This window comes from Pleurodeles waltl, chromosome 7 (assembly GCF_031143425.1).
Source record: "Pleurodeles waltl isolate 20211129_DDA chromosome 7, aPleWal1.hap1.20221129, whole genome shotgun sequence".
Taxonomy (NCBI): Eukaryota; Metazoa; Chordata; class Amphibia; order Caudata; family Salamandridae; genus Pleurodeles; species Pleurodeles waltl.
In genome coordinates this window covers 485,768,613-485,840,701 of record NC_090446.1, presented here as the reverse complement: position 1 = coordinate 485,840,701, position 72,089 = coordinate 485,768,613, and positions in this window count along the sequence as shown.

Below are 72,089 nucleotides of genomic sequence, written 5' to 3'. Positions count from 1 at the left end.
GAATGCGTCTCTGTAGTCGTTCAGTGGGATCCCGTGAGATTTGCTGATAGTAAGAAGAATGACTGAGAAGGTGAAGGCATTCTTATCTGCATATTTGTGAATCAAGGATCACTATAGTGCCCCCTTTGTCAGCCGGTTTGATGACAATACTGGGATCGGTAGACAGCGTCCCCAACGACATCATCTCATCTGATGGAATATTCACAAAAGATTGTTTAGGGCATAATTTTTTAACCCTTTAGGTAGCGATATAATGGCCTTTTCAGCCAAGCTCCTGCACATAATTCATGGAGACAAAGAGGCACCCCTTTCCTTCCAGCTCTGGATAGGGCCCATCGAGTAGCATCCACGCCTGGGTTAATGGACTCAGTCTTTGATATCCTGACACAAGTCCACTTCTTTACGGACAAGGAGGCTATCACGCGGGCCACCAGAAACAAGGCTAAGCTGGTATTTTGTGGTCACGCAATCCAACTGTTCCAGGATCTCACCCCAGTCACACTGCACCGATGGCATGATTTTAATCCAGTCACAAACAAACTTCAGGAGATGAACATTGATTGTAAATGGGGTCACCCATTTGCTTTCTTGTTTTCCTGGGAGGGTAAGTGCCGAGCCATGCACCTACTTGGTGGAGGCAAAACACCTAATGGGGCTCACAACTTATTCCCAGAACAAAGACTCCTCCCCGTCTCGCTCACCAATGCAAGAAAGATTGCACCCCATCTGGACCATGGTGTGACCCCACCCCCGCATAAGGGACACAAGGAAGCACCATTCTAGGAGACCAAGCGTGACATCATTCAACATCTGCTGAACAGGGGGAGGGGATTCTCCATGGCACGGTCCACCTCAAGCTCTGTATAAAGCCTCAACACCTGGGAAGCTGCACCCTCTGAGATCTTGATCCATGGATGTTTGGTGCCGCTGGGGCCCGGATGGTATCCTGTGCATTCTCTGATGCTGAGACTCAGACTACATCAGCTGTCCTGTCACTCACGATTCGCACATGAGGAGGGTGACTCCTCATGTGGGATTTGTGCATACCCATGCCGATCTCTACTGGACTCTGAAGACTCTGTTGGGCACCATTGGCTCACTGTTTTTGGTTTTCTTTGTTTTCTTCCTTTAGGTCCATCACTCTTGGAATGTGTTGATTCGGCTCACTTTATTTCACACATTGCATGCTGCCCCATCTGATTAAATGATGCTTGTTAGACCTGGCCCTTTTTGTGGTTTATCCTCAAACATTTTGCCTTCCTTCTCCTAATCTTTCTGACCTGTTTTTGTTGGTGTTAGGACTCTTGGCACTTTACCATTGTTAACCAGTGCTAAAGTGCATATGCTTTCTTTCTAAATTGTGATTTATCCATGATTGGCATATTTGATTTACTAGTAAGTCCCTACTATAGTGCACCATGGGTGCCAAGGGCAGTTAAATCAAATGCTACTAATGGGCCTAGAGCACTGATTGTGCCACCCACATTAGTAGCCCTGTAAACATGTCTCAGGCCTGCCATAGCAGTGTCTGTGTGTGCAGTTTTAAACTGCTATATCGACCTGGCAAGTGCATCGACTTGCCAGGCCCAAACAGCTCCTTTTATTACCTGAAAATCACCCATAAGGCCCAAGGCAGATCCCTGGGCCGGGTGCAGTGTATTTAAAAGGTAAGACATGTAATTGTGTGGTGTACATGTCCTGATAGTGAAATACTGCTAATTTCATTTGTCCCTATTGCAAGACCTACAGTATTTCTCACATAAGGTAACCTGGGGATTGCCTTGAAATATCTCTTAAGTGTAATTTCCCTTTGGGAGCAGATAGAGATTTGGAGTTTGGGGGCTCTGAACTCACAAATTAAAAATACATCTTTTAGTGGCGTTGGTTTTTGATTTGTAAGTTTGAAAATGCCACTTTTACAAAGTGGGCATTTACTTGCTTAGCCTTTCTGTGCCTCTGCTTGTCTGCTGAATACATGTCTGGCTCAGGATAACAGTTGGGCTGTTTGTGCATTTACTGTAGACAGTCACACAAAGGGAGCTGAAGTGTGCCCGGCATATCCTGATGGCCCATCGCCAAGCTGATGGGTCTTCCTGAGCTAGAGTGATAGGAGGAGCTGACACTTGCACCTGAATAGGGCTGTGCCTGTCCTCACACAAAGTAGTCTCCAACCCCATGGAGTGTGTCTAGGACCAGGGCAGGAAAGCCAGGGTCTTGTGCACTACAAAGACTTCTCTATGAAATTTGCCCACTTCAAATACAGAAATGGGTATAAGTACTGGTACTCTAACGCCACATAATTAGAATCCTTCTGGACTGAGGACATTGTCAGGGCACTGCATGTATGCCCAACTTAAGTGCACCATAACCGACTTGGGACTGGTGGACGCTTGGCATTATAAACACCCAGACATACATGACTATTCCTTTTATTTCCATATTCATACATCATACTCACCCATTCACCATATCTTCCTAACTCATTCCCTCCTTGGTGCCCTCAATATGGCGGAGATCTGAGACATCTCCATATCAGCCCACTCCATATAGAATTAGTCTGGGCCCACACTGCTCCCTCTCATACGGGCGCACCTCGCTGGTTATTGTCCCCAGGGCTCCTTCGATACCTGATAGATGTAGCAGAGATTCGTAAGGGAACCACTGAATATTTTGGGCTGAATGCATTTCTGGACACTCCACTGCATATGTTGTTGGATGGCTTAATAACGACCATAAAGGGGGTGATTTCCACCATAACCAGGGGAGGGAAGCTCGTCTCGTGGAAACCAATTTGGCGACTGAGATTAAAGACTTAGAGCAGCGGGATCAGACGAATCTCACCAGATGCAACAAATGGCAACTAGCTCTTCTCCGTGGCCATATGAAAGCACATAGAAGTGATAGGGCTGAGCTCTTCTTCCTAGTGCCAAAAGCAAAAGTACTGCAAAGTTGGGAGCATAGTGGGAACTTTGTTGGCATGTAAGCGCCACCAAGTCCAGGCCAGGTCACACATTGCCAAGCTGCGCAGTGGGAATGGGTTTGGCCAGTTTCTGAGCAAGACAACCATCAGATGTCCCATGATTATTACCAATCTCTCTACATACACAATGATGTGCCACCAGCATTGATTGAGAAATACTTAAAACATTCAACCCCATCCATCCCCAACACGCGAGCTCCTTGATGGTGAAATCACGCTTGAGGAGTTGCGTCTGGTTGTTCAGGTTCTCCCGCTAGGTAAAACCCCAGGTCCTGATTGGTTTCCTGTCCTTTTCTATAGATTGTTTCTCCACAATATGAAAGGCCACCTACTAAGGCTGTTTAACACCTTCACTCAGGACACCTGCCTCACACCCTCTGTGGCGGTGGTGGAGATCTCCCTTACACCCAAACCAGGCAAAGACCCAATGCAATCTTAATCCTATCACCCCCTTGCTTTTGTCAACACAGATGCAAAAATTTTTACAAAGCCACTAGACTCGAGTGCTACCATCTGGGACTTATTGACCCTGGCCAGGTGGGCTAGTTTCATAACAGATTGGGGTAGAAAATGTGCAGCAAGTGGCACACTTAGTGGAAAAGGCTCATCGGTGCAACTTCCCAGCCAGCCTTCTCTCGCTAGAAGCGGAGGAGACCTTTGACCCGGTGGGCTGGTCCTTCCTCCAGGCGGTCTTGGGTAATATTTAGAGCTGGGAATGATTGCTAAGATTAAGGTTGTCTATGTTGACCCCACGGCCACTATCTGGGTCAATGGGCAACATATGGCTCACAGTAACATTCTTAGTGGCAACTGTCAGTGGTCTCTACTCTTGCATCCTTCTTTTCACCCTCGCTGTTGAGCCATTGGCCATTCTCATTTACATTAACACCCACATTTCAGGAATTCACTTTGGGGGCCAAGGACACAAGATCACCTGACTGCATTTTACACACTAAGAGGGTCATTCTGACCTCGGCGGTAAAAGGCGCTTACCGCCGGTCAGAAGACCGCTATAACACCGCCGCGGTAAACCGCCACGGTCATTCTGACCCGCAACTGGCAAACCGCCAAAAACCCGACATCCACAAAAGTCCGCCACACCAAAGGTCAGCGAAAAAATGGCGATGAACAAACCTCCACCGTCACGCCAACAGAAATACTCCCATACCATTCCGACCCACAAATCCACACGGCGGTCTTTCAAACGCGGTATTCCATTGGCGGTACACACCGCCGCGGTCAAAATACACACATACATAGAAATCTCAGCCACATTGGTCAGTTTGAAACACGCACACCTGATACACATACTAACACCACTCCCACACACCCAACACAATATAAAACACACACCCTCATCACCCACAAACCCCTACGACCCGAATTTATTGACGAAGGCTAGAGACAGAGCACAGAATAGACAATCCCACAACACAGAGGCACACAACACCATCACCCACACAGAATCCACGCACCAAACACCACACACCACCACACGCACCACACTCATCACCACAAACGCCACCCCACACCTCATCCACACCACCCCATGGCACCCCAAAGACACCCCAGGTTCAGTGACGCCGAACTCAGGGTCATGGTGGAGGAAATAGTCCGTGTAGAGCCCCAGCTCTTCGGGGCACAGGTGCAGCACACCACAATTGCCAGGAAGATGGAGCTATGGCAAAGGATAGTGGACAGGGTCAACACGGTGGGACAGCATCCATGCAATCGGGATGACATAAGGAAGAGATGGAACGACCTACGGGGGAAGGTGCGTTCCATGGTATCAAGGCACAACATTGCGGTGCAGAAGACTGGCGGCGGACCCCCACCTACTCCCCCAGAATTTACCGCATGGGAGGAGGAAGTCTTGCACATCCTGCATCCTGAGGACCTCGCAGGAGTAGGCGGAGGAATGGACTCTGGTAAGTCAAATCTTCACTACTGCTTCCCACCCCCACCCCACCTGCATGCCAAATCATACCCCCACCCCCATCACACCAACTCCTAGCAAAAGGCTCACCATCACAACCCACCCATCCCAACACCAATCCCTGCATGCGACCACAAAGCATGGACACCCATCACCAAAGCATGCCCACTGCACACACACATCACCCCCACAAGCCACCCTCACAAAAGCCCCCACAAGGGAATGCCTGCACTTGGGTACACGGACACCCACCCATCACACGAAATGCCACACACAGAAGCAATAACCATACCTTTATACCCCTGCAGGACCCGAACGCCACCACACTGCCACGGAGGGTCCAGAGATGTCCATCCCACCCCCAGAAGAGGCCCCCAGCGATGACACCAGATCTGTCTCCTTGGAGCCAGATGACCAGCCCGGCCCATCGGGGACCTCTGGACAGTCGGTTCCCCACAGACAGCCACAGGCTACACCAGACCCAACCCCCTCTGGGAACACCAGCACAGCTCCCACCCAGCGGGCCCATGCCTCTGTCTCCAGGACACGTCAATCAGCGGTGTGTCCACCACTACAGGGCACCCAGGTTGACCCACCACCCCAACAACAACAGGGACCTGGGGGAAGTGGTAGTGGGCACACCGTCCAGGGGACAGAGGCCCAGGAACACAGGGGAACTGTGAGGGCTGCTGTGCGACAGGGGGGGACAAGCCCAGGCAACCGACTCTCCAAGAGGCCCTCTCCTCCATCATGGGAGCATACCACCGCTCCCAGGAGACGATGGCGACGGTACTGGCCCGGTTCCAGGAGATCCAGGCACTGCAGGAGGAACGGTACATGGGGTTCAGGGAGGAACTGAGGAACATCGGTTCCGCAATGGGGACCATCGTCGTGGCCCTTACCCAGATCGTCACCACATTGCGGGACCATGTGGCACACCAAAGGTCCCCTGTCACTAGCCCAGGCCAGGAACAGCCTACCACCTCCGACGGCGCTAGTGGACAGGAGGCCCCCACACAATGACAGGCCACCAGAACCCCACCTCCTGCAGAAGAAGAACCACCCCGCAAGCGGAACCTGAGATCTCACAAGAAGACAGTAGGATTGCAAGACCCCCGCCAGCCTAAGATACCCCCTGATGTCATCCCACTGTCCCACATTGTCACCCTGTCCAACCTTGAACTGCCCCTGCTCCATCCTTCCCCAGGCATATGGACAATGCACCTGTGCGACTGAGAACTGGACTCTGCCATGGACATTATTCCACCCCCACCCATCACCGTTTGACAATCATGTACCTATATGTAGCACTTAAAATAAATCACTTATTGCACTTAAAATAACAGGAGTCTGCTTGTATTCTTAACAAATGTATTACACATAATGGTGCAATAATGTCCAGTTACTTTGTGATGACAACATACCAATTTCAATAAGCTTTAGTCCATGGGCAAACAAAGCTGAAGTCAGGCAGTGGGTCATACAGCTCTGAAAAGGGAAGGGAAAGTCACAAATCAGTTAACAGGAACTGGGGGGAAACACAGACAGTGGAGACGCATGAGGCCTTAAGTAAATGTAAAATGGCGTTGGTGATTCTTACCTGTGTGCTACTGAAAATATTGTTGTATGACTGTATCCCTGTTGTCCGTGTCGTCCCCGTTGTCTTCCTCCTCTTCACTCTCCACAGGCTCCACAGCTGCTACAACACCACCATCTGGACCATCCTCCTGCAGAAAAGGCACCTGGTGTCGCAAAGCAAGATTGTGAAGCATACAGCAGGCCACGATGATATGGCCCACCTTCTTTGGTGAGTACATTAGGGATCCCCCTGTCATATGCAGGCACCTAAACCTGGCCTTCAGGACCCCGAAGGTCCTTTCTATGATCCTCCTAGTTCGCCCATGGGCCTCATTGTACCGTTCCTCTGCCCTGGTCCGGGGATTCCTCACTGGGGTCAGTAGCCACGACAGGTTGGGGTAACCAGAGTCACCAATTAGCCACACACGGTGTCTCTGTAGCTGTTCCATCACATAAGGGATGCTGCTATTTCGCATGACATACGCGTCATGCACTGACCTAGGGAACTTGGCATTTACATGGGAGATGTACTGGTCAGCCAAACAGACCACCTGGACATTCATTGAATGATAACTTTTTCTGTTTCTGTACACCTGCTCACTTTCTTTGGGGCGAACCAAAGCCACATGGGTCCCATCAATGGCACCAATGATGTTGGGGATATGTCCAAGGGCATAGAAATCACCCTTCACTGTAGCCAATTCGCCCACCTCAGGGAAAATAATGTAGCTCCGCATGTATTTCATCAGGGCAGACAACACTCTGGACAAAACCTTAGAAAACATAGGCTGAGACATCCCAGATGATATGGCCACTGTTGTCTGAAAAGACCCACTTGCCAAAAAATGGAGTACTGACAGAACCTGCACCAGAGGGGGAATCCCTGTGGGTTGGCGGATGGGGGACATCAGGTCTGGCTCCAGCTGGGCACATAGTTCATGTATAGTTGCTCTGTCAAGCCTGTATGTAAGTATGATATGTCGTTCTTCCATTGTCGACAGGTCCACCAGCTGTCGGTACACGGGAGGATTCATCCTTCTCCTCGCAAGTCCCAGCCGACGGTGCCTAGGATGGACAACATGGAGCACAGAGTCAAGCAACCCACAGGTTCGTTCACACAGCTTGCACAGTACACAAATCGCTATGCATTGAAAGGCTTGTATGAGTGGCAATGCAAGGCCTAGGCCTGTGTGACGCAGTAGAAATTATGCCATGTGGGCCCTTGAAATGGCGGCTGCCTGACCTGTGAAGTGTGACAGTGGGATGTGAGGTCACTGCGCTGGCGTGGCACACCGTGGCGGTAGGCGGTCGAAGACCGCGGCGCAAAGCAGCATTGGTTAACATTGAACCCTATGGGTCTCAGGAGCCAATGACGATGTGCGCCGGCGGTCGCGGTACGCACTGCCGCGGTACGCACTGCCGCGGGCGTGACCGCCATTTTCTATCTGATTAATCACTCGAGACCTGATCATCCACAGGAGAGGACCTATACTGCAAGTGCTGCTGTGACCTCGGTCTGGGAGATACAATGGCTGCTGTGACTGGGGAAAGGGCCCCTGCCTTTAACTTCCGAAGAATTGGAGAAACTTGTTGATGGGGTCCTCTCCCAGTATGCGCTACTCTACGGTCCTCCAGACCAACAGGTTAGTACACAGGGTGCACGTTGAATGGGCTATGCCTGTGTTGAGTGAGGTGTATGTAAGATGGTGGGGAGGGGAGCGAATGAGGAGTGCAACGCACAAAAGATGAGAGCATGTGCCACATGGCAAGGTTGGGGAGGGGGGGCCACTCACATTGACCAGGCAGAAAACTGATGCGATTTCCTTTACCACCCTGTACATGTCACATAGGTCAGCGCCCATCAGAAGATCGACATTTGGCGTGCCATCGCCAAGGACGTCCGGGCCCTGGGGGTCCACAACAGACGGGGCACCCACTGCCAAAAGAGGTGGGAGGACATCCGCCGCGGGACCAGAAAGACCGCCGAGTCTCTGCTGGGGATGGCCTCCCAACGTAGGAGGGGTGCCAGCCGTCAATTGACCCCCCTGATGTCCCGGATCCTGGCGGTGGCCTACCCCGATTTGGATGGGCGCGTGAGGACATCACAGCAGACACAAGGGGGTGAGTATCAGCACATTCTGCTATCTTTGCGCGCAGTGAAGGTGTCTGGGTGGGGGAGGAGGGCTGTGGCTATCTCCAGGCCAGGGCGCATTCTGTAGGCTAGGCCCCTCCGTTAGACACGGCCCTGTGCCCCCACCCCCCACCTCTGTAGGGAGCCAAGTACAGCTATCCATGGTCCGGCCTCACCCATGTGTGCATTTGTCGTCCATAGACCTGTAGGCCTAGTCACAATAACTGAGTAGTGTACCCCGATTGCGCGGCCTAGTGCAGGGGGCTTCTGTGTCTGTCCTCTCCGCCAATGCATGCACTCAACCTGTCTTCATTTCTCCCCCCCCCACATTTTCTTTGTCTTCCTGTTCATGTGTGCATTAGCATCATCAGGCGGAGGAGAAGTGGCATCGGCGCACGAGGGAGCTGCATCTCACATGGCCCCGGAGGGCCATACAACAGACTCCGAGTACACCAGTGAGACGGAGGGCGAGTGGAGCTCCACAACGGGGACCCGTGGAGACGTCAGCGACACCGACACGTCCTAGGAAGGGAGCTCCCTAGCGGTGGCGGCAACATCCGTGCCCACCGCCACAACAGGTACAGCCGCCACCCATCGCACCACCCCCGCACTCCCAGCAGCCCCTCAGCTCCGTCCCCGCTCGCCCAGGAAGGCGGGCATCTCCTTCGCCCCAGGCACCTCAGGCCCTGCCCCAGTTACCCCTGCTGCCCTCAGTGAGGAGGTCATTGACCTCCTCAGGACACTCATTGTTGGGCAGTCTACCCTTTTGAATGCCATCCAGGGTGTAGAAAGGGAGGTGCATCGGAGCAATGCATACCTGGAGGGCATTCATTCGGGTCAGGCTGCCCATCAGCGATCGTTCAACGCTCTGGCCTCAGCACTGACGGCAGCCATTGTCCCTGTCTCCAGCCTCCCTCTTCTGACTTCCTCCACCCAGTCCCAGTCTCCTGTTCCTCTGCCTATCCCATCCACACCATCAGACCAGCCTGCACACACCCCTACACCCAAGGGCAGCTCATCCAGACATAGCACCACAGAGCCCACAAGCATTCACCCAAGCAACATCCAGATGCAGACATGCCAACAGTCACTACCACCTCTGTGTCCCCCACCTCCTCATCTCCCTCCTCCCTCCCTGTGACGTCTCCACTCACACCTGCATGCACACCACCATCAGCCAGTACTTCCATCACCAGCACACCCTCCATTACAGTCCGCACACGTGCAGTCACCACCCCCACTGCCATTTACACGTCCCCTGTGTCCTCTCCCAGTGTGTCTGTCACCCCCTCTTCCAAAGCACACAAACGCAGAGAGCCACCCACCCAACAGCCATCCACCTCACGACAGCCTCTGTCACAAGCACCTGCAGCCAAAGACAGCACACTTGACTCTCCTACAACCACATCCTCTTCCTCCACTCCCATACCCACTACACCTACCCGTCCCTGTCCTTCCCAAGTCGTTTTCCTTTCCAACCTTGAGCTCGTTCCAATCACTGACCCACCCCCTCCATCTGGTAAGAGTAAAAAAAGCACCTCAGCCACCACCAGCCCTGCATATACTGTGACCATAGTGCAGGGCTATTGGAGTCCACCAGCTCCTAGGGCAGGAACATCGGCCAGCAGCAAGGGGACAGCCAGCCCACCCCCTGGGAAGAGGACAAAAAAAAAAAGGCCCGGCGCGACAAGACTGAGACGGCTGCCACCAAGGACAGTAGCCTTGCCCCGTCACCTGCCACATCATCCAAGGGAGGCAAGGGCCACAGAGCTTCAGCGAAGGAGGGCAAGGGCAGCAGGGCGGAGAAGTCAGGCAGCAGGCGAGCTGCCCAGGAGGGCCCCACCAGCCCCATTCCGGTTGTGACGGACGACACCCAGGACTCCATCACAGGAGGGCCCCGCGACCGCAAGGTCGGATGGCGACTGAGCGGGAAGTCTTGGCCAGGTCTGGCTCCCTAGAAACACAGGACAAGCACCGCTGAACAGGGCCCCGCCGGGAGGAGCACCGCTGAACAGGGCCCCGCCGGGAGGAGCACCGCTGAACAGGGGCCCGCCGGGAGGAGCACCGCTGAACAGGGCCCCGCCGGGAGGAGCACCGCTGAACAGGGGCCCGCCGGGACAAGAACCGCTGAACAGGGGCCCGATGTGACAAGAACCGCTGAACAGGGGCCCGCCGGGACAAGAACCGCTGAACAGGGGCCCGATGTGACAAGAACCGCTGAACAGGGGCCCGCCGTGACAAGAACCGCTGAACAGGGGCCCGCCGGGAGGAGCACCGCTGAACAGGGGCCCGCCGGGACAAGAACCGCTGAACAGGGGCCCGCCGTGACAAGAACCGCTGAACAGGGGCCCGCCGGGAGGAGCACCGCTGAACAGGGGCCCGCCGGGACAAGAACCGCTGAACAGGGGCCCGCCGTGACAAGAACCGCTGAACAGGGGCCCGCCGGGAGGAGCACCGCTGAACAGGGGCCTGCCGGGACAAGAACCGCTGAACAGGGGCCCGCCGGGACAAGAACCGCTCCGCTGGGCCCTTCATCTCAAGCACCGCTCCGCTGGGCCCTTCATCTCAAGCACCGCTCCGCTGGGCCCTTCATCTCAAGCACCGCTCCGCTGGGCCCTTCCTGTCAAGCACCGCTCCGCTGGGCCCCGCCGTCTCTGCACCGCTCCGCTGGGCCCTTCATCTCAAGCACCGCTCCGCTGGGCCCTTCATCTCAAGCACCGCTCCGCTGGGCCCTTCATCTCGTGCACCGCTCCGCTGGGCCCTTCATCTCAAGCACCGCTCCGCTGGGCCCTTCCTGTCAAGCACCGCTCCGCTGGGCCCCGCCGTCTCTGCACCGCTCCGCTGGGCCCTTCCTGTCATACACCGCTCCGCTGGGCCCTTCATCTCAAGCACCGCTCCGCTGGGCCCTTCATCTCAAGCACCGCTCCGCTGGGCCCTTCATCTCATGCACCGCTCCGCTGGGCCCTTCATCTCAAGCACCGCTCCGCTGGGCCCTTCCTGTCAAGCACCGCTCCGCTGGGCCCCGCCGTCTCTGCACCGCTCCGCTGGGCCCTTCCTGTCAAGCACCGCTCCGCTGGGCCCTTCCTGTCAAGCACCGCTCCGCTGTGCCCATCATCTCAAGCACCGCTGGCCCATTGACAGTGCCGGTTCTGTGTCGACCAGGGCTTCACGAAGCACTCTGGGCACCATGCCTCCTCCATTAACAGTAGAGTCGGTAATCCATCTGATGGACTGTGGCTTGGCACTTCCCAGGATGGAACAGTGGGCAACCCACCCACTGTAAAGACTTGAGAGACTGTGGCTTTGCACTCCCCAGGATGGCACAGTGGGCAAGCCACCCACTGTAGAGACTTGTGAGACTGTGGCTTTGCACTCCCCAGGATGGGACAGTGGGCATGGAGGCCCCTCGTGGATCTGGCGTCGTGGACTCATGTGGCTGAGGTGCCCCCCCTTCCCTTCCCCCTGAGGTGCCTGTAGTTTTATCATCTGATGCCCCAGCAGTGTTCTCTCCAATGGTATCTGGTCTCCTGTGTGGGCTTTGCCCATGTGTTTGTGCACATTGGCCCACGGACTATGGAACTTTGACGGAATGTGCAGGACTTATTGCCTATGTATATATATTTTTGACTATGTTCATTCCTTATTTTGTATCTTTCATATAGCATATTTCCCATACCTTCAATGGAGCTATTTATACATATATTTTATAGATCATTTTAATTGTGTCTTTGCATTATTCCGGTGGGTTTGGGGGGGTGTCACTCTGACTTGTTGCTCTGCATTGGGGTGTAGGTATTTGTGGTGGGGGGGTGGGTGTATGGCGCATGTGTGTGCCCGTAAGCTTTCCTCCTCCCCCCTCCCCTGTGTCGTAGGTGCAGTACTCACCGTTGTCGTCTGCGCCGGCGTTCGTACCCCCGGTAGATGAGCAGGTAGACAATAGCTGGTAGGATGTTTAATTCGGGTTCCATGCTGTCCTCCTTCCTCGTGGAGTGTGTATAGGTGAGCGTTTTCCCGTTCGTAGTCTGTTTCCGCCGTGTTTTTATCGGCGGGGCTCCCGCCCCGGAAAAGGTGGCGGATTGGTGAGTTGTGATAGGATGGGCGGTAAATTGTCTGCCGCCTGTCTGTTGGCGGTGACCGCCGCGGTCAGAGTGTTAAAGTGGCGGGCTGTGTTGGCAGTTCCCGCCAGGGTCAGAATTCCTTTTTATGGACCTCCTGCCTGTTGGCGGGTTGGCTGCCGCTTTATCACCGACCACCAGGGTCGGAATGACCCCCTAAATCTTACTGTACCCAAATGGAATCTCCCTGCACTGCATGCCCTAGCACAGTTCCAGTGGACCACTAACACAATCTGATATCTAGGCCTCAATCTCACTCCCACCTTGTCCTCCTGGATGCAGGCCAACTGGCCACAACTTCAGAAATCTAGTTTGGCAGATCTTCAACAAGGGAGGCCCTTTTTCTCTCCTGGTTTGGGTGCATCAATGGAATAAAAATGGATGTGCTGTCTCTGGCACTGTATCTTTTCAATTCCTTGCCAACTCCGACCCCCTGGATGATATCTCTCATCTATATTGAGTCATTTCGATCCTTCATCTGGAATGGTAAGAAGCTGAGTATCTACAACGTTTTACTGATGCAGCATGAAACAGGGATGGACTAGCCTGCTATAGCCTCCTTGAATATTATTGGGCTACCCACTTCCAGGACATCTGAGAACGGGTGGCCGTGAAAGTGAGACACACTGGTCCACATGGATTGGGCAGTCTCTTGCTGGCTCCTTTGCAGCGCTTATTTAGCTACTCCTGCTAGGACAGTTCTTCACATTTTGGACAAACTGGCACTGAAGAGGGGACTCACTATCTTACCTTCCCCCAACGCACCGATTGCACTCAACCCTGATTTTACATTCAAACCCCACTCATTCTCTAGCTGGGAGAATGGGGAATGCAGAAAACTATGATACCTCTTTGTAGGACCGGTCATGAAATCCTTTGACCAATGTAAGGCTGAATAACAGCTTCTGGAAACAACACGGTTACAGTATTGCCAACTGCGTCACTGGGCACTACACTTATCCTTAGGCTATCAGGCCACATACCCCTTTTGAAAAGCCGCAGAGAGGGTGTGATGGGTTCAAGGCACTCATTTCCAACACATATCAGAACCTGCAACATTCCTTACCCCCTCGAATCCACCCTTATCAGCACTGCTGGCAGGATCCCACTACAGATGGCATCTTGCCAAAACAATGGGAGACCCTCTGACATGATATTCCCAAAACCTGTAGCTGTGTAGCACACAGAGAGATGGCTTATAAGCTCATGCTCCAATGGCATTATACACTGGCTCATCTTGCTATCATATACTCCACAAATTCTCCCTCTGTAGGCGATGCAGATTTGCTATATGAGACTTTTGCCACATATAGTGGTCCTGCAGCCTCATTGCTGCATACTGGAAAGAGATCTTGGGGCACATTAAAGTCACGGTAGGCTATCCCCTCCTAGCCTCCTCCCTCACAGTGGTCCTTAGTATTCACCCTCTAGCCTTGGAAGCAATTACCTACCTGGAATGAAAACTTATTAGTCACATGATGAATGCTGCACAACAGCTTATAGCGTTGATGTTGAAAAAAACAGATGCTATCTCAATTGCCCAATGGTTCACCCATTTCTGGCATGTAATAGTGATGGAACAAATATCCCACTCCTAAGTGTGGACAAAAACTAAATTCCGCCACATTGACACCCTTTAATCCACTACTTGGCCCACTTTGAGTTCACCTGCTTCAATCCATCAAGACTAATGGTATTGCAACTTTTTGACTGACCCTCCCACAACACCTGGTCCCACAGGCATGCCTTTTTCTTCTCAAATGCCCTCTGTGACTCCCATGCATGCAATAGCGTCGACCACTAGTCTCTTGCTCTGTGGACATCCTCAACCTAAAATTGTTATCTTTCTACACGTTTGTTTCTATCTCTCTTGTTAAGCAACATGAAGTGTTATAGCAGACTTTTATGAGTAAATCCTTGATGCATGTATTGCTTATAATTGTGTGTTGTCTTTGGACCCTTGTAGGAAGTTGGCTCTGTATGCACTATTTCAAAGTAAGGAATAGTATGCACAGAGTCCAAGGGTTCCCCTTAGAGGTAAGATAGTGGCAAAAAGAGATAATACTAATGCTCTATTTTGTGGTATTGTGGTCGAGCAGTAGGCTTATCCAAAGAGTAGTGTTAAGCATTTGTTGTATATACACACAGGCAATAAATGAGGAACACACACTCAAAGACAATTCAAGGCCAATAGGTTTTTGTATAGAAAAATATATTTTCTTAGTTTATTTTAAGAACCACAGGTCAAAATTCTACATGTAATACTTTGCATGAAAGGTATTGCAGGTAAGTACTTTAGGAACTTTGAATAATCACAATAGCATATATACTTTTCAAATAAAACACATATAGCTATTTTAAAACTAGACACAGTGCAATTTTCAACAGTTCCTGGGGGAGGTAAGTATTTGTTAGTTTTTGTAGGTAAGTAAACCACCTACGGGGTTCAAGTTTGGGTCCAAGGTAGCCCACCGTTGGGGGTTCAGAGCAACCCCAAAGTTACCACACCAGCAGCTCAGGGCCGGTCAGGTGCAGAGTTCAAAGTGGTGCCCAAAACGCATAGGCTTCAATGGAGAAGGGGGTGCCCCGGTTCCAGTCTGCCAGCAGGTAAGTACCCGCGTTTTCGGAGGGCAGACCACAGGGGTTTTGTAGGGCACCGGGGGGGACACAAGTTAGCACAGGAAGTACACCCTCAGCAGTACAGGGGCGACCGGGTGCAGTGTGCAAACACACGTCGGGTTTGTATTAGGAATCAATGGGAGCCCAAGGGGTCTCTTCAGCGATGCAGGCAGCCAAGTGGGGGGCTCCTCGGGGTAGCCACCACCTGGGCAAGGGAGAGGGCCTCCTGGGGTCACTCCTGCACTGGAGTTCCGATCCTTCAGGTCCTGGGGGCTGCGGGAGCAGGGTCTTTTCCAGGCGTCGGGATCTTAGAGTCAGGCAGTCGAGGTCAGGGGGAGCCTCGGGATTCCCTCTGCAGGCGTCGCTGTGGGGGCTCAGGGGGGACAACTTTGGTTACTCACAGTCTCAGAGTCGCCGGAGGGTCCTCCCTGAAGTGTTGTTTCTCCACCAGTCGAGTCGGGGTCGCCGGGTTGCAAGTCTCACGCTTCTGGCGGGAAACGCTGTTGCCTTTAAGTTGCTCCTTTAGAAACAAAGTTGCAGTCTTGGGTGAACAGGGCTGCTGTTCTCTGGAGTTTCTTGGTCCTTTTAGAGCAGGGCAGTACTCTGAGGATTCAGAGGTCGCTGGTCCTGGGGAAAGCGTCGCTGGAGCAGCATCTTTAGAAGTGGAGAGACAGGCCGGTAGAGCTGGGGCCAAAGCAGTTGGTGTCTCTGTCTTCTCTGCAGGGTTTTTCAGCTTGGCAGTCCTCTTCTTCTTAGGTTGCAGGAATCTGAGTTCCTAGGTTCTGGGGAGCCCCTAAATACTGAATTTAGGGGTGTGTTTAGGTCTGGGAGGGCAGTAGCCAATGGCTACTGTCCTTGAGGGTGGGTATACCCTCTTTGTGCCTCCTCCCTGAGGGGAGGGGGGCACATCCCTATTCCTATTGGGGGAATCCTCCTTCTACAAGATGGAGGATTTCTAAAAGTCAGAGTCACCTCAGCTCAGGAGACCTTAGGGGCTGTCCTGACTGGCCAGTGACTCCTCCTTGTTTTTCTCATTATCTCTCCTGGACTTGCTGCCAAAAGTGGGGGCTGGGTCCAGGGGGCGGGCATCTCCACTAGCTGGAGTGCCCTGGGGCATTGTAACACGAAGCTTGAGCCTTTGAGGCTCACTGCTAGGTGTTACAGTTCCTGCAGGGGGGAGGTGTGAAGCACCTGCTCCCAGAGCAGGCTTTGTTTCTGTCCTCAGAGAGCACAAAGGCTCTCACCGCATGGGGTCAGAAACTCATCTCTCAGCAGCAGGCTGGCAGAGACCAGTCAGTCCTGCACTGAACAATTGGGTAAAATACAGGGGGCATCTCTAAGGTGCCCTCTGTGTGTATTTTAATAAATCCAACACTGGCATCAGTGTGGGTTTATTATTCTGAGAAGTTTGATACCAAACTTCCCAGTATTCAGTGTAGCCATTATGGAGCTGTGGAGTTCGTTTTTGACGACTCCCAGACCACATACTCTTATGGCTACCCTGCACTTACAATGTCTAAGGTTTTGCTTAGACACTGTAGGGGCATAGTGCTCATTCACATATGCCCTCACCTGCGGTATAGTGCACCCTGCCTTAGGGCTGTAACTCCTGCTAGAGGGGTGACTTACCCATGCCACAGGCAGTGTGAGGTTGGCATGGCACCCTGAGGGGAGTGCCATGTCGACTTAGTCATTTTCTCCCCACCAGCACACACAAGCTGGCAAGCAGTGTGTCTGTGCTGAGTGAGGGGTCCCTAGGGTGGCATAAGTCATGCTGCAGCCCTTAGAGACCTTCCCTGGCATCAGGGCCCTTGGTACCAGGGGTACCAGTTACAAGGGACTTACCTGGGTGCCAGGGTTGTGCCAATTGTGGAGACAATGGTACATTTTAGGTGAAAGAACACTGGTGCTGGGGCCTGGTTAGCAGGGTCCCAGCACACTTCTCAGTCAAGTCAGCATCAGTATCAGGCAAAAAGTGGGGGGTAACTGCAACAGGGAGCCATTTCTTTACACAAGCCCCCCCAGCCCACAGGCCAGGAGACTCGGCCAAAGCTGGGAGAGTCTTCCTAGTCTGTCAGGCGAGGAAGAGTAGAGGAAATAGGCTGGTTTGTTGCAGGGCCTACTCTGCCTTACATCCTCCTGTTCAGGTCATTCCCTCTGGGGAACTGACCCACTTCCACAGTAATAGGACCTAGTCTGAATTGCCTCTTGTCTGTGCTTTTAATGTCTTCACCCATTCTCCCTATTTTGGGGTTAGAGGTATCCACCTCTGCTAATCTTATTTTAGCCAGGGTCACCCCTAGCTTACCCAAAGAGGTTACCCAGAGCTGAAGTAACCCCACCATGACCAACAGGGTCAGGGGGCCTAACTTGCTATTTGGCATGTGGTCAGACCACCATGCCAAGGATAGTGCAGCCATAAAGGCTAACACCCAGCAGAGGCCACTGACAGCTGTCAGTGCCCAGAACCACACCTTTAGCTCTTCACCTACAAGGAAAGGAGCTAAGTTACAGGCTTCTTTGGGTTCAGGGTGCCTGTCTGCTGTATTAGAGTGGGGGGTTACCACATCTTGTAGTAAACACCCTTCTTCCACTCTTTCTTCTGTTAGCTGAGGAGCCACCCACTCAGGCTTAACAGTTGCCTGACTAGCCAGGACTTCTTGTGGGTCAGGTTGGACGTTACCAGTGCCACTTTTGGAGTTCTCCCCTACTGGAGCAGAATCTCCTTGGCTTGCTGGAACCTTGGCTAAAGGTTGTCCACCCTTCCTACACTGTTTCCTTTCCTTTTTCTTCTGGGGCCTACTTGCAGTTACTGCAGAGGCAGCACCTCCAGAATCCTTGGGAGAGGACTGGCACTGGACCAGTTCCTCTTTTGGGCTCTGACTAACCTCTGGGTAGTCATTTCCAAGGAGACAATCAAGGGGGAGGTTTGTACTGACTACCACCCTTCTCCAGCTAAAAGTCCCACCCACTTCTATGGGCACAAAAGCCACAGGCCTATCAGTGACCCTGTCTGGGCTAACTCTTACTCTGGCCATCTCACCTGGGATGTACTGGTTTGAGAACACCAGCCTGTCATGCACAATAGTGTGACTGGCACAAGTATCTCTCAGGGCAGTGGCTGGGATTCCATTTACCAGTAGGTGGTGGAAGTGTCTACTTCCCTCTGGAATCTCCAACTCACCTGTTGGGCCCTTTTTCCAGTTGAAGGCTATGAAGACCTCCTCATCTGAGGAGTCATCCCCAATGGCTACACTGGTCACCCCTGGGATTTTGCTAGGGGGTTTGTTTTTGGGACAAGAAGTGTCCTTGGTGTGGTGCCCTGTCTGTCTACAGTTATGGCACCATGCCTTAGTGGCATCCCAGTTCTTACCCGGGTAACCACCTTTGTTTTGGGTTGTGTCTCGGGGCCCACCCACCTGGTCTGGTTTTTGGGGGCCTACAGAGGACTCTTTTTCTTTATTTCTAGTGTCACCCACTTTCTCCTGGGGAGGCTTTGTAACCCTTTTCTTTTGGTCACCCCCAGTGGAAGTTTTGGTTACCCTAGTCTTGACCCAGTGGTCTGCCTTCTTTCCCAGTTCTTGGGGAGAAATTCGACCTAGGTCTACCAGATACTGATGCAACTTTTCATTGAAGCAGTTACTTAAAATGTGTTCTTTCATAAACAAATTATAAAGCCCAACATAGTCATGCACTTCATTTCCAGTTACCCAACCATCCAGTGTTTTCACTGAGTAGTCAACAAAATCAACCCAGGTCTGGCTCGAGGTTTTTTGAGCCCCCCTGAATCTAATTCTATACTCCTCAGTGGAGAATCCAAAGCCCTCAATCAGGGTAGCCTTCATGAGGTCATAGGATTCTGCATCTTTTCCAGAGAGTGTGAGGAGTCTATCCCTACACTTTCCAGTGAACATTTCCCAAAGGAGAGCACCCCAGTGAGATCTGTTTACTTTTCTGGTTGCACAAGCCCTCTCAAAAGCTGTGAACCATTTGGTGATGTCATCACCATCTTCATATTTAGTCACAATCCCTTTAGGGATTTTCAACATGTCAGGAGAATCTCTGACCCTATTTAAGTTGCTGCCACCATTGATGGGACCTAGGCCCATCTCTTGTCTTTCCCTTTCTATGGCTAGGATCTGTCTTTTCAAAGCCAATCTTTTGGCCATCCTGGCTAACTGGATGTCCTCTTCACTGAGGCTATCCTCAGTGATTTCAGAGGTGCTGGCCCCTCCTGTGAGGGAAGCAGCATCTCTGACTATCACAATTGGAATCAGGAATTGAGGGTCCCTGGGTTCCCTAGTTAGGACTGGAAGGTGGGAATTCTCCTCCATGTCACTAACATCATCCTCTGGGTTGTCATCCTCAGAGGGGTTGGCTTTTTCAAACTCTGCCCAAAGCTCCTGGAGCTGTTGTTTGGAGGGTCTTAAGCCAATTGTGATTTTCTTTATTTTGCAGAGTGACCTTAGCTCCCTCATCTTAAGATGGAGGTAAGGTGTGAGGTCGAGTTCCTCCACATTCACATCTGCACCAAGCATTATGTGTCTAAAAGTTGGAATACTTTTTAAGAATCTAAAACTAGTTCTAGAATCTAATTCAAACTTTCACAAACCTTTTAAACTCTAAAAGAAATGCTAACAGGGACTAACACAAGGCCCTAGCAGGACTTTTAAAAATTTAGAAAAATAGTTCAAATTGCAAAAATCAATTTCTAATGCCAATTTTTTGAATTTGTCGTGTGATGAGGTATTGGCTGGGTAGTCCAGCAAATGCAAAGTCTTGTACCCCACCGCTGATCCACCAATGTAGGAAGTTGGCTCTGTATGCACTATCTCAAAGTAAGGAATAGTATGCACAGAGTCCAAGGGATCCCCTAAGAGGTAAGATAGTGGCAAAAAGAGATAATACTAATGCTCTATTTTGTGGTAGTGTGGTCGAGCAGTAGGCTTATCCAAGGAGTAGTGTTAAGCATTTGTTGTACATACACACAGGCAATAAATGAGGAACACACACTCAAAGACAATTCCAGGCCAATAGGTTTTTGTATAGAAAAATATATTTTCTTAGTTTATTTTAAGAACCACAGGTCAAAATTCTACATGTAATACTTTGCATGAAAGGTATTGCAGGTAAGTACTTTAGGGACTTTGAATAATCACAATAGCATATATACTTTTCAAATAAAACACATATAGCTATTTTAAAACTAGACACTGCAATTTTCAACAGTTCCTGGGGGAGGTAAGTATTTGTTAGTTTTTGTAGGTAAGTAAACCACCTACGGGGTTCAAGTTTGGGTCCAAGGTAGCCCACCATTGGTGGTTCAGAGCAACCCCAAAGTTACCACACCAGCAGCTCAGGGCCGGTCAGGTGCAGAGTTCAAAGTGGTGCCCAAAACGCATAGGCTTCAATGGAGAAGGGGGTGCCCCGGTTCCAGTCTGCCAGCAGGTAAGTACCCGCGTCTTCGGAGGGCAGACCAGGGGGGTTTCGTAGGGCACCGGGGGGGACACAAGTTAGCACAGGAAGTACACCCTCAGCAGCACGGGGTGGCCGGGTGCAGTGTGCAAACACACGTCGGGTTTGTAATAGGAATCAAAGGGAGACCAAGGGGTCTCTTCAGCAATGCAGGCAGGCAAGGGGGGGGCTCCTCGGGGTAGCCACCACCTGGGCAAGGGAAAGGGCCTCCTGGGGGTCACTCCTGCACTGGAGTTCCGATCCTTCAGGTCCTGGGGGCTGCGGGTGCAGGGTCTTTTCCAGGCGTCGGGATCTTAGAGTCAGGCAGTCGCGGTCAGGGGGAGCCTCGGGATTCCCTCTGCAGGCGTCGCTGTGGGGGCTCAGGGGGGACAACTTTGGTTACTCACAGTCTCTGAGTCGCCCGAGGGTCCTCCCTGAAGTGTTGTTTCTCCACCAGTCGAGTCGGGGTCGCCGGGTGCAGGGTTGCAAGTCTCACGCTTCTGGCGGGAAACGCTGTTGCCTTTAAGTTGCTCCTTTACAAACAAAGTTGCAGTCTTGGGTGAACAGGGCCGCTGTTCTCAGGAGTTTCTTGGTCCTTTTAGAGCAGGGCAGTCCTCTGAGGATTCAGAGGTCGCTGGTCCTGGGGAAAGCGTCGCTGGAGCAGTGTCTTTAGAAGTGGGGAGACAGGCCGGTAGAGCTGGGGCCAAAGCAGTTGGTGTCTCCGTCTTCTCTGCAGGGTTTTTCAGCTTGGCAGTCCTCTTCTTCTTAGGTTGCAGGAATCTGAGTTCCTAGGTTCTGGGGAGCCCCTAAATACTGAATTTAGGGGGGTGTTTAGGTCTGGGAGGGCAGTAGCCAATGGCTACTGTCCTTGAGGGTGGGTACACCCTCTTTGTGCCTCCTCCCTGAGGGGAGGGGGGCACATCCCTATTCCTATTGGGGGAATCCTCCTTCTACAAGATGGAGGATTTCTAAAAGTCAGAGTCACCTCAGCTCAGGAGACCTTAGGGGCTGTCCTGACTGGCCAGTGACTCCTCCTTGTTTTTCTCATTATCTCTCCTGGACTTGCCGCCAAAAGTGGGGGCTGGGTCCAGGGGGCAGGCATCTCCACTAGCTGGAGTGCCCTGGGGCATTGAAACACGAAGCTTGAGCCTTTGAAGCTCACTGCTAGGTGTTACAGTTCCTGCAGGGGGGAGGTGTGAAGCACCTCCACCCAGAGCAGGCTTTGTTTCTGTCCTCAGAGAGCACAAAGTCTCTCACCGCATGGGGTCATAAACTCGTCTCTCAGCAGCAGGCTGGCAGAGACCAGTCAGTCCTGCACTGAACAATTGGGTAAAATACAGGGGGCATCTCTAAGATGCCCTCTGTGTGCATTTTTTAATAAATCCAACAGTGGCATCAGTGTGGGTTTATTATTCTGAGAAGTTTGATACTAAACTTCCCAGTATTCAGTGTAGCCATTATGGAGCTGTGGAGTTCGTTTTTGACAGACTCCCAGACCATATACTCTTATGGCTACCCTGCACTTACAATGTCTAAGGTTTTGCTTAGTCACTGTAGGGGCATAGTGCTCATGCACATATGCCCTCACCTGTGGTATAGTGCACCCTGCCTTAGGACTGTAAGGCCTGCTAGAGGGGTGACTTACCCATGCCACAGGCAGTGTGAGGTTGGCATGGCACCCTGAGGGGAGTGCCATGTCGACTTAGTCATTTTCTCCCCACCAGCACACACAAGCTGGCAAGCAGTGTGTCTGTGCTGAGTGAGGGGTCCCTAGGGTGGCATAAGTCATGCTGCAGCCCTTAGAGACCTTCCCTGGCATCAGGGGCCTTGGTACCAGGGGTACCAGTTACAAGGGACTTACCTGGGTGCCAGGATTGTGCCAATTGTGGAGACAATGGTACATTTTAGGTGAAAGAACACTGGTGCTGGGGCCTGGTTAGCAGGGTCCCAGCACACTTCTCAGTCAAGTCAACATCAGTATCAGGCAAAAAGTGGGGGGTAACTGCAACAGGGAGCCATTTCTTTAAATCCCTTCTATACTATGCAATGATTTATCTCCTCTTCTATTACAATGGCCTCTGATGACTATGTTGCATTTTATTGCAATGTGTCTTAAACTTTCAATAAAAAGATCACAAGCAAAAAAGAAACTGGAAGAGTGTACAAGGCCTTAGTTCATTGAGAAGACCACACCACCTGATTCCAGAAGGTAATCTGCAGCAAGTAGTCAGTCCTCTCTCTCGATCCACACATAGCTTTAAGTGAGGTCAGTCTAGCCATTACTAGGACATCTATAAAGCTCAGGCCTTTCCTACAATGTCATTCCATCCTGGGAACTGTCCTGCACAGGAGTGTGCTCTGATCTCTGTGGATCTGGAAAGTACGTTGATAGCGTGAATGGTTCTGTAGCACAATGTAAAGAGTGCTCCATCCCAGTTGCGGCTGGCGGTGGGTCAAAGTGGCAGTGGGGGAGGATGGGGTTGAGCAAAACAAAAACAAAAAATATTAAAAAAACAAACTTACCTCGATCCCCGCTGCACCGCCGCTCTTCAGGTCTCTACTGCAGGTCGGCACAGGCTCCCAGCCTGCCTTGCGGCCAACCCTAATGCTGCACTCATGAAGATCGAACTCCATAACTTTCTGGGCTCCATGCGAGCTACAGAGTGGTGTGCCATCCTGAGACAGCACACTCAACAATGTTTCCAGAAGACACTCTTGAAGACAAGTGATGAGGGATTGATTCCTGGCTGCCCTGGCAGTGCTCCTAGAGCAGCTCAACGTGGTGCTCAGCAGTTTAAGCAGGCAGCAGAGAAATTGTTAGCGGTGCTGCAGCTGAAGCTGGCATTGCAGTTGGGGTGGTTGAAACAAGGAGATGAAAGGTCAGTGCATCATCGCGGAATCGGCTCGCTCCCCCGCTCCTCTTCTAACCCCCAGTGACATTGTGGCATCGTGCCTGGAGCTGTCTGGAGCCACACCTGAAGAGGAGCGGAGCTGCACGTGACGCAGCAGCAGCTGTAGCAGCCACCTGAAAAGTTGGGAAGACCATGAAGACTTGGAAGCCAGGAGCAGCAGTGGCATACTTTGAGTAAGGGGGGTCACGAATCGGGGCGGCTGGGGATGATCTGCATATTAGTGGCTCCACGGGCAGCACCTCGAGTGGCCCACTAAGCATAAGCTGCACAAACAATAATAACCTACATCGGACCTGCCCGCAATTGAAGGAAATGCAGCGGTGGGTGGCCATGACAGCTGAGTAGCTCTTCCTCTGGCTCTCAATGCAGCGCACCTCCAGTGTGCCTCCAGTGTGGTAGGCGGCTCTGCGGGGGAGGGGTGGCAGCCCCAATATCGGACAGCGGAGCTGGAGTGGAGCTGAGCAGAGCCAAACGGAGCTGGGTTTTACCCCGGCCCAGGATCTGTGGAGGAGAAACATCGGGAGACCCAACTAAGGCCTATATTGATATCTGTGTTAGAAACCAGCCTTGCCCTTCACATCAATTTGATTGGGATCTCCTTGAGTGGTACAAGTCTTGACTTGTCGCTGTTATAGGGAGTTAAACAGTGCCTCAAATATCTGGAATTGAAAAAGGGAAAGACACTTTGGCAAGGTTGCTAGTAGGGGCCCTGTTGCCGGAGGGCAGGTAGTGGTGTGCAGTGGAAGCAGTCACTCCAGGTTGTTGTGCGACTTGCATTCCCAGTACCCCTTGCTCTACTATTTGCCATAAATAGCCTCAATTGTTACTAATTGCCATCTTAAAGTGACTGGCCTAAACAATTGGTCATTATACTGAAACAATGACTGAAAAAATTGAGATCCAGCCGTTTGCTCCAAGGAAGAGCTAGTGCAAAAACAAAATCTAACACACTTCGGAATAAGGACTCCTCATCCTCACTGTTGAAAGGAAAAGTCTGGTCTTTATTCTTTGGGAAAAGAAGAAACCCCAGCAGGAGATTCTTATCTCTAATATGAGCTCTAATGGGGAATCTACTGAATCTGTCCAAAGAGAAGGTATTGTGGGGAATTCAAAGTTTGGGGAGACCGCCTTACAGAATGATGCCTCAGAGACCTGTGAGGCTTCTTTCAGCCCCCCTGCTCCTGGACTGTCCTCCCAGCCCCCATCTCTTAATATACCCTCCTTCTGTGTTCCCCTCCCAATCAACTTACAAAGAGGGGTTGTCGCAGCAAATAGTGGCACAGGTTTGAGATGATGACGTTACCCTGCCAGACCTTGATTTAGAGTTATCGAAGGGTTATGGTTATCAAGATAATGGGGAGTCCTTGCAGTCTCTGAGGATACTTTCTCCCCCTTCAGGGCTGCAACTTTTCAGTGGTACCCCATCAAATCATCCTTTATTGATATCTAACTTTTATGTCACCCCAGATCTGGAAGTAAGCGGAATACAATTTTGTCAAACCACTGACCAGGAAGTAAAAGTGTCAAGTTCTTTACAGTGTTTGGAAAGACTTTTATATCCAGTTCTACAGTTATTAGAAACATTTGTTGGAGGGTCAGACTGTATCTTTGATATGGTTACAGCAATACTAGAAGGATTGATCATCAACAAGAAGGTTAAATCTTCAGGTCCTGAGGAACCTATTGGATTTGGAAGGACCCTTGCTGTTGTGTAGAAAGACTCACAATAAAGAAGTCTGCTATCAAAAAGATGTTGGCTCCCAGGCAGGAAAACCACAACGTAAGAAGCAAATCAAAGAAACCTTCTGTCCAGATAGTCCAGTTGACTCTATTCGATTTATCTTCAATAACTCCTCAAATGTAAAGAATTCAAGTGAAAATCCACAGCAGATGAGCAGGCTGTTGAGTAGGTCCTGTTTCTGTTTTTTAAATCCTGTCCCAAACATGTGCCAAGTACTGATGATTCAAAGCAAGTAAAACCTGGGAAGAGGGAGATCCTGCGCAGAGGAAAGAAAAAACCTTGTAGTAGATTTTTGAAGAAAGGTCGATGGAAGTTACGCTTTGGAGAAGTTACTGATAATTTACAAAGCACTGAGGGTCCAGAGCAAATTCCCTCTATACTCCAGGCTGTAGGTGACTCTGTAAAAATCCCTGCAAAGGCATCAGTCAAGAGAACCACAGCAATAATGGAAGATCACCATATGCCACAAGCATCTTAGGTTCCATCTTCTCTAAATCCAATGGCTGCGTCATTTTTAGGTCCTGATATAAATAGAATAGAAGTGAATTGGTGTTAAAAGAGACAAAGGTTTTAGAGGGCAATGTGGACTCCTGTATATTAGACTTTATCCCTCGTTTTGATGGAGATTTAATTTTAAATAGGACCTCATTACTTCAATGTTTCTCTGAAATTGAGAACCTGAGATTAATTGAAGGTAATGATATTAAGTTAGTCTCCTTATTGTCTATAGGGCCTGGCTTCACCTCTAGGGTCACCTTTCACTCTAAATTCACGGGAAATATGATAATTAAAAAGTCTGAATGTTTGCAATGCTGGGGGATTGATGTTATTCCTACCAAGAAAGACGAGGGGAGGCAAATCATTGGTATGGCCCCTCATCAGATTAATGTAATAGGCAAAAAGTAGTTACCCCCACATGCTCCTTCCATTAGTAAAGGGTCCCTAATGGATCCTCTCAGTTCTTCTACCCAAGTAGTATCTGAAGATGAATTTGTCTAGATGGTAATGGTTACCGGGTGCTCTATCCAGCGCTGCCTAGAATGGCCACTGCAATGTCCTTACAAATAGCAATGAGCTAACAGTCATTTCCTGGAATATAGCGGGAGTAAATAGCTGGCAGGAGAAGCTGCAATTTTTGGCATCATCGAAAGCAGATGTAATATGCCTCCTGGAGACATGGAGTGTAGAGGGTCTGGTCTTTGAAGATTTTTTTACCCTGGAGTGCGAAGCAAAGCCCTCAAGATGGGGACATGCAAGGGGAGGGGTTGCTTGTCTGTTGTCTATCAGGCTCAAGTGGAGGTATGAGTGTTATAAAGACCCAAGTAATTTGTTTTTGGCAGGAACTTTGTTTAATTCAGGAAATAAACAAGGGACTTTTCCCCTATTGCTGATAAACGCTTATATTCCCCCAGAGACACTTTAAGATGACCTCTTACGTAAGGTTTTCTCTTATATTGGAAAAGTTGCTGAAAAGGATCAGCCTCCACATATAATTCTGGTAGGGGGCTTAAATTGTAAAATCTCTAACTAAGCCTTAAATTGTGGAATGATGAGAAAGAGGAAACCTTGCTGATCCCGCCAGCTATCTTCCCCCCAAATATAAGAGCAAATGAGAGAGGGAAGGTACTGTTGACCCAGTTGGAAAGGACTGATTGTATTATAGTTAATGGGAGGTTACCCTCTGATCCCCTGCAGTATCCACTCATAGAACTCCTGGGGGGTTGTCCATTTTGGACAATGTTGTGGTAAGCTGTACTTCGTTCTTCCTTTTGGGTGGTCTAAAGGTTGTTGATCCTCTGCTTAGTGATCACAGCCTGCTAGCTTTCTCCTTGCACTTTAATATATCCCTTACTAGTTCCTGCAAATTGGATAGAGATGCTTTAAGCCTTAATAAGAACACAAGGTGGACACACTGGGATTATAGGTCAGGCATGGTTGAAAGTTAAATTAGAATCCACCCTTGGAAATGTAGGTAATTGGGTAGGAAATTAAATTGAATGTTTTAATAATATCATGCAGCAGATAGTAAATAATGTTAACTAAAAACACTCAATAAACCACTGTAATGTGACCCCTCTCTTCTGTTATTAAATAGGGAAATAAATGCACTCGTTAGGGACCAATACTTGTTTTTTGATCCTGATAGGAAAGTGAAGGTGCAGTAATTAAAGAGGAGAAGGGCTTGAGTAAAAGCTTTTTTGAAGAGCGAAGAATGGGATAGGCTCTGGATTAAATTAAGGGAGGCAGAAGTCAAAGACAAGTTCAGGACTTCTTGGATGCTAGCTGGGGATGGCTGTGGTGTTAGAGCCAGCGCTCTCCCGTTATCTATAGAGGAATTGAAATGGGTTATCTCTATTAAGGGCCTTTGTGCAGTAAATGAGGGGGGAGTAATCAACCTTTAGTAAAGAAGGATTTGGTCTTCTACAGGCCCCGTCAGAAGAAAAGATTACATCTGCAATCCAAGGAATGCACCCCCTGCAGCAATGGGTCCTGATGAGATTCCTATTTCTGCATTAAAACAAAATACACTACGTTGGAGTAAAAGTCTCCACCCATTTAAAAAAAATATATATTATGAAACCATAAAGATTTCCGCATGTTTGACGGGTAGTATTATAGCCCCTCGTTTCAAGAAGGGCGACAGTAACTTGCCAGAAACCTATCGCCAGATCGCACTTCTTGATGCAGTGGGTGAAGTCTTTGCTAAATGTGTATTGGTTGAAATCAATGAATGGCTGGAAGAAAATAGAATCCTCCCCATGGAGCAAACAGGGCTTAGGACTAGACATGGAACCCTTGATAATATAACCGCACTTCAGGTATCAACTGAAAATATGTGGTCGTAAGTAGTGGGGTCTTATACACAGCCTTTATAGACGTTTCCACTGCCTTTGATAAAGTAGATCATTCTTTGCTGTGGAATAAGCTGTTAAAATTGGGTATGCCGGGCCCTTTCCTAAATTTAGTTATTCCTCTTCATTCGGACACCTGGTATAGGGTGCTCATAGGTGGGGATAGGGGCTTGCCACAAGTTATTCCTACCTTAATTGGGTTAAAACAAGGCTGTCTACTTTCCCCGCTCCTCTTCTCTCTTTATATCCATGCTCACCTAGACTACTTGTCCCAAAGCAAGGGTATTGCCCCATTGCTTGGAGGAAAAGCTATTGTTTGTCTGCTTTATGTGGACGACATAGTATTTTTTTATCTTATTCAAAAAGGGTTACATTGTTGGCTGCAGGCTTTACCACAATTTGCAGACACACATTTTATGAAGATTAATGCAACTAAAATAACATAATGTGCTTCCATGAGATGAAGAAGCCGAATTATGGATATTAGGTATGGACCTTGCGTGCTCAAAAGCTAGAAATTGTTAAATCATATGTTTTCTTGGGGAACACAGCATGTGGGAATCTAAGTGAAAAACGTCATATAGGAAATAATATGTCCAAAGCCGTCTCTCAGTTCAAAGGCTTAGGTACATTCTTTAAAGCCACAGGGCGAAAGCACTTTTCACACCTGTTAGAGGTCTACTGAGCTAAAATTCCTACCTCTTTTCTGTTTGGTATGGAACTGACTGATATCTTTAATTGGAGCTTTCTAAACATGATAGAAGGTTGTGTTCTTAGAAGCTTAATTGCAGTGAATACAGCATCCGCCGTAGCAGCTTTATCACTAGAATTTGGTTTGAGAAGTGCCTTTGATCAGGGCCTTGCAGGGGTAGGGCGCTGGGTGGGGCACCTTGCAAAATGTGACAATGGCTCATTAAGATCCTGCATAAAGAAAGAAATCCTGGGCATTTTAAAAGAGAAGTCATCAACTCGAAGGAACTTTGTGGTTGAGACTGAGATGCTGCAACTTGATCCTATGTTAGTTTTCTCTCTATAAATACAGCACTTAAAGGCGAGTTAAAAAAAAGCCACATGGTCCTTAAGAATCCACTTGAATAGAGAGGCATGTATTAAGAAAAAGTTCAGCCGAGCTGTAATAGAGTCATTTATGGCAAACAAAGTGCAATGTATTAGTCATTGGAATCTACCTCATGGTCTGAGATGCTTTTGGTTTCTTTTAAGACAGGGATTGTTCCATTAAGCCCTTTGTTGGCTAAATGGTATGGCATCTCTCCGATTTGTAATTGGTGTCAAAGGGGCATCCAAGATCTCAATCATCTTGTTTATATGTCCTGCTTTATAACCATGCTGGTGGAAGTGGCTGAGGCCTATCTGTTTGCAATTATCGATTCTCTCTGCTCCGATGCTCTTAAATGCACTTTATGCCCCCCCAAATTAAATGTTTTATTTTAAAAGTTTTTACTTTTTTAAATGTTTCTTAAAGTTATACTAATAATGTTTGATATCATTTTTAACTAGTGGGCATTAGCGATGTGCTTCCGGTTTTATTTTATTTGTTTGATAATCAGATAAGCCTTATGATGTTTTTATTTTATATTGAGGTACGAGAGTCACTCTTTTATCTCTTATGTGCAATATATCTTATATCACTGTGAAACTGATATGTTGTTTTTTGTGATGGTTAAGATGAATTGGACTATTTTGTAATTATATGTTTTGACATTTTTATGTGGACCTCTAGGAAGTTCAGCAACATAAAGAAAATAAATTGATTGAATTAATTGCCCTCATGTTGCTGACACCATGAGAGCAGCATCAGAATAGGCCTGAGCACCCTAACTTTGCACTCCCAAGCAGACTGGGAATCTGTGCCTGCTGTCTCCAATTCGGCAACGAAGCTCAGGTTGGAGACAGCTCAGTGCGCATGTGTATTTGGCCGTCCTGAGATGGCTGGTCAAACACACATGCACACTGTGGGGATTGCACACCACACTCCTTCGATGCCTGTCATCCCCTATGTCCCCATCCTGATAAAAATAAAACGATAATAAACATTGTTTATCATTTTAATTTTAAAGTTTTGCAGCTGATGGTGCTGACAAAGGGGCAAGGCTCCTCCACCCTAGCAGAGGAGCCATCACTAACATCCTTTTCTTCTTTTAATCTCCAATTTTCTGCTTGGAACACTAGACAAGTTGTATCTTTTCACAGGTGAAGAATGAATGTGGAGAATGAACATTTGTACATGCAAACTGCTCATGACTCCTTCTTGGGTAGTTATTGTTGTGTCCGTAATAGTTGTTGTGTCCGGTCATATCCATGTGTACTTCAGGATTCGATTGTTGTTTGATGTGACAGGAAATAAAAACACATGTGAAGTTCAGATGATTCAGAATTCAAGCTAACTACGAAAGACTAGGCTCACTGAGGCTGATCACCAGGAATTAGCTGAACAGATTTTGGACCATATTTACAAGGTCACTTTTTATGATGCTCCGGTGGCGTTGTGCAGTGCGCCACATTTACAAGGCATCGCTAAGCCACTTTCTGTGGCTTAATGCCACATTATAAATATGGACCCTCCAACACAGTTTTCTGCGTCAGAGGGGCGTGCAATGGTTGTTGCTGCTGGCGTCCCATTGTTTTTGATGCTGCCCTAGATTTACTAGAAGGTGTAAATCTGTGGAAGCACAAAAAACTAACGCCATCCCAAGGGTGGCGTTAGCATGGCACAATGAGGAGGAATACTTTTATTCTTCATCGTTTTTGCTTTTTTCCATGTGTGCTGCATTCTGCAGCACTCATAAAAAGAGCAAAAGCCATGAGTGATTGTTAACGTGCAGGAAGGTATCCCTTTCTACACATAAACAATAATTCAAAAATGATGATTTGGTTCTACGTGTGCTGCATTATGCAGCACACATAGAAGTGACAAATCACCATTGTAGATTGTTTATGTGCAGGAAGGGATACCTTCCTGCACATAAAAAATCAATCCCCTCAACACAGGCACCTTCGCGCTATGGTGCAAGGATGCCTGCATTGGCGCTGGTAGCTAAATTTAGCACGGCAGCAGGGGGAAACACAGGGGTGTGCCGTATATTTGTAGATACAGTGCATCCCTGCATTTCTAAAGTGAGATGAGAGCGGTGCTGCAAACTTTGTCGCAGCACTATGCTGCGCCACTTTTAGTTAAATCTGGCCATAAATATAAAAAAAAAGAAGTAAATTATGGATTACTAGTTTTTAAAATGTTAAGATATTTAAAGTTTAACCTAACTTTTTGACATTAAAAACAATTTTGTGTTTATTTGATTTGAAGTGGAACAACAAATTGGCATTAGGTCAAGTAAAACATTGCCATCAACGTGTATAATAATGAAACAGCAGTATTTATCATAAAGAAAACAAACAAAAAGTACAGAATACACACTCGTAGTTTATCACATATTCAGCAGGATCTTTCTTTGCAAACTAATTTTTAGGTTCTTACAGCACACGTAGCTTGTTATTCATTTCTAAAACAATAATAACATTAAGTAGCCAGTCAGGGATCCCTTGTTGAACTAATTAAGGGCCTAATTTGTCAGTCAGTCAGTCAATTCATCTTTATTTCGGCTCCACGGCTAAAAAAGAGCATGATAAAATTGCAATACAAAAAATATGAAACAATAAATGCACAATTTTTATTTCATAAAAATTTCAAAAATTAAGACTAAAAAGAATCGAAGATAAACATATTGAAACAATATGACTTGTAAAAGCAGAACAAGCCAAAAGAGAAGGGAGATGAATTAGGAATCCCAGTCCTTCAGCTGGACAACACTTTCTGTCTAAGCTTCCACATATAAGGGCTTGATTTAGATGCTGGCGTTAACGGTTCTGCCATCGACTTTTTGACTGAAAAGCCATCCGCTGCCATAACGGTCCTCCCGACCTAGCTGGAACATAGGTGAAAGACTGCAGACGGTCAACCATCACCACCAAGAATCACCACCCACATTGATGGCACCATAGGCTAAAGTGACTGGCAGCAGAACTCCATCCGAGCCAATCACGATGTGCCTTCCTGCTGACGCAACCGTGGCGGCTAAACCTCCACACATGAGTTGGCGGATTGGGAGGTAAATAAACACAAAACTCACCTTTTTTCACTTTCCATGTTTCCTGCAGCCATAAACCCACTCATAACAGTCCTACCATTGCTCCTGACCCAGGTTCAAGAGGAAAATCAACCCCATTGTTGCCGGAACAGAAGATAAGTCATGTTCATTCCTGTTATCCTTGTTAAGTTGTTGCTTCACAGTAGTATTGGACTTGTGCAGGTGTGAATATTATTTTGCAAACAACACCATAAACACGTGCAATGCTTAAGTGTTTAAATGTTGTAGTCAGAAAATGTATCAGAACAGACATCAAGATATAAGTAGCACCCACCAATCTGGTATGAACTGCCTTCATGACAATGCATACCTACACAAAAAGTCACAGCAATCTCAATCTCATGTGTCCGCACAGGTGTGAGCAATAATTCCCCCCAAATATCGAAAGCATTAGCTGAAACGTATACCCAATCTGAACCAAACAATCCCATGATAATGGAGCAATTACACTACAACATGCTACAGGTAGGTGTACACAGAATGTTCTATCAATCAACTCTAAGCTGCAAACATGGGAGAGGTGTATGAAGGTCACATATCACCTTGGTGTGTGCAATATATCACAAACATTAGATGTCACTAAACTGTAATGTGCTAGGTTCTCAGTGTAATGCATATGTGCATATCATAGCATTATATCAGAATAAACATCCATGCGTTCTCCAGCAAAAAAAAAAAAAGAAAAACATATAATTTTGGTGTAAGTGTTCAGTAACAGTATGAATGCTTGCACCAAAATTAATATGCCCATCACAAATGTACAACACTAATGTATGCAATTTTAAGAAATTATACAATCCACAAACTGTGCTGGTCACTGTCACAAATGACAGTTAGTGCATGGCACACACATTAGCAGACATTCCAGTATAAGCAAACAATTAGTAACAGTTATTAAATAAGGTCAGGACAAAGGTATTCCCAAAATAAAAAAAGCTTTATTAACATGAGATAATTCTCTCAAAATAATTAGCAGAACTGAACATAAGAAAAACAAGGCACTACTCATGTAGTCCAGAGTGTGGGTATATGCCCACAACTTGTCACCTAATGTCACTGCCAAAATAAACCTCCTCTGGAAGGGGCATCTACGGGGCAGAGAGCAGACACCTCAATTATCTCACTGGGAGAGGGGTCCTTGGGTTTGGGAGGTGTGGTTTTTGGTTTGGGAGCAGAGGTTTTGGGTTTGGGAGCTGTGGTTTTGGGTTTGGTAGAGATGGGTTTGGTAGGGGTGGGTTGGGATTTAGAAGGGGTAGATTGGGATTGGTAAAGGGTGTAAAGACATTTGGGAGGGGTGGATTAATGTTTAGAAGGGGTGGTTTGAGATGTGGAAGGGGTGGTGTGGGACATGGAAGGGGTGGTTTGGGAGGCAGAAGGACTGGAAAGGAGTTTGGGAGGGGTGGTTTTGGGTTTGGAAAGGGCCAGGGCCAGGGACAAAAAGTATGTCCTCCTTAGGAAAATTGGTAGGGTGTGCTTCAGGGTGCTCGGGTTGAGGGTAGAGGGAGTCTGTTATGCATGTGTATGTTGTGTAGATGTGGGTGCCTGCAGGTCTGGTGTATATGCTGTATGTTTACATTTGTATTTGTTACTGATTGTCTGTAGAGTAGGTGAATGTGGGTGTTGGGGATGTGGTGTGTGTTGGTGTGGTATCTGTGTGTGTGCTGGAGCATGCGTGTGTGGTGGTGGGTGGCTAGCTAATGGTATGCTACTGCTGTGTGATGGTGTCAGTGTAGTGGTAGGTGTTGTGTCTGTGGGTGTGCTGTGGTGGGTGGGTGTGTTTGTTGTGGTGGGTGTGATGCCTGTGGGTATGCTTGTGGTGGTGGTGGAATATGTGGTGTCTGCATGTGTGTGTCAGTTTTGTTTGCAGTGTCAGTGTGAGGATGCGCTGCTTGTGGTTCTAGTGGGTGTATGCAAATATTTGTGTGTTCTTGGGATAGGGCTCAGTTGAGGGGTTTTGGATGTGTAGGGGGTGGGAGTCTGTGCACGAGATTGGGGTAGGTGAGAGGCTGCACCCAAAGAAGAGACCAGGCCCTGGAATGACCACTGTAGGCCACACAAGGCACCGTGAATGTAATCCAGACAAGCCAGCATCTGGGTGTTGTGGCCAGCCATTCCCTGGATGGCATTGAGAAGTGCAGTCGGGCCTAGAGCGATAGTCTGTAATAGGTCTACAGCCTCCTGATTGAGCACCGCATAGGGACACCGGGGCAGAGGTGCCTGCAGCAAAGGTGCTGCTGCCTCTTTTAGGGGCGACTACGGCCAAATGGGGAATAGCAAGAGGGAGAGTGGAGCTTAGAATGTGGGTGGCAGATGATAACGCCGGTGTCACACTTGGTCCTAGGTCTGCCACCACTAGGGACTGGTGTTTAGTGGAGGCCTCAAAAGATGTAGAGTCAGTCATAGCATCCATGCTAGTCCCCTCACCCTCCATGCCACTGGGTTCCTAGGTGTCAATGGTGTCGGCATCCAGTTCCCAGTAGTCTGCTTCCTCCCCGCCGGTGTGGCCGCTGTCACCTTCGCTTTGCCAAGATGATACTGAAAACACAGATACAACAGTTTGAGGGTACCCATGTAAATGCAATTTGACATTAATGTTCAACACAAAACATTTGCGCAAAGTTCAGTAACCCCCCATGCCAGGTCCCATATAATGTATGCCTTTGTCACTTGTAAACTTGTAGTTTCCTCGATGAAAAAGGGTTGTGACAGCATGAGTAAACCCATAGGCCTTGAGACATCTCTGAAACACTGTAGTACAGAGCTAAGATTGAGTCACATTTCCCAAAGGGCCTGGTGTTTGACTGGAAATTGACTTCTTGGGATGGAACAGTACTATATCTACGTGATGTAACCTTTCATCTGAAAATGTCCCTTCAAATATCATATTGCTCTCCATCATTTATTTCTCCTCTGGAAGGAACTAAGCACAGTGTGACTCTTTCACCAATTAGACACATTAATTTCTGTTGCAATAAATACAGTTTGGTATACAAATTTATGTTGTTGACACAGACTGGCTTACATGCACATTTGTAAAAAAGGACTAAGGGTTCGGGTCAAGCTGCTACTGTCCACATAAACTGACTAGAAGTTTGCAGGACAAAGTGGTTTCAAACATGTTTCAGATTAAGAATGATGCCAGTGTACACAGAATTCCAGTCCATTTGATGCAGATGCACATTCTCATACTGCACAAACCTACCAATGTAAGGAATGACATATCAACTGCATCATATTTGTGCAGTTTGCAATGGTCACCAGTAATGGGGCATACACTACCTACTCACACTTTTGATGGAGCATCTCACCTGACCCAATCATGACATTGGACATGTTTGGTGCAATTTTCCCTCATGACATTGTGAAAATGCATGTACCCTGTTTTTTGCATGCAGCCACGTGTCTGCTCACAACAGTACTTGCCTTGTAATAAGAAATAGGCTTGAGCATAGTGCGGCGAGTCGCGCTACGTGGAACTCCATGAAGCGGCAAAAAAACTCCATCCCGCTATGCGGAGTTCCCAGTTGCACCCTTTGTGTTGCATTTTACATCAAACGCAATGTGAAGTACGTTCTGGCATTCAGAATTGAACGCGAACCTCACTACGCTTCTTGTATAGGTGAAGCCATCTTGTTTTTCACTCTGGTTATGGTGCTGGGCCTGTTTCTCATCCCTTAATAATCTTTTCAATCCTCCATCCTCCTAAATAATTCCGGGCAGACCCATCTACCTTGTGGGTGGTGGTGCTGCCAAAGGGTGCAGCCCGGGCCATCTTTTGTAAGGAGGAGGTAGCAGAATTGGTTTTCTACATGTAGCACTACCTCCCCTCCATGCTGGCAGCAGATGCCAGGCCTGTCAGCCTTTAACCCCTCTGAGAACGTCAGCTGCGTTGGGCTAGTTTGCACAGGTGTGTTCGGGGCACAACCCAGGTCCAGTGCTCCACCCAGCAGCTTACGCACCACTGGGTGGATATCATTGATGATGAGCAGTACCTGCTTGACCTGTTAGGCATGGAGATTCCAGGACTCGATGAGTATTAACTATATTATTGTGTTTGTGTTCCACAAAACAAACTTTTTTTTTCTGAATAGCATGCTGCTCACATTCAGAGGTAAGTTATGTTTGGTTTACCATATGAATATTATTTATTATGTGATCCAGTGAACTAGACAGGTGCTCAGTGCTACATCATCATACTTGTAGGTGCTCGCTTTGGCTGATTATTTAAGAAGCTATTGCAATGAAGACTCCTCTGTCCTGCTGTCACCATAGTGAAATAGTGATATCAGTGAGTTAGCATTCTCTGTGATCTTCTTTATGTGGCTCATACGGTCCCAAGCAATTTCACAGTGATGGTCAGAACTAGTATGCATCTATGCATTGCAAAAAAGGGAGACTGAGTTGGTCCATCAAGGGGTTTGAGAAATAAGAATAGAATCAAAGATCATTCATTGCAATACATTAGTTCCAGATGTATTTTTTGTTGAAAAAAATTGAAATAGGGATTTTAGTACTATAGCCAACTCAAGATAGTCGATCATACTAGTACCATAGGCGATCTGATTTAAGTACAATGTTACGTTACTGTGTTTGCCTGTTACATAATCATTTTGTGGAGAGCAACTATACAATAATCTATTTATTTGATCTTCTTTATTTTTTACATCACCACCCAAGGACAAGAAGAGGGGCAACACAGAGGCAGGTCTGACTGGAGCTGGGGAGGTGCCGACCACCAGCGCCAATGCTGAGGGCTCTGCTCATCCCAGTAAGTCCTATTATTTAATATTATTATTTCCCTAACTTTTACCTATGCCCACTATTATACTACCTTTAGGTTTGCATTGTTTACTTTTTTAAACTATCTTCATTTTTCCAACTCAACTCCCCTATCCATTTTTTGTTTAATTCCTGTCATCCCGGCATTTTCTTTTTCTTCTGTCTTCCATTGACCATTTTTATCCCATCCCTTCATTGCGCTTCAATGATTCCGAGTCACTCATCATCATAGTCTATAACTCTGTCCCTCTATTACGCAAAGTGTTGGCTGGCTTAACTACCAGGTTTTTCTAACATTATGAATCAACAAAATGCCCAGAGTGATATTTTTGATAGAAGGTACTGCAGTGCTAACCAAACTGTAATGATCTATTGCGGTTGCATTGTTTTTATTAACAAAATTAAGGGGAGGTGTACTTGAGATCTAAAATCTGTATATTAGTTTTTTCTAGCCACACCGACCACCAGTGGAGCTGGCTTAACTTCCGCTGCAGGAGCAGATGCAGCACGGGGACAAGCAGCAGCAGGGAGAGGCAGTGGTAAGTCACATTACTTGCTTATTGACAATTACTATTACTCGCTAGTTAAATGGGCGTCGTGGTGATCGTTAACCCCTGAATTACAGCTACAACGGTGGTTGGGTAATGTATGGCCTCTTCTATCTGCAACTCAGCAAAAGCACACATAATGTATGCTAAAATTATGGCTTGATGGAAAGAAGAAAGAATGATAGTTAAAAGAAAGGTTGGGTGAAATGAGTTAAAGGAAAGGATGCGTGGGTAGGTGAAAGAATGCATGGGTGAGCACTTGGTAAATGAATGGATGGGTGAAAGGATGATTGAAAAGAAGGGTAGACAGTGGATACTGAATGGATTGATAATAGATTGTGAATTTTGTTGAAAGACTGGATGAGAGAAAGTAAAGCTTAAATAATGGTGGCTATGGGTGAATACAGTAGGAAGAATGAAAGGATGATTGAGTAATTGGTTGGATGAATAAACAAGGGGGCTCTTCTGTAGATGGGCATGCTGCTCACCTACTTTGCTTTCTCTGTATTTTATGGAAATCAAGCTTATGGTTTAAAGTGGGGGGTATTTTAATTTGTGTTCTAATCCCTTGACTCACTGTACTTGTTAAATGAGACAGACATGTATCCCACCAATCATCATCATTCATTAACCCCCTTTCTGCCCATTGCATTTTGCTATCCATGACCAAAGAAGTGCAGTATGGTTTAATTTGTGCCTGCAGTTTTGGCTGTGCAATGTGCATCTGCTTCAGTTCATGTGACATTTACAACGTTTTCAATGCATTGTAAACCGAACACACAAGGGGTGCTTGTGGGAAAACAAGGCTGATTGCAGAGGCCCCCTAACTTTTTGCCCCCATTTTCCACTTTTTGCTGGTGTTTTCCTGACTCTGATGGTGCCCTGGGTACTGCTAACCAGTCCCAGGGCCTGTGCTCTGTGTAAAATTGATATGCAAATTAGGCTAATTATAATTGGCTAAGTTAACCTAAGTCCCTAGTATATGGTAGGGCATGTAGGTTTAGGGACCACAGCATAGGTAGTGCACCCATAGGTGCACTGCTGAGGTGCCCAGTGTCATTTTAAAGGCAGGCCTGCCTTGCTGGCTGCTTTTAAATTAAAGTTAGATGCAAATTCGACTTTGGAATTAAAAGTAGTTCCAAAGTCTTAAACTACCTTATTTTTACATATAAGTCACCCCTAAGGTGTGCCCTATGTGCCCCTAGGGCTGGGTGCCATGTAACTATAAGCAGGGACTTTATAAAAATAGTTTTATAAGCCCTGGTGAGGTAAAAACAGCCAAATTTGTTTTTCCCTTATTGTATTAAATGGCCTTCATAGGCTAGAATGGGGAGACTTTATTTTAATTTTTAAAGTCTCCTTAAATGATGCATACCAAGACTTTGGTATCAAATTAATTGTTGTAATAGATCCCACAACTTCCAGTTGTTGGATTTAATATAACTTGTTCAGGTAAAGAGTTTTAAACTTTACCTGAAAAGTTGCCAATTTCAGCCCTGCATTGTTTTTGCTGCTGTGCTCTGATTGGCCAGCCTCTAGCAGCTTGGCCAAGCTGCCTTGATGAGGTGTGAAGTGGCCTGGCTTCACACAAGGAATGTGCCTGTGGGAAGGAATCTCCCCTCAGCAGATGGTGAGGCAGGAAGAGGGAGGGCTGTCAAACTGGTCTTCAAAGGCAGAGAAGGACATTTGGAGCAACCAGCAGCACCCCCACATCCTGCAACCCCAGACAACTAGGTGCCCCCTTGATTAGATTAGGAGAGGGGTGTGTTTATGATTTTTAGCCACACCAGTGGGTGGGCTCAGCCAGATGTAACCTCCAAAAATCAGATTCAGCCATGATGGATTTTTAGAGAATGTGCCTCCTGGGATTGATTTTTGCCACACTTCCCAGGAAGTGGTCACCACAGGGGGAAGGACCCTGCACCTGATTGGAGAACCAGGACCCCCCTGCTTTTCACCCAGGAGCAAGGATAAAACTGGCAGACCTGCACCCACACCTCAGTTCCCTACCACATCCAACAAGGAAGAACAACAGAAGAAGAAGGACTGCCCTGCTGGACCCCTGGCCTGCACCTGGAACCTGCACTCAGAAGGACTGCACCAGCTGCACACTTGGGCTTCACCACAAGAAGGACTTTGCCTGGCTTCAACTGGTTCAAGGAGGGACTCCCTGTTTGCTACAGGTGAAAAATTGCTAACCAGAGTCCCCTGCACCAACTCCTGAAGAAAGCGACCAGCTGACCACTGTCCAGTGGCCAAAAAGGAGTTTGTGCCAGGTGTATTCTGTGAGTTGTAGTCCACACCCCCCAAGGACCAACTCAGAACTTCTGGACCCTTGGGGTGAGCTGTGGACCTCAAAAGAACCTTAAAAGGACATCTGGGAGAAGCCCCAGAAGTTTGGAGAACTTTTGAAAAAAAGCTCCATAGAGGGACCGACCCGCCGAGGCATCTCTAGCCGGCTTGCCTCAACCGCGACCCGGCCTGATTTGGTGGTTCGTCCCGGTAAAGAAAATCTCCGAAAAAGAGACTAAGGGGGTCATTCTGACCCCGGCCGGCGGCGGATTGAGGATTCCCATGGGCAGCGGAAAGTCGGCAGTACACCGCCGACTTTCCGTTTCTGGCCGCGGCTCTACCGCTGCGGTCAGAATGCCCTGCGGAGCACCGCCAGCCTGTTGGCGGTGCTCTCGCCGACCCCGGCCCCGGCGGTCGCCGGGGTCAGAATGACCCCCTAAGTCCGCAGGTAAAAAGTTGACCGGGACCTCCCTCCCAGCCAGCGTATCCGAGGAGGGCTCCATGGACGTCGGATCAAGATCCAGGTTTACCCCGGTCGAAGGATTTTCACCTTGAAAAAACGACTAAGTCCGAAGGTAAAAATCTCCACTGAGGATTCCCGCATCGCGTATCCGGAGAAGGGCTCCAGGAGGTGGGATTGGACTGGCAGGTTTGTCCCGCTGAAGAAAATCTTCTAAAAAGAGACTAAGGGGGTGATTCTAACCCTGGCGGTCGGTGTTAAAGCGGCGGCCAACCCGCCAACAGGCTGGCGGTAAAAAATATGGAATTCTGACCCTGGCGGGAACCGCCAACACAGACAGCCACTTTAACACTCCGCCCGCCACGGCGGAACAAACAAACAGCGCGGCGGTCACCGCCAACAGCCAGGCGGCAGACAATGTACCGCCCACCCTATCACAACTCACCAATCCGCCACCTTTTCCGGGGCGGGAGCACCGCCGATAAAAACACGGCGGAAACAGACTACGAACGGGAAAACGCTCACCACTACGCACTCCAGGAGGAAGGAGGACAGCATGGAACCCGAATTAAACATCCTACCTGCTCTCGTCTACCGTCTCATCTACCACGAGTACGAAGTCCGGCGCAGACGACAACGGTGAGTACTGCACCTAAGACACACGGGAGGGGGGAGGACGAAAGGTTACGGGCACACACATATGCGACCCCCCCCCCCAACTATGTACACACCAATGCAGAGCAACAAGTCACAGTGACACCACCCAAACACCCCAGAAAAATGCTAGGACATAATCAAATTTGGAATAAATATTTATGTACCAAAAAGGTCCTGAAAAATATCGTACAACCATGAAAGATATTCACAAGAAAACAAATGACATACACATCAGTGTATAACTGAAGTAACAAGTCCTGCACATCCTACGAATTCATCATGTCCGTGGGCCAAAGTTTTGAGAAACAAGGGCAAAGCCCACACAGCAGACCTGAGTCCTTTGGAGAGAACACTGCAGGGGCATCAGATGTAAAAACTACAGGCACCTCAGGGGGAAGGGAAGGGGGGGGCACCACAGCCACATGAGTCCACGACGCCAGATCCACGAGGAGCCACCATGCCCACTGTACCATCCTGGGGAGTGCAAAGCCACAGTCTCTCAATGTCTCTACAGTGGGTGGGCTGCCCACTGGACCATCCTGGGGAGTGCAAAGCCACAGTCTCTCAATGTCTCTACAGTGGGTGGGCTGCCCACTGTACCATCCTGGAGAGTGCAAAGCCACAGTCTCTCAATGTCTCTACAGTGGGTGGGCTGCCCACTGTACCATCCTGGGGAGTGCAAAGCCACAGTCTCTCAATGTCTCTACAGTGGGTGGGCTGCCCACTGGACCATCATGGGGAGTGCAAAGCCACAGTCTCTCAATGTCTCTACAGTGGGTGGGCTGCCCACTGGACCATCCTGGGGAGTGCAAAGCCACAGTCCATCAGGTGGATGACAGTCTCCACTGGTCAAGGAGGAGGCATGGTGGGCACAGTGAACCATAAACAGTGATTGAGACGGCGGTGCCCAGCGGAGCGGTGCTTGAGATGAAGGGCCCAGCGGAGCGGTGCTTGAGAAGAAGGGCCCAGCGGAGCGGTGCTTGAGAGGAAGGGCCCAGCGGAGCGGTGCTTGAGAAGAAGGGCCCAGCGGAGCGGTGCTTGAGACGGCGGTGCCCAGCGGAGCGGTGCTTGAGATGAAGGGCCCAGCGGAGCGGTGCTTGAGAAGAAGGGCCCAGCGGAGCGGTGCTTGAGAGGAAGGGCCCAGAGGAGCGGTCCTTGAGACGGCGGTGCCCAGCGGAGCGGTGCTTGAGAAGAAGGGCCCAGCGGAGCGGTGCTTGAGAGGAAGGGCCCAGCGGAGCGGTGCTTGAGAAGAAGGGCCCAGCGGAGCGGTGCTTGAGAAGAAGGGCCCAGCGGAGCGGTGCTTGAGACGGCGGTGCCCAGCGGAGCGGTGCTTGAGAGGAAGGGCCCAGCGGAGCGGTCCTTGAGATGGCGGTGCCCAGCGGAGCGGTGCTTGAGAAGAAGGGCCCAGCGGAGCGGTGCTTGAGACGGCGGTGCCCAGCGGAGCGGTGCTTGAGAAGAAGGGCCCAGCGGAGCGGTGCTTGAGACGGCGGTGCCCAGCGGAGCGGTGCTTGAGAGGAAGGGCCCAGCGGAGCGGTCCTTGAGACGGCGGTGCCCAGCGGAGCGGTGCTTGAGAAGAAGGGCCCAGCGGAGCGGTGCTTGAGAGGAAGGGCCCAGCGGAGCGGTCCTTGAGACGGCGGTGCCCAGCGGAGCGGTGCTTGAGAAGAAGGGCCCAGCGGAGCGGTGCTTGAGAAGAAGGGCCCAGCGGAGCGGTGCTTGAGAAAAAGGGCCCAGCGGAGCGGTGCTTGAGACGGCGGTGCCCAGCGGAGCGGTGCTTGAGAAGAAGGGCCCAGCGGAGCGGTGCTTGAGACGGCGGTGCCCAGCGGAGCGGTGCTTGAGAGGAAGGGCCCAGCGGAGCGGTCCTTGAGACGGCGGTGCCCAGCGGAGCGGTGCTTGAGAAGAAGGGCCCAGCGGAGCGGTGCTTGAGAGGAAGGGCCCAGCTGAGCGGTGCTTGAGAAGAAGGGCCCTGTTCAGCGGTGCTCTTCTCCACGGCGGGCCCTGTTCAGCGGTGCTCTTCTCCACGGCGGGCCCTGTTCAGCGGTGCTCTTCTTCACCGCGGGCCCTGTTCAGCGGTGCTCTTCTCCACGGCGGGCCCTGTTCAGCGGTGCTCTTCTCCACGGCGGGCCCTGTTCAGCGGTGCTCTTCTCCACGGGGGGCCTGTTCAGCGGTGCTCTTCTCCACGGCGGGCCCTGTTCAGCGGTGCTCTTCTTCACCGCGGGCCCTGTTCAGCGGTGCTCTTCTCCACGGCGGGCCCTGTTCAGCGGTGCTCTTCTCCACGGCGGGCCCTGTTCAGCGGTGCTCTTCTCCACGGCAGGCCCTGTTCAGCGGTGCTCTTCTTCACCGCGGGCCCTGTTCAGCGGTGCTCTTCTCCACGGCGGGCCCTGTTCAGCGGTGCTCTTCTCCACGGCGGGCCCTGTTCAGCGGTGCTCTTCTCCACGGCGGGCCCTGTTCAGCGGTGCTCTTCTCCACGGCGGGCCCTGTTCAGCGGTGCTCTTCTCCACGGCGGGCCCTGTTCAGCGTTGCTCTTCTTCACGCGGGCCCTGTTCAGCGGTGCTCTTCTCCACGGCGGGCCCTGTTCAGCGGTGCTCTTCTCCACGGCGGGCCCTGTTCAGCGGTGCTCTTCTCCACGGCGGGCCCTGTTCAGCGTTGCTCTTCTTCACGCGGGCCCTGTTCAGCGGTGCTCTTCTCCACGGCGGGCCCTGTTCAGCGGTGCTCTTCTCCACGGCGGGCCCTGTTCAGCGGTGCTCTTCTCCACGGCGGGCCCTGTTCAGCGGTGCTCTTCTCCACGGTGGGCCCTGTTCAGCGGTGCTCTTCTTCACCGCGGGCCCTGTTCAGCGGTGCTCTTCTCCACGGCGGGCCCTGTTCAGCGGTGCTCTTCTCCACGGCGGGCCCTGTTCAGCGGTGCTCTTCTCCACGGCGGGCCCTGTTCAGCGGTGCTCTTCTCCACCGCGGGCCCTGTTCAGCGGTGCTCTTCTCCACGGCGGGCCCTGATCAGCGGTGCTCTTCTTCACCGCGGGCCCTGTTCAGCGGTGCTCTTCTCCACGGCGGGCCCTGTTCAGCGGTGCTCTTCTTCACCGCGGGCCCTGTTCAGCGGTGCTCTTCTCCACGGCGGGCCCTGTTCAGCGGTGCTCATCCAGCAGGTCAAGGGAGCCAGACCTGGCCTGGACTCCCTGCTCAGTCGCCCTCGGACCGTGACGTTTCTGGACCCTTCGGGGACGGACTCCTGGCCTCCTTAGTGTCCTCCTTCCCAGCTGGGATGTGGCATGTGGGGTCCACCTTCTCCGTGCTCCTGCTGCCCTTCCGCTCCTTTGATGGGGCTCTCAGGCCCTTGCCTCCCCTAGATGGTGTGGGTGGTGAAGTGGCCGCACATTGCTCCTTGGGGGCAGCCCTGTCGGTCCTCGCACGGCGGCCCTTGTTTTTGCGGGTCCTCTTGCCGGGGGGGGGGCTGGACGTGTCCTTGCTGCTGATCGATGTGTCACTGCTGGCAAAGGGTGGGCTCCAGAACCCATGCACAACAGTGACACCCGAAGCTGGGCTGGTGGTGGCTGCGGTGCTCTTGGGACTCTTTGAAGATGGATGGGGGAGCTCATCGGGGGGAAAGAGGTCAAGGTTAGCCATGAAAAGTTTCTTAGGGCCAAGGTAAAGGGTAGGAGAAGTGGAGATGGAAGTGGAGGTAGAGGAGGTGGTTGTAGGAGAGTCAGGTGTGCTGTCATTGGGTGAAGGTGCTGGTGCTGTAGGCTGTCGTGAGGTTGATGTCTGATGGGTGGGTGGCTGCCTGCGTTTGTGTGTCTTGGAAGAGTGGGTGACAGACACAGTGGGAGAGGACACAGGGGACGTGTAAATGGCAGTGGGGGTGGTGACTGCACGAGTGTGGACTGTACTGGAGGGTGAGGTGGTGATGGAAGCACTGGCTGATGTTGGGGTGCATGCAGGTGTGAGTGTAGACGTCACAGGGAGGGAGGAGGGAGACGAGGAGGAGGGGGACACAGGGGTGGCAGTGGCTGTTGGCATGTCTGCATCTGGGTGTTGCTTGGGTGAGTGTTTGTGGGATCTGTGGTGCTTGTGTTTGGATGAGCTGCTCATGGGTGTTGAGGTGTGTGCAGGCTGGTCTGATGGTGTGGATGGGATAGGCTGAGGGACAGGAGACAGAGAAAGGCTGGAGGCAGTAAGAAGAGGGAGGCTGGAAACAGGGACAATGGCTGCCGTCAGTGCTGAGGCCAGAGCAGTGAACGCTCGTTGATGGGCAGCCTGACCCGAATGAATGCCCTCCAGGTACGCATTGCTCTGTTGCACCTCCCTTTGCACACCCTGGATGGCATTCAAAAGGGTCGTCTGCCCAACAATGAGCGTCCTTACCAGGTCAATGAGCTCCGCACTGAGGGCAGCAGGGGCAACAGGGGCAGGGGCTGAGGTGCCTGGGGCGAAGGAGACGCGCGCCTTCCTGGGCGAACGGGCACGGAGCGAAGACTGAGGGGCTGCTGGGAGGGCGGGGCTGGTGCGCTGGGTGGCGGCTGTACCTGTAGAGGCGGGGGGCACGGATGTTGCCGCCACCCCTAGGGAGCTCCCATCCGAGGACGTGTCGCTTTCGCTGCTCTCACCAGCGGTCCCCGTCGTGGTGCTCCCCTCGCCCTCCGGATCACTGGTGCCCTCGGTGTCTGTTCCTGGGCCCACCGGGGCCTTGTGTCCTGCAGCTCCCTCGTGCTCCGATGCCAAATCTCCTCTGCCTGATGATGCTAATGCACACATGCACAAGAAGATGAAGAGAAAGGGTGGGGGGAGAAAAAAGAAGACCAGGTTGAGTGCATGCAATGTCAACACCGTTGGCGGAGACGACAGACACAGGTGCCTAATGCACTAAGCCACGCATTCGGGGTACACTACTCAGTACTACTGACTAAGACAACAGGCCAAGAGACTTCAAACGCGCACATGGGAGATGCTGGACCTTCAATGGCTGTACTTGTCACCCTACCGAGGTGGGGGCCGGGGGCACAGGGCCATGCCTAAGGGAGAGGACTACACTACAGAATGCGCCCTGGCCTAATGTCACCCACAGCCCTCCTCCCCCACCCATACGCCTCCACTGCGCAGAAAGATAGGAGAATGTGCTGATACTCACCCCCTTGTGTCTGCTGTGATGTCTTAAAGCGCCCATCCAATTCAGGGTAGGCCACCGCCAGGATTCGGGACATCAGGGGGGTCATGGTGCGACTGGCACCCCTCCTAGGTTGGGAGGCCATCCCCAGCAGTGTTTCTGCGGTCTTCCTTGTTCCGCGGCGGATGTCCTCCCACCTCTTGCGGCAGTGGGTGCCCCGTCTGTTGTGGACCCCCAAGTTCTGGACTTCCTTGGTGATGGCACGCCAAATCTCGATCTTCTGATGGGCGCTGACCTATTTGACATGTACAGGGTGGAAAGGAGGAAATCATAAATGACCTGCATGTTAGATGTGATTGCCCCCCCCCTCCAACTTTGCCATATGGCACATGCTCTCATCTGTCGGGCGTTGCACTCCTCATTCGCCCCCCACCCCACCAACTTACATCCACCCCAATCCACACAGGCATAGCCCATTTCATGTGCACCCGGTGTACTCACTTGTTGGTCTGGAGGACCGTAGAGTAGCGCATACTGGGGGAGGACCCCATCCACGAGCTTCTCCAACTCTTCAGACGTGAAGGCAGGGGCCCTTTCCCCAGTCGCAGCAGCCATTGTATCTTCCAGACCGAGGTCACAGCAGCACTTGCAGTATAGGTCCTCTCCTGTGGATGATCAGGTCTCGAGTGATTAAGCAGATAGAAAATGGCGGTCACGCCCGCGGCGGTGCGTACCGCGGCGGTGCGTACCGCGACCGCCGGCGCACTTCGTCATTGGCTCCTGAAACCCATAGGCTTCAATGTTAACCAATGCGGCTTTGCGCCGCGGTCTTCGACCGCCTACCGCCATGGTGTGCCCCACCAGCGCATTGACCTCACATCCCATTGTCCCACTTCACAGGTCAGGCAGCCGCCATTTCAAGGGCCTACATGGCTTAATTTTGACTGCGACACACAGGCCTAGGCCTTGCATTGCCACACATACACGCCTTTCAACCCATTGCCATTCTTTAACTGTGCAAGCTGTCTGTACGTACCTGTGGTTTGGCTGACTCTGTGCTCCATGTTGTCCTTCCTAGGCACCGTCCGCTGGGACTTGGGATGAGAAGGAGGAATCCTCGCGTGTACCGACCGCTGGTGGACCTGTCGACAATGGAAGAACGCCATATAATACTTCGATACAGACTTGACCGTGCCACTATCCATGAACTGTGTGCCCAGCTGGAGCCAGACCTGATGTCCCCCATCCGCCAACCCACAGGGATCCCCCCTCTGGTGCAGGTTTTGTCAGTCCTCCATTTTTTGGCAAGTGGGTCATTCCAGACCACAGTGGCCATGTCATCTGGAATGTCTCAGCCTATGTTTTCTAAGATTTTGAGCAGAGTGTTGTCTGCCCTGATGAAACTCATGCGGAGCTACATCATTTTCCCAGAGGAGGGTGACTTGCCTACAGTGAAGGGTGATTTCTATGCCCTTGGACATATCCCCAACATCATTGGTGCCATTGATGGGACCCATGTGGCTTTGGTACCCCCAAAAGACGATGAGCAGGTGTACCGAAACAGAAAAAGTTATCATTCGATTAATGTCCAGGTGGTCTGTTTGGCTGACCAGTACATCTCCCATGTAAATGCCAAGTTCCCAGGGTCAGTGCATGACGCGTATGTGATGCGAAATAGCAGCATCCCCTATGTGATGGAGCAGCTACAGAGACAACGTGTGTGGCTAATAGGTGACTCTGGTTACCCCAACCTGCCGTGGCTACTGACCCCAGTGAGGAATCCCCGGACAAGGGCAGAGGAACGCTACAATGAGGCCCATGGGCGTACTAGGAGGGTGATTGAGCGAACCTTTGGCCTCCTGAAGGCCAGGTTTAGGTGCCTGCATATGACCGGTGGATCCCTAATGTACTCACCAAAGAAGGTGTGCCATATCATCGTGGCGTGCTGTATGCTTCACAACCTGGCTTTGCGACGCCAGGTGCCTTTCCTGCAGGAGGATGGTCCAGATGGTGGTGTTGTAGAAGCCGTGGAGCCTGTGGAGAGTGAAGAGGAGGAAGACTCAGAGGACGACACAGACAATAGGGACAGAGTGATACAACAGTATTTCCAGTAACACCCAGGTAAGAATCACCCACGCCATTTCACAATTGCTTATAGCCTCCTGCATCTGTACTTTCTGTAGTTCCCACCAGATCTTTTTGGGTAATTTTTGTTTTTCCCTTCCCTTCTCAGTGCTGTATGACTCAGTGCCTGACTTCTGCTTGGTTTGCCCATGAACTACAGCGTATTGACATTGGTATGTTGTCATCACTAATTGACAGAACAGATATTGAACAGTAATATGTAATACATTTGCTAATAATATAGCATGACTCCAAACTGATTTGTGTGCAATATGTGATTTATTTACAGTGCTAGATATTGGTACATGTGATTATAAGGGTGATGGGTGGGGGTGGAGTAATGTCCTTGGCAGAGTCCAGTTCTCAGTCTCACAGGTGCATTGTCCTTTTGCCTGTGGAAGGATGGAGCAGAGGCAGTTCATGGTTGGACAGGGTGGCAATGTGGGACAGTGGGAAGAGTTCAGGGGGTATGTCCTGCTGGCGGGGGTCTTGACATCCTAGTCTGTCTTTTTTTTGGATCTCAGGCTCCTCTTACGGGGTGGTTGTTCTTCAGCAGGAGGTGGGGTTCTGGTGGCCTGTCGTGGTGGTGGGGCCTCCTGTCCACTTGCGCCGGCGGAGGTGGTAGGCTGTTCCTGGTCCGGGCTAGTGACAGGGGCCCTGTGTGGTGCCACATGGTCCCGCAACGCGTCTTCTATCCTGTTGAGGGCCAGGACGATGGTCCCCATTGCGGTCCCGATGATTCTCAGCTCCTCCCTGAACCCCATGTTGCGTTCCTCCTGCTGTGCCTGGATCTCCGTGAACCTGGCCAGTACCGTCGCCATCGTCTCTTGGGAGTGGTGGTAGGCCCCCATGATGGTGGTGAGGGCCTCTTGGAGAGTGGGTTCCCTGGGCCTCTCCTCCCCCCCCTGTCGCACAGCAGCCCTCCGAGCTGCCCGGTTTCCCCCGGCCTCTGTCTCCTGGACGGTGTGCCCACTCCCACTGCCCCCAGGTCCCTGTTGTTGTTGGGGTGTTGGGTTAGCCTGGGTGCGCTGTAGTGGCAGACACACCGCTGATTGACGTGTCATAGAGACAGAGGCATGGGCCCGCTGGGTGGGAGCTGTGCTGGTGTTGGCAGAGGGGGTCGGGTCTAGTGTGGCCTGTGGCTGCCTGAGGGGAACCGACTTCCCAGAGGTCCCCGATGGTCCGGGCTGGTCATCAGGTTCAGTGTCGACAGAGCTGCTGTCCTCACTGTGGGCCTGTTCTGGGGGTGGGATGGACATTTCTGGACCCTCCTGGCTGGTGTGTTGGCGTTCGGGTCCTGCATGGGGTAAGAGAGTTTGGTTATTGTTTCTGTGTGTGCAATGGCGTGCGTGTTATGGGTGCCCTCGTCCCCCAGTGCAGGCATTCCCTTGAGGGAGGTGTTGTGAGGGTAGTTAGTGGGGGGGGTAAGTGCAGTGGTCATGCTTGGGTGATGGGTGTCCATGGATTGTGTTGGCATGCAGGAGTTGGTGTTTGGATGGGTGGGTTGTGCTGGTGAGACATTGTCAGGGAGGATGTGTGCTGGGGGTTTAGGGGTGAGGGTGGGGGTGTGGGTTGGCATGCTGGTGGGGTGGGGGGGATATAGTAGTTGAGATTGGACTTACCAGAGTCCATTCCTCCGGCTACTCCTGCGAGGCCCTGAGGATGCAGGATGTTGAAGACCTCTTGCTCCCATGATGTAAATTCGGGAGGGGTGGGTGGGGGTCCGCTGCCAGTCTTCTGGACCGCGATGTTGTGCCTGGAGACCATCGATCGGACCTTCCCCCGTAGGTCGTTCCATCGTTTGCGGATGTCCTCCCTATTCCTGGGATGCTGTCCCACTGCGTTGACCCTGTCCACGATCCGCTGCCATAGCTCCGCCTTCCTAGCTATACTGGTGTGCTGCACCTGTGAGCCGAAGAGCTGGGGTTCCACTCTTAGGATTTCCTCCACCATCACCCGGAGTTCTTGGTCCGAAAAGCGTGGGTGCCTTTGGGGTGCCATGGGGTGGTGTGGGTGAGGTGTGGGGTGGTGTATGTGATGATGAGTATGTTGGTGTGTGGTGCTTTGTGCTACTATGTGGTGTGTGTGATGGTGTAGTGTGCCTCAGTGTGTATTGCTATGGATTGTCTGCTGTGTCTCTCTCTCCTTCTCTAAGTAATTGTGGTCGTAGGGGTTTGTGGGTGATGTGGGGGTGTGTTTTATAGTTGATTGATTGTGTGGGAGTGGGTTGTGTATGTGTATCAGGTGTGTGTATTTGTAATTGTCCAATGTGCCTGTGTTTTGGTGCTGTGTGTGTATTTTGACCGCGGCGGTGTGTACCGCCAATGGAATACCGCGTTGGAAAGCCCGCCGCGTTGATTCGTGGGTCGAAATGGCATGGGCGTATTTCTGTTGGCGTGACGGTGGAGGTTTGGTCATCTCCAGTTTATCGCTGCCCGCTGATGTGGCGGCCTGCAGTGGAGGTCGGATTTTTGGAGGTTTGGACGTTGTGGGTCAGAATGACCGTGGCGGCTTTCCGCGCCCAGTGGTGTTGACTGCCAGTCTGCAAATTGAGGAGGCCATCCTGTCCAGCCTCTGGAGCAGCTGGCGGTCCCTGCGCTGCCCACCCTCGCTCTGTGACAGCAGTCCAGCCACCAGTTCCCGCATGGACAGGGCTAGGTCCCCAGTGTTGTTGCCTATGACGTAGTGCATTGAGCTGCTGCATGCTGTTCTCATTGCTCCTCACAAAGCGGTGCAGAACCCCACTAATCCTCCCTAACATTTGGTTCTGCAGGCGCTGACCACGTAGCAGTTGTGCCTCTGTCATGGTGGTGGATGGACGCCCGGACTCTGCCTGCAGCCCTGCTCTCCTCAACCTGCGTCGCCTGCGCAGCGGTGGATGTCCTGTGAGATGTACCGTGGCACTCCTGGCTGTTGCTGGTGCAGCCTCCGGAACCACTGTTGCAGCAGGTGTTGTCATCAAGGGGATGGTGTTGGTGGTGCAGGTGCGAGTGGTGGCAGCTCCTGTGCTTTCCTCATGGGGCTGGCTGACTGTTGGCACCTGGCTGCTGTGGCTGGTGGTGGGGTCTTGTGGGAGACCTGTGGGACATGGGGAACAGACTGTCAGTGTCTACTAGCTGTTGCACACTTCCTAATAAACATTTGCCTATTGACTGCCTACTTGACTACATTGCCCATAATGCATCATGCTGGTATATGCTACCCTGAAATGGAGCTATCTTGGTTGTGCATGCCCCTGTGTACATGGTGGGTGGGGGTATGGCATTGATGGGGGTACAGGCATATCACATGGTACTCACCGGTTGATGTTCTGGGCTCAGAGGTGTTCACATCTCCGAATCCTGTTACAGCCTCCTGCTCCAAGGTCTCCTCCACCCTTTCCTCCAGGGGTGTGGGTGGTGGTATGGATGATGGTCCCCCTCCTGTGCCTCTCATCTCCCAGAGGCTTTCTGCCACCCTCTCCTTGGTCCGGGAGCAGAGGTCATACCACCTCTTCTTTATCTCATCCACACTCCTGTGGCTGACCCCCAGGGAGTTCACCTTTTCCTGAATATCCAGCCAAATTCTTTTTTTAGTAGAGTCTGGCACATTGAGGGCTGCCTTCCCAAAAAGATTATCATGGTGCTGACAGCATTCCTCTGTCAGCACCTCCAGCTCCTTCTCAGAAAATTTCAATTTCCTCTTTCTGGGAGTGTCTGCCATTGTTGCTGTTGCTCTGTTTGCAGTTCTGCTGTTAAAAAGGGTGTGGTCCTCCCTCCTCCCAGGTGTATTAGTAAACTTCCTGGCTGTGATGTCATCATCATGTGCCAGGAAGTGTTTCCAGAGTGTTCTGGAGTGGTTTCTGGAGTGTTCTGCAGCACCTGCAATCAATTTTCATGATAATCGCAATTTGCGACACCCACTCGCAAATTGCGTGTCCGTTTTTTGCACGGTCGCAAAAAACGACCTCGCAAACAGCGGACTCGCTATCTGCGTTGCGCCTCCAGGTGCGAGTCGCAATTTGTCCCCTGTAATTGTACCTACATTCCTATTAGCGACACGCAATTTGCGAGTCGCTAATTTTTTGGTACCTACATCTGGCCCTAGGTTCTTACTTGACAGGAAGCTCGACCTCCTGTTCTGCTCCAATTTTGGGAAGATCTACAATTGCTGGCTATGGCTGCTGTCCACTTTGATCTGTTTCCTGAAACAACTGGGTACAACTTAGCAAACGGGACAAATCCAATTTAACATCACTGCTTGTCGGTGTCACCATGATTGCAGCAGCTGCCTCACTGACGAGCATGGTCTTGGGCTTAGGTAGGGGTGGTGCGTAAATGCGGGAGTGCTGTTCCCAGGTTTCTCACCAGAAGCTGTTGTGGCAGGCACATGCCTCCCAAAAAAGATTGCAGTCGGCACACCATTGGTGAAAAGCTGCTTCTTCTCAATTACCACTTTCTTGGGATCAACTTTCTTTGGGGCCATCTTAAAGCTCTCAGGTGGCAGTGGCACTAAGCTGCACAAGCGGAAGACGTTTGAAGACTTAATTGTACAGGCTTTCTCTTTGGCAGGACTGTGACGTCTCTTCTCTTCTTGTGCACCCAAAAGCAACCAAGCAAGAAAAACATGTAGTTAGTGAAACATGGCATTGTTGCAGATTGAAATAGTACAGACAAATGCAATCTTAGTGCAGTTGGTTTTTTATGTAAAAAAATACCAATTTAATCAAACATTGTAAAGTCAAAGCACACCACCACGCCATAAAACTTAGGGGGTCATTACAACCCTGGCGGACGGTGTTAAAGATGCGGTAATACCGCAAACAGTCAAACGGACAAAAAAAGGGAATTATGACCCTGGCGGAAACCGCCAACAAAGACAGCCACTTTAACACTTTGCCCGCCACGGTGGTACAGACAAGCAGCGCGGCGGTCACCGCCAGCAGACAGGCGGAAGACAATGTACCGCCCACAGTATCACAACAGGCCAATCCGCCACCTTTTCCGGGGCGGATTCACTGTGGATAAAAACACGGCGGAAACAGCTATTGCTATGGGAAAACGCTCACCTTCTACACATCCCACGAGGAACGACGACTCCATGGACCCGGAACTCCAAATACTACCTGCCCTTGTCTTTCTGCTCCTTCACGACCAACAGCGACGTAGGCGCAGAAGATACAGGTGAGTACAGCACCTACGACACAGGGGAGGGGGTAGGCAAAAGTTAGGGGGACACCCACCAAACACCCCCACCCCCACCCTCGCATATTACAAAATACACACCAATGCAGTCACAAAAATCACAGTAACAACCCACAATTCCCCCGGAAGAATGCAAAGACAATGCGAATTTTGGTCAAACTTTGTAATGTGCCAATATACATGTCATACAAAAATATACAAATATATGTATTCTAAAATCACTCTTATTTACATATATACAATCCGAGAAGTAGTGCAGATATGTACACAACAATGTCAGTGCACAAACAGTCCAAAAATGCATGGGCGAGGCCCACAATAGATACCTGACCAAAATCGGAGAGAACACTGCCAGGGCATCGGATAGAAACACTACAGGCACCTCAGGGGGAAGGGGTTATGGGGGGCACCTCAGCCACATGAATACAAAGCCAGATCCACAACGGGGCTCCGTGCCCATTGATGTATCCTGGGGAGTGCAAAGCCACAGTCTCTCAAGTCTCTACAGTGGGTGGGTTGCCCACTGTTTAATCCTGGGAGCGCAAAGCCACAGTGTCTCAAGTCTCTACAGTGGGTGGGTTTCCCACTGTCACATCCTGGGGAGTGCAAAGCCACAGTCTCTCAAGTTGATGCAGGTCCATACTGGTACTGGGGGGTGACTGGTGCCCAGACTGGATGAGTCTCCGTCTCCCCGTGAAAGGTAGTGTCCTGTCACTGTCCCAGCTGCACATGGGATAAGGATGCCTGATGTGGTGGGCCATTCATTCCTACCCGGTGCATTGCCCTCTTCAGCGGTGCTATGACATGGCGGTCTTTGCCCTGTTCAGCAGTGCTATGACATGGCGGTCTTTGCCCTGTTCAGCGGTGCTTTGACATGGCGGTCTTTGCCCTGTTCAGCGGTGCTATGACATGGCGGTCTTTGCCCTGTTCAGCGGTGCTTTGACATAGCGGTCTTTGCCCTGTTCAGCGGTACTATGACATGGCGGTCTTTGCCCTCTTCAGCGGTGCTATGACATGGCGGTCTTTGCCCTGTTCAGCGGTGCTATGACATGGCGGTCTTTGCCCTCTTCAGCGGTGCTATGACATGGCGGTCTTTGCCCTCTTCAGCGGTGCTATGACATGGCGGTCTTTGCCCTCTTAAGCAGTGCTTTGACATGGCGGTCTTTGCCCTGTTCAGCGGTGCTTTGACATGGCGGTCTTTGCCCTCTTCAGCGGTGCTATGACATGGCGGTCTTTGCCCTGTTCAGCGGTGCTATGACATGGCGGTCTTTGCCCTGTTCAGCGGTGCTATGACATGGCGGTCTTTGCCATCTTCAGCGGTGCTATGACATGGCGGTCTTTGCCCTGTTCAGCGGTGCTATGACATGGCGGTCTTTGCCCTGTTCAGCGGTGCTATGACATGGCGGTCTTTGCCCTGTTCAGCGGTGCTTTGACATGGCGGTCTTTGCCCTCTTCAGTGGTGCTATGACATGGCGGTCTTTGCCCTCTTCAGCGATGCTATGACATGGCGGTCTTTGCCCTGTTCAGCGGTGCTATGATATGGCGGTCTTTGCCCTCTTCAGCGGTGCTATGACATGGCGGTTCTGGTACGGACATTGGTGTGTGGCATGACGATTTCCACATTGGACATTGGTGTGTGGCATGACAATCTCCATACTGGACATTGGTGTGTGGCATGACGATTTCCACACTGGACATTGGTGTGTGGCATGACGTTCCATCATTGCCCAGCGGGGCTGTGGCATCCTGGCCCCGCCTGGGCTGTGACTCTGGCGGTGGTCTCTGGACCAGTGACGATACTTGAGCCCTCCTGGGCTGTGACTCTGGTGGTGCTGTCTGGACCAGTGACGATACTTGAGCCCTCCTGGGCTGTGACTCTGGCGGTGCTCTCTGGACCAGTGACGATACTTGAGCCCTCCTGGGCTGTGACTCTGGCGGTGCTCTCTGGACCAGTGACGATACTTGAGCCCTCCTGGGCTGTGACTCTGGCGGTGCTGTCTGGACCAGTGACGATACTTGAGCCCTCCTGGGCTGTGACTCTGGCGGTGCTCTCTGGACCAGTGACGATACTTGAGCCCTCCTGGGCTGTGACTCTGGCGGTGCTGTCTAGACCAGTGACGATACTTGAGCCCTCCTGGGCTGTGACTCTGGCGGTGCCCTCTGGACCAGTGACGATACTTGAGCCCTCCTGGGCTGTGACTCTGGCGGTGCTCTCTGGACCAATGACGACGGTGCTGGTGGTTATGTCTGGACCGCCGGAAATGATGGTGCACTTCTCCGCCGTGACACTCACAACAGGTTGGGCAGACTTCCTCTGGACCTTCCCCACCTTTTTTGGAGTTACAGCTGACTCACCAATCGCCTTCGATCCCATTTCACTTGTTGTCCCACCAGGAGTCTTGACACGGTCCCGTCGTCCACTCTCCAATTTCGGAGCCTTTACAGGGGGTGGGCTGCCAGTGCCTTGGCTTCGGGTCCTACTGCCTGCCCTGATGGCCGGTGCACTCCAAAAACCTTAAACAGGCACCACTGGTCCTGGAGGATTTTTGGCTGAGGCGCTACGATGGGACTGATGAATTGGAGGGGGGTGGGGGCAAAAAGGTCAATTTGACAGAGGGACAGTTTCTGACGAACACTGGGATGGGTAGCTGGAGGGGGTCTGGGAGTGGAGGAAGAGGAGGTGGTTGTAGGAGGTGTCACTTTAGCTGTTTTGGGTGCAGGTGCAGGTACTGGAGGCTGTAGTGAGGTGGATGGATGTTGGGTGAGTGATTGCCGGCGTTTGGGTAATTTGGGAGGGGGCGTCACAGACACTGGGAGAGGACACAGGGGACGTGTAAATGGCAGTGGAGGTGGTGAGTGCAGGTGAGCGGCGTGTGGTGCTGGGTGTCCTGGTGCGAGTCCTAGTGCCTGTAGATGTGGTGCATGCAGGTGTGTGTGTAGACGACATTGGGAGGGAGGAGGGAGAAGAGGAGGAGGGGGACACAGTGGAGACAGTGGATGTTGCTGTGTCTGTATGGGTGTGATGCTTGTGTGAGTGCCTGTGGTGTGTGTGGTGCCTATGTTTGCTTGAGCTACTTGTGTGTGTTGACTTGTCTGCATGCTGGTCTGTAGGTGTGCTTGGGATGGGCTGGGATACAGGGAATTGGGTCTGGGTGGAGGAAGTTGGAGGGGGGAGGCTGGACACAGGGACAATTGCTGCCATCAGTGCTGAGGCCAGAGTGTGCAGGGTTCGCTGAAGGGCAGCCTGACCAGAATGAATGCCCTCCAGGAATGCATTACCGTGTTGCAACGCCCTTTCTACACCCTGGATGGCATTCACAATGGTAGACTGCCCAACAGTGAGTGACCTGAAGAGGTCAATGGCCTCCTCACTGAGGGCAGCAGGGGTGACTGGGGCAGGGCCAGAGGTGCCTGGGGCGAAGGTGATGCCCACCCTCCTGGGTGAGCGAGCACGGGGCGAATGCTGAGGGGCTGCTGGGAGGGCGGTGCTGGTAGGGGGGGGTGGCGGCTGTACCTGTAGAAGTGGGGCGCAGAGATGGTGCCGCCACCACAGGGGAGCTCACATCGGCGGACGAGTCTGTGTCGCTGGTTGGTGATCCGGTGGCCGACGTGAAGCTCCCCTCGCCCTACATCCCACTCGTGTATTCAGGGTCTGTGGTGTGGCCCTCCATGGCCATGTGGGATGCAGCTCCCTCGTGCTCCGGTGCCACTGTACCTCCGCCTGTTGATGCTGATGTACAAAAGGACAGGGAGAGCAGGAAAAGGGGGGGAGACAGAAGAAAGAGAGTTTTAGTGCATGGCATACTGCTACCGTTGGCGGACAAGACAGACGCAGCAGCCCCATGCACAACGCTGCGCTCCTGCCCTCTGCACATGCAATTTCATGGATATGGCCTACATGGCAATGTTGGAAATCTGCGCACATGGGTGCCACAGGGGCAACTATACCTCAACTTGCTAATTTTCTGAGGTGGGGTAGAGTGCCACATGGCCTACATTATGGAAGGGCCTTGCCTAACTAACTCGCCCTGGCCTAGGGACACCCACAGCCCACCTCCCCACCCAGACACCTCCACTGCACGCAAAGTCAGCAGAATGAGGTTGTACTCACCCCCTTGTATCTGCTGTGACGTCCTCACGCGCCCATCCAACTCCGGGTAGGCCACCACCAGGATCCGGAACATCAGGGGGGGTCATGGTACGAGGGCACCCCTCCCACGTTGGGAGGCCATCCCCAGCTGAGCCTCCGCCGTCTTCTTGCTGCAGCGGCGAATGTCCTCCCATCTCTTCCGGCAGTGGGTGCCCCGTCTCTGGTGGGCCCCCAGGGTCCGGACCTCCTTGGCGATGGCATGCCAAATGTCCCTCTTCTGGTGGGCGCTGACCTACATGACATGCAAGGGAAGAGGAACAGTCATTACCAATTGCACCATCAATGTGTGTGGCCCCCTCCATACTCTGACCATGTGGCCCATTTATTCCCATGACTTCTGCCCCCTTCCCTCTTCCACCCAGCCCTGTCCACCCAGGCCTAGCCCCTACAACGTGCTCCCTGTGTACTAACCTGTTGGTCTGGAGGACCGTAGAGTAGCGTGTACTGGAGGAGGACCCCATCCACAACTCCTGTGCAGTGAAGGCAGGGGCTCTTTCCCCAGACGCAGCAGCCATCGTCGCTTCCAGACCGAGGTCACAGCAGCACTAGCAGTGTAGGTCCTCTCCCGTCGAAGGTCAGGTATCTAGTGATTGAAGAGATAGAAAATAGTGGTGACGTCCGCGGCAGGGCGCATCATCACCGTGCCACAATCCAGGAACTGTGTACCCAGTTGGAGCCAGAGCTGATGTCACCAATCCGCCATCCGCCATCCGACTGGAATCCCCCCTGACGTGCAGGTGCTGTCAGTGCTCCATTTCCTTGCAAGTGGGTCATTTCAGACAACAGTGGCCATGGCATCAGGGATGTCCCAGCCTATGTTTTCCAACGTGTTGTCCAGAGTGTTGTCTGCCCTGCTGAAACACGTAAGGAGATACATCATTTTCCCTGAGGTGGAGGATTTGCCTACAGTGAAAGGTGACTTCTATGCCCTTGGACATATCCCCAACGTCATAGGTGCCATTGATGGGACCCATGTAGCTCTGGTCCCCCCCCGCAGGAGTGAACAGGTGTACAGGAACAGGAAGAGTTATCATTTCGATGAATGTCCAGATGGTCTGTTTGGTAGACCAGTACATCTCGCAGGTAAATGCTATGTTCCCTGGCTCAGTGCATGACGCCTACATCCTGCGCAATAGCAGCATCCCTGATATGATGGGTCAACTCCAGAGGCACTGTGTATGGCTATTGGGGAACTCTGGTTACCCCAACCTTTCCTGACTATTGACCCCAGTAAGGAATCCCAGGACCAGGGCAGAGGAACGGTACAATGAGGCCCATGGGCGGACTAGGAGGGTTATCGAGCGCACCTTCGGCCTTCTTACGGCCAGGTTCAGGTGCCTCCATATGACAGGTGGATCCCTATTCTACTCACCGAAGAAGGTGTGCGACATCATCATCGCCTGCTCCATGCTCCATAACTTGGCATTGCGACGCCAGGTGCCTTTTCTGCAGGAGGATGATCCAGATGACGGTGTTGTAGCAGCTGTGGAGCCCGTGGAGCCTGTGGACAGTGATGAGGATGAAGCTGAGGAAGATGAAAACGACAACAGGGAGTTAGTCATACAGTAATATTTCCAGTGACACACAGGTGAGAACTTTTTCTTTTTTACCATTACATTGACTTTCACACATCTACCTCTATCCTGTACCTCCATTTCACTCACTATTTGTTAACTGAGTTGTCCCCTTCCATTTCAGTTTCACAAATGTGGTAACCTACATGTCAACTGTTTGCATCCTTGAAGGGCTTGTGATGTGTGACATAGGTATGTTAGCCTTCCAATAGGTAACCCATTATGAAACTGTAATTGATAATACAGATTTACAAATCATAGACTGACTCAATTTTTTTGGGGTGTTTCAAGGGTGTTTATTTAAGTTCAAAAAAATGAAGGGGGGTTGTAAAATGGTGATGGGTGATGGTGGAGGAATGTCCATGGCAGAGTCCAGTCTATTAGTCTCACAGGTACATTGCACATCTGGGCATTGGAAGTGGAGCAGTTCCGATTTGGGCTGGGTAACAACGTGGGACAGTGGGAGGACAATCAGGGTGGTCTTATTTCCTGGCGGGGGTCTTGCCATCTTGCTCTGTCCTGTTCCTGGATCTCAGGGACCGCTTGCGGGGTGGTTCTCCATCTGCAGGGGGTGGGGTGCTGGTGTGGTGGTCCTGTGGCAGTGCCTCCTGTCCACTAGCGCCGGCGGACGTGGTGGCCAGTTCGTCATCCTGGCTAGTGTCAGGGGCCCCTTGGAGTGCCACGGTGTCCCTCAAGGTCTTTTGAATGTTCGTCAGCACCCCTACGATGGTGCCCAGGGCGAAGCCGATGGTCCTGAGCTCCTCCCTGAACCCCAAATATTGTTCCTCCTGCAGATGCAGGGTCTCCTGCAACTTGTCCAGGACCGTGGCCATTGTCTCCTGGGAGTGGTGGTATGCTCCCATGATGGAGGAGAGGGCCTTGTTGAGAGTGGGTTCCCTTGGCCTGTCCTCCCTCTGTCGCACAGCAGCCCTCCCAGTTCCCCTATGTTCCTGGGACTCCGTCCACTGGACCGTGTGCCCACTACCACTGCCCCCAGGTCCCTGTTGTTGTTGGGGTGGTGGGTTAGCCTGGGTGCCCTGTAGTGGTGGACACACCGCTGATTTACCTGTCCTGGGTAGGGAGGTTTGGGCCCGCTGGGTGGGTGCTGTGCTGGTGTTACCAGAGGGTGGAAGATCGGTATTGGGCTGTGGCTGGGGAAGGGGAACCGACTGTCCCGAGGCCCACGATGGTCCGGGCTGGTCATCATGATCCAGTGGGGCAGAGCTGCTGTCGTCACTGTGGGCCTCTTCTGGGGGTGGAGTGGTGTTGTCTGGACCCTCTGGTGTGGTGACGTTCCTTCAGGTTCCTGCGGGGGTATAAGTACATGATTATTGCATGTGTGTGTTTCATGGTGTGCAATGGTTGGGTGTTCGTGAACCCCAGTGCAGGCATTCCTGTGGGGGGGCTTGTGTGCTGATGGTTGGGGGGTGTTCTGGGTCTGTGCAGTGGGCATGCTTCGGTGATGGGTGTCTATGCTTAGTTATGTCATGCAGGGCTTGGGGTTGGGATGGGTGGTTGGTGTCATGGGTAGATAGGTGAGGATTTGGGGTGATAGGGGAGGGTGTGATGGTGGGGGTGTGTGATATCATGCAGGTAGGGTGGAGGTTATGATAGTTAAGATTTGACTTACCAGTGTCCGTTTCTCCAACGACTCCTCCGAGGCCCTCAGGATGCAAGATGGACAAGACTTGCTCCTCCCATGTTGTTAGTTGAGGGGGAGGAGGTGGTGGTCCACCGCCAGTCCGCTGTACCGCGATGTGGTGCCTGGATACCGTTGAACACACCTTCCCCCGTAGGTCGTTCCACCTCTTTCTGATGTCTTCCCTATTTCTTGGGTGCTGTCCCACAGCGTTGACCCTGTCCACTATTCTTTGCCATAGCTCCATCTTCCTGGCTATTGATGCTGTACCTGTGAGCCAAATAGCTGTGGCTCTACCCGGATGATTTCCTCCACCATGACCCTGAGCTCCTCCTCGCAGAAGCGGGGGTGTCTTTGGCGTGACATGGGGTGGTGTGTGTGATGTGTGGGGTGGTGTATGTGTTGATGAGTGTGGTGAGTGTAGTGGTATGTGGTATTTTGTGCTTGGATGTTGCGTGGGTGATGGTGTTGTGTGCCTCTGTGTGATGGGGTTGTCTGTTCTGTGCTATCTCTCTGGCCTTCATTCGTGAATTGTAGTCGTAGGGGTGTGTGGGAGTGGTGTGTGTATGTGTATCAGGTGTGTGTATTTTGAATTGTCCAATGTGGCTGTGTTTTGGAGATGTGTGTGTATTTTGAGCGCGGCGGTGTGTACCGCCAATGGAATACCGCGGTTGAAAGACCGCCGCGTGGATTCGTGTGTCATAATATCATGGGCGTGTTTCTGTTGGCGTGGAGGTGGAGGATTTGTTTCCCCATGTTTATCGCTGACCTTTGGTGTGGCGGTATTGTGTGGGTATCTGAATTTCGGCGGATTCCGTGATGTGTGTCATAATAGCTGTGGCGGTCTACCGCGGCCGCGGCGGTGTATTGGCGGTCTTCTGCACGGCGGTAAGCACCTTATACCGCCAATGTTGTAATGACCCCCTTAATTTCAAATCAGGAAGCACAACATGCAGATATAGCTCTTTGTTTTATTGCCATCTCTTTTTAAGGAGACACCTGTGTTAGTTAGAGAGAGGTGCATGGGCAAATGGAATAATCCTTAAAAGCCTATGGTGACAAGGTGGTCCAAGGGGAATGGAATAATCATTTAAAATAATTAATTATGCTGCATTGAGTAGTCTGCAGTGGGCTGCAGCCAGGGTGTCCAGGAAGAAATTGAATTATTATACACCCAAAGAAACAAAATGCTTTGCTGTGCGCCTTTGGTGGATGGATGGATGTAGGAACAGTTATTGATGTCAATAGTTGGAAGGATCACAGCAAAATGCAGAATTAAATACAATGAAAGAAAAAAGTTAAAAAAATTATAAGTAAAATACATTACAAAATTAAAATGAAAACTAAAATAAAAAATAAGATTAAAATGAAGTGAAAAATTAAATTAATAAATAAGAGAATTAAAATTTTAAATAACAATTTAAAATAGGAAATAAAAAGACAAAAATACAATTTAAAATTAAAATAAACAAATGATCAATAATTAAGGATGTTTGTATGAAATCCTATAGCAAAGACACACTGGATGAATGCACAGAATGTCTAACTGCCACATGATAAAACAACAACAAGGCATGGCAAAATAAGAACACATGCAAGCCTATGGCAAAGGGAGGGACACTGGCTGGATGCACAAAATGGCCGTCAGACATATGGTCAAACAAGAACAAGAAGGAGCAAGGAGGCATAGGGAACAAAGAAAGAACACATGTAAGCCTATGGCAAAGGGACAGTGGCTGGATGGACAAAATGCCCCCCCCCACCCCCAGCAACATGGTCAAACAACAATAAGGAGCAAGGAAGCATGGGGAACAAAGAAGGAAAACACACAAAAAGCCTATGGCAAAGGAATACTGGCTGTATGCACAAAATGACTGCCAGCCACAAGGTCAAACAACAACAGGGAGCAAGGAGGCATGGGGAACAAAGGAAGAACATATGCAAGCCTATGGCAAAGAAACACTGGCTGCATGTAGAAATTGGCCACCAGCCACATGGTGAAACAGCAACCATGAGCAAGGAGGCGTGTGGAACAAAGAACACATGCAAGCCTATGACAAAGGGACACTGGCTCAATGGGCAAAATGGCCACCAGATACGTGGTCAAATAACAACAACAAGGAGCAAAGAGGCATGGGGAACAAAGAATGAACTCAGGCTAGCCTAGGGCAAAGGACACTGGATGCATGCACAAAATGGACACCTGCCACATGGTAAAAAAACAACAACAATGAACAAGAAGGCATGGGAAACAAAGGACACAGGCAAACCTATGGCAAAGGCACGGTGGCTGGATACCGAAAATGGCTGCCAGCCACATGGTCAAACAACAATTGTGAACAAGGAGGCATGGAGAACAAAGAACATATGCAAGCCTATGAACATAGACTACACAAAATGGCACAGCATTGAAAAGAAAGGCAAATGGTGGATGATGACAAACACATACACACACACACACTGGCCATAAGGAGGCATGGTGGTAACACTGAAGAAAACACTAATATTAATTTACCAATACAAAACACGAACATTAGCTGAGCTATAAACATTTCACAACAACAGTGCACACATCCTTCTATGACATCAACTTTTACCATAGAACATATACACTTTTTCCAAAAAAAAGAAATGCAAAAATAGCCAACATTTTTACTTTAGTTCCGTGCCATCCCTGCCCTAAATTAAGTTTTAAAAACATATATCAATGGAATAAGTACTTCATGCACTGATGGCTACTAGTACTAGGCCTACTGGCTAGATGGCCCTTTGAAAATCTAGGTCACATAGTAAAATTATTTTGCAAATGTTACAAACATGTAGAAAAGGATAGATACTAAGCTGTGCAACAGTTTTCCTTTACTAAAGATGAAAAATCAACAAAATGCAAAAATAAATAATTAGGCCCATACATAAACTCCAGGCCATCCACCAAGATACATTTTTAAATCAAATTAAAGTACAAAGAAATATTGGTGCATGACTAGGGAAAAAAACAATACCCTTATTCAATAGTTTTGGAACTTGTGTGATTTCACAAAAACAAAGTCCTTAAATCCAAAGGTATATCCAGGAGACAAAGAGAGTGATCCTTTGAGTGGGGGCTGGTGACATTTCAAAGTGGCAGAGCAAAATTGTGGGGATGTGTGTTATGCCGTGAGCAAGGGAAGAGAGCTAGCTCGACTGACCAAAAGATCGACCAAAAGCGTGTATGTGGGTTCTCCTCTAAAGAATGCTTTAAAAAAAAGAGTGGCAAATAGTTAATTCTTAAGCAAATTTGAGAAAGCAAGAAGGTTGTAAAGCAATTGTGAACATGTAGTCTTGAAAAATGTAAACATATTACATTCCCGATTTCTTTTTTTCTTTGGATTTTAACCCATAACTCAGGTGTAGATTACAGCATTAAGTATAGACAATCGGATCAGCAGAAGTACACTGCATTCTGCAGTTACAGTCATTGTTACTTTATATTTGAACAGGAGACAACACATCATCACATTGCAAATTACAGTGAAAGAGGCACCTTCATTGTGACAGGTCTTTTAAGCTAGTTAGTGATTTTGCTAGAGGCATGCCAGATAAGTGCAAAGTGGTCCCTATATGTCTCTGGGACTGGATGTACACAGTACCAGAGATCCATACATCTTGTAGTGGGAGGAGCTTGTGGTCAGGTCTCTTAAACAGTGGGTGTACCTAGGGCCATAATCGTTCCGCCATACCATGGCTACTCTTCTCTTCCCTAGCAGAAGTGCCAAGGTAACAAAATTACGATACAGCTTATCAATGTCTTTGACATATCCTAGGAGCGCCATCATAGATGTGAACGTTCTGTGTTTCTTCTGAGAGAGTGGACACCACAGGCTGCCTCATTCACATTTGCACTAATACAAGTGATTGTAAATGCCATTCACAATCATGTGTTTGTGCAAATGGACACAGACGACTTGTCTGTGAGAAATTGTGCTCTCTGCAACACCTGCTTTAACACATCACACAGAGGTCCAACACTTTGAAGATTATTCATAAATTAGTCAATTAAATATGACACCAGCCCTTTGGAAAAACAGTGCTAATAAATGAGTTAAAGAGACTGCAAACAAAAAGCTGTGCAGTAAATTACAGTTCTTTTGTGCACAATGACAATGTAACAATTAATTTGTGAGCTGTCCTTGGGCCATGGCGGCTGTGGTGTGAGTGGCAGCTCACCAACTAGTCTTGATTTCCATCCTGATCCTGTTACTTGACTCTACTTTAAGGGGAGCTGCAGAGCTGAGCAAGATGGTCTGGAAGCTGTCTCAATTAGTGTCCTTCCTGTGCAGGCGAGTACTACCTTCTGATGGAGGTGTATCGTGTGGTGAGGGAGACTACCCATATAGTGTGCAAAGTGGAAGACTGGGACTACTTACAAGTGGGGGAAGCGGGGGAGGATTTGTCTGTCTGCTTGTGTGCCTGGTGGCTGTGTCTTACTGTCTTTGGCTTCAGGATTGAACGATTCTGTACAGTTCAGGCTTGTGTTTGTGGGGGGGGGTGTCCTTAGTCTATTTAGTGACTGAATCCCAGAAATGGTTTTCACTGTGTACAGTGTGCACCCTGTGCATTATGTGCCTTTGAAAGAGAGTGTATTGATGTGTAGTACCATACATATGTGTGTACAGGTCGGGGTAGTCTGCGGAGTAAGTTTGCAAAGGCAGGCAAGTGCCAGAGGCTCAACTTTTACCAACCTGTACTGCGCCCACCATCTATTTATTAGTCAGGATTTTTTAAGTGCTAGATGTTCCACTGAAAGGTTACTCTTTATTTAGTAAGTGAATGAAGCTGTATTGAGCATGGATGTGATTGTTATGCTGTGAGAGAGGGAATCGAGCAAACCCAACCAAACTTATCCTATATACAGGGGCACCAGGCAGGGGTGCCCACTATCCCCATTGCTATTTGCGTTAGCAATTGAGCCCCTGGAGGCCCGACTAAGGATAAAGGGCAGAGGGAGAGGAATGGCGTGGGGACAGGACGAACATATTATCTCCCTCTATGCTGATGACATCTTGATTTATCTAAGAGATGGTAATTTGGGACTTGACAACCTGGACCACTTTGGAAGCTTATCCGGCCTGCGCCTCAATAGGGGCAAGACCTTTGTATTCCCCTTGATAGCAGGAAGTCCGTGCCCCCCATCCTGCCCGGAGGATATGGTATGGGCACCACATACCATCAAATACCTGGGCATACAGGTGTTTCACGATCTCAGGGACCTACGTGAGGGTAACGCAGGAAGGGCACTCCGATCTCTCTGTGCCTCGGTGGGATTCTGGCGATCTCTCAAATTATCCATAATGGTCATAGTATCATTATCCAAGATGATCATGCTACCACGTCTCCTTTATTACTTTATCAACCTACCGGTATTACTCCCCCTGTCGTGGTTTAGGGAATTGAACAGTCTCCTCAGGGACCTCATTTGGGATAGCGATCGCAGATGCACGGCACTCATGATCATGTGTAGACCGACTAGTGCAGGGGGATTGGGAGTCCCGGACTTTGAACTTTACTATCTGGCTTGCCAACTACAGTGGATCTCCAGATGGTGCTCTGGGGGGGTTGCCTAGATAGGTGCACCGGAAATGGTGCGACAGACACAGAGTGGATCATAGCACAAATGATAGGTCGACGAGTGGAAGCACTGGAAGAGAGTATCATGACGAAGGTTGCCCTGTCGTGCTGGAAGAGATGCTTGCGACGCGTGGGGAATGGGCACCCTTACTCTGCAGCGCTGCCTTTATCAGTGATAACACAGGGCACCTAGGAGGGCATCTTACTGGGTTTGGGGCTGGGAGTCTGGGCCAAAGCTGGGGTAGAGAATATAGGGGACTTCTTCCGCGATGGGGTATTGAGGTCTTTCACAGAAATGACTGATCAAAAAGGAATACCAGCCAGGCAATTTCTACTACATCATTACTTGTTACATCACATAAAGTTATATTGGGACACGGTTAATGCGGAACCTACTACACACCGGGTCCTGCATCTCCTGCTAATCTCCCGAACCGACCAACACCAGGTATCTGGGCTGTATAAGGCCCAGAGGGATGACACACTCGACCCACTGCAGACACTGAGGGAGAGATGGGAAAAGACACTAGGTAGAGATATATCGGAGGCAGAGGGGAGGAAGGTACTGGCATACCTGCGGGTGGTCTCACGAAATACAAGACTTCGATACATACAGTACAATTACACCCACAGAACATACCTCACCCCGCACTGGCTGAACCTATTATACAAGGGTGAACCCAGGGGGTGCCCCAGATGTGGGGAAGTAGACGCGGATCAGGACCATATCATGTGGCACTGCCCTGGACTCCTACGGAGCTGGAGGCAGTTCTGACTGACCTGGAGGGCCTTTTTGGCGACACTCTGGGACTGACCCCTTCTGTGTGCCTGCTGGGCTTGTACCGAGGACCATCACTTGGGAAGGTAGGCAATTGATTCCTAGACCTGGCATTAGGTTGGAAGTCGCCGATGCCCCCCCTCATGGAGGACTGTAGACGGGATCTGACAAAATGGGCGAGGGCTGAACTGCAGGTGCTGCGAAGTGAGGAGGCTCGGGGAGTGCGCCTGACACCCCTAGCTCCTACATGGGAGGAAGCCCTGATCAAATGGGAGAGTAGGGAATGGGAAGTAGGAATATCGACAGGAGGGTCAGGATCCAACACGGAACAAGTAGAGAGAGAAACTGGAACAGGGGGGATACACTGAACCTTAATGCTAAGGAGAACACCATGGAGTGTCCCAACCCAATTGGGCAGCCAATGAAAGGGACAGAAAAGGAGGTGGGCATACCTGGAGAGCTCCAGAGGATATGGGTATTCTGATGTATTATAGGCGGAGGTAGGGCCCCAACCCCACCTGCTAACACCCCCACACAATAGAGGAACCATGGAAGAAGCGTCTGGAAGTGGCAACTTCCCTGGTGGAGGGCCCCTGGCCCACACCCCCGCACACTGGTAGACAATACTTGCCCCTTCTGCGATACACCACATGTTGACAGTTGTTTTAGTTATGACGCGTTGGATTGGTGTGGAAACAAGAGAACAATATCAAAATGCACTACACAGGAACCTGCGCAATTAATACATACATGGCACACAGAGACAAGACTATACAAAGCATAAATACCAGGTTTGTATGGGAACCCACAAATAATATGTCAGAGACTAATACTGGAACGTACTGCGGCTGGTATAACTGCATGAATAAATGTAAGTGAATGCAACAAACGGAACTGATTATGTACGCCAAAAATGTTAAAATGTTAATAAAAACAATTAAAAAAATAAATAAATAGGCGCACACTCTCGCATCCAAGAGCGCTCAGAAAGTTGCATGCTAACATACTGCAAATGTGCATCAACAACTCCTCAAGAGGGCAAAGTGCTTTCTACCTACAAACAAAACACATTAGAGATATAAGAAAGTATCCCCCACAGCAGCAGACTGGCTCTAAGAGGAACTGATACCTTGAGGAGTCAGGGTGCTCCTCTTCTTCCTCTTCGCACTTAGAGGCTCAAGCACAGGTCCCCAGAGCCTCATCCGACTACCCTCTACCATTCCTGGTGCTGCTCTCATGCAGTTCCGGCAGCATGAGAGCAGTGCCAGGTTTGACTGGAGAAGGCTGCCTTTACGGTCCAGCAGGCACTCTCCACTCAGCTGTCAAAGACAGCTTGGGTTGAAGTGTAGAAAGTGCTCATGTTAGGCTGCCCGTGGCAAGACAGCTGGCCAAAGTGACATGCGCACTTTAAACAAGCATGCACTTTTTTCCCTGCTGCTGGCCCTGACCAAAGACTGCCAGCATGGAAAATAAAATGGTAATAGCTTTGGTTTATTAGCATTTTATTTTTCGTTTTTCCTGCCCTGACAGCAGAGGGGCGACGCTCCTCCACCCTCATGGAGGCACCGCTTCTGGATCCTTCCACCTCGAAATCCAAGTGAAAAGTAAACAGGAGATGGGCAAGGCACTGTAAGGAGCCTGCTGGGCAGGAACAGGAAGCTGGAGTCTCTGAAGACGTTCCTTCCTGTTTGAAAAACAAGAAAAGGCATCTCAATTTGAAAAACAACTTGAAGGGTCCATTGGAGAAAAATATCCACTCAAAAAACACTTTTTAACTAGATTTAGATGTATCTGGAGTGGAAATTCTACTATAGGTGCATTTTCACTCGCAACAAAACTGTTTTGGCCGCTGTCATGGCTGGAAGCAGCACGAGTAAACCTGAAGTCTAGCATGCACAGCTAGAAACTGCATGATTGAACACAAAGTCTCACACGTGTGTGCTCAGTAGCAGTCTGGGAGTATTGCGGTGCTCGCAAGAGAGAACCAAAACCCAACCTCATGCACGCGAATGAACTCCGCTCTGTGCCGGATTGCAGAATTTGGGACCCTGCGCTACTTCTCATGGTGTGAAGTGCCTGAATTCCACAAACTTTGCCGGAGGAGCAGCGTTCAATGCCTGGGCCTAATGAGGAATCTATTGGCTAACTTCTGCACAAACAAATACACCACACAGCATCAGACACTGTCTGACTAATTTACACCTCCAGAAATCCTCAGGGACTTTGGATGTGTGTCAACCTTAATGCTGATGGCATACAACTTTCTAGAAATGAAAAAGGTTAGAGAACAATAACTACTGATAAGGAATTACCCCCTTGCTGCTGCTGTTGGGCCCCTCAACTGCCCATCAAGCTGTGGTTAAGTCACTGCAAGGATGCAGGCCATTGGGGGGGGGTCAGGGTGTGGCATACCTGCCTAAATCGCTGGGAGGACTGCCCGACTTGGCCTTGAGCAGACTTCCTTGTAGCTCACTGCAGGTCCTCCCAACTCTTCAGACAGTGCGGGCTGTGCTTCTTTTTGTCCCCCACGGTCTGCACCTTCTTTGCAATGGCCTTCCATATCTCATGCATCTGATGGGCATTGGCATGAAGGATGACAGAAAAGAACAAGAAAATACATTTTGAGTAATTTTGTTTGGCAGTACCACTGCAACACAATTATTTGTCATTGCACACATGCATTCACCAAACAGTAACTCCATATTTTCCAATTCAGTTTAGAGGTAGCTTGGAAATACTGTGTTACAGGAATCTTATGAGCACCCGCAACACTTTCTAGCTCCTCATGTTACCAAATTAGGCCTATAACATCATCTAGGCCAGGACTGTGACACATGTCCTGTTGTGAGAGCCACCCCTGATTACTCACAATCATTGTGGGCTACTAAAGACTCAACAACCTGTGGAATCTGTGCACATACCTCACGCACAGCTACATTGGCTTCATGCCTAATCTTCCAAAAGTCAGAAGCCATGGTCTGCATCCTATAAAGGTATTGAGGGAAATTTAGAAGGGCAGCTATGTGTCAGTGAGAGCAGGGATTTGGGGGATGTATGAACAATTGTGTGTTGTAATGGGACATAATGGAATGGGTGCTTGTGAGCCAGTGTCATCTGAACTTGCAGCACAGTTAAAACTTTTACCTATATGTGGCTCTGTGCCATATTGAAGGCATGCGGAGCAGCTTATTACACCATATGGGCTGGAATCTCACTTACAAGGACAGTATCTTACAGATCCAGACCCTCATTTTTTTTAGTTAACACATCCCTATAATTTTAACAATGGCTGTATGTTGTCAATCATACTACTGGATCATTGTCTACTGGCCACTGGTAGTCAGTGGCCTGCAGCTCGTCTGTTGAACCATGAATTGTGATTTACATTGACAGATATTACAGCTTCTCATTTCAGGTCACTTAACACTCCCATGCACAGACATTCCAGACAGTGGCAAAAAACAATCTGTCCCAGCTAAATCATTCTGTTAACTTCAATCACAATACTTCTCATGTTAACAAAAAGAGACAAAATAGCCTGTGGATCACAAAGGAAGAAGTTACTCAGCCATTTCCCAATCAGACATGTATCTATTCCTCTGGGCTCCCATAGAGCAGGTTGTACAGGGACAGGACCTCCCTGGCAAGGAGCTAGCTCCTATGTGCCTAAGGCAGGGGCCCTCTCACCTCCTCTGCCCAGCATCCTGGCTCCCAGAGGATGGTAACAGCAGCAAAATGATGAGGAGATCTTGTTGGCTGCAGTGATGGGAGGCAAGTGAGCTTTTTTCACCATGCCATGTACAAGTACACAGAGGACGTGATCCGTGACAGAGATGGACACAGCCATTGGCTTTTGTATGTAGCCTTCACACATGTTAGCCTATGGCAGGGACCATCGTGGAGGGTACCACCTACTCCGCGATCCTCTTCTTGATGGCAAGGTCAGGCAGCCTCCATTTTAGGGTATGGAGCTGGGTATTTTTCAATTGCTATTGCGTCACCAGCATTCAAAATGGAGGCTAATGTATTTCTAAAAGTCAGATACAAACAACATTGCTCCTGGCAAGATATGACACAATAGAATGTGAACCATGGCTGTGTCTGACATTGATAGTTCTGCAGGGGTAGTAATATCTCAGTTGACGGTGTTAAAAATAAAAAATAAAAACATATGTGAAAATAATACATTTCAAATGTATTATTTGCACATAATGAAAAACAAATATAAATGGAAATAAAAATAGTTTGAAGTTCCAAAAGTTTGATAACAATGTTTGTACATGTATTGCATAATGACATTCCTAATATAACCAAGACTTAAAATGTGTGTTGATGTTAAAAGTATGGTGTGACCATTTCAGCTGATATTTTCATTTCCATACATACAGACCTCTCAACCCAGCCATGGTAGGAAATGATGGCCTCATGTGTTCCAGTCCCTTTGCAGACCTTGCCACCATGGAGGAAAGGGGTGTCATAAAATGATTTTGGCTAAATAAATAAATAACTACCCTGGATTTGTGTCAGCAGTTGAACCCTGATCTCATGCCTCACAATATGAATCTAACAGCCATGATATCAGTGGTGAAACTCATGGCAATACTGAATTTTATGGCCACTGGCTCTTTTCTATACACTGTGGCAGTATCTTGGGGCATGTCCCAACCAACTTTCAGTGGTGTGCTACAGGAAGTCCTTGCTTCCTTGATGAGACACATCAACAGC